Source organism: Mesoplodon densirostris, chromosome 2 (assembly GCF_025265405.1).
Source record: "Mesoplodon densirostris isolate mMesDen1 chromosome 2, mMesDen1 primary haplotype, whole genome shotgun sequence".
NCBI classification, from domain to species: Eukaryota; Metazoa; Chordata; class Mammalia; order Artiodactyla; family Ziphiidae; genus Mesoplodon; species Mesoplodon densirostris.
The window spans coordinates 50,431,188-50,503,276 of NC_082662.1; positions in this window are offsets into that span (position 1 = coordinate 50,431,188).

Genomic DNA, 72,089 nt, shown 5'->3' on the forward strand with positions numbered 1-72,089 from the left:
GGGATTGCTGGGTCATATGGTAGTTCTATTTTTAGCTTTTTAAGGAACCTCCATACTATTCTCCATAGTGGCTGTATCAATTTACATTCCCACCAACAGTGCAAGAGTGTTCCCTTTTCTCCACACCCTCTCCAGCATTTATTGTTTGTAGATTTTTTGATGATGGCTATTCTGACCAGTGTGAGATGATATCTCATTGTAGTTTTGATTTGCTTTTCTCTAATGATTAATGATGTTGAGCATAGAATTTTTATTAAATTATGTATCCATCTCTAAAAATTGCTAAAAACTAACTTAATTGAGTTCTTACAATGTTCCAGGTGCTGTTCTAAATATCTACATATACTATTATCTCATTTAATCCTCTCAATAACCCTGTGAGTCAGAAAATTATTATCCCTGTATTAAAGATAAGAAAACTGAAGCACAAGGAGGTTAACTAATTTACCCAAGATTATAACACAACTGCCCTGTCATAAGAGATTAAGCCTTGTTCTAAACTGAAGCAGGTATTCCCAGAGACTGCCCTTTCAGCTAGTATGTTAATCTCAAAGAAAGAATGCATGTCTTTTGAAAGCAAACTAGGACATTGATCATTCAAAGAGTATGCCAGGATACAAAGAAAACCTCAACAAAATCAGAATGGACAGAAAGTATAGTCTAAATAATCTGACATAATAATGTAGATTAGTAATGTAGTAAATCAAGACATTATAACACCAAAACCTGACCAGTATAGAAGGTGTATGTATGTCCATGTATACACAAACACACACATGTAGGTTACCCATAGGAATGTGATACCAAAATTCCACATCAAACGTTTGCAAACCTATTTCACCCACTTATTAAAGAAGTATCATGGCCAAATGTGACTTTTTCCTGGACTACAGGGATAAATACATTAATATAATGCCTCTTACCAGTAATTCAAAGGAAAAAACGACATGGTCATCTTGATAGATCACTTGTTCCTACTAAGTTGTAGCCTTATAACATGGTGAGCAGGGCTGGAGGTGTTCAGAGGCCAGACAGAAGGGGCTGTTATACCACATGAGTTACCAAAAACAATCACTCAAACACAAGCAACAATGCAGAAGTGATCACGAGTGGTTGAGCCAGACTAGTTGCAAAACAATCTAAGTTTGAAGGAACCTTCTCAGTTGGTTCTTGACTGTCCCAAATCAAGGTCAAGGCCTTGCTCTGGATCTGAAGCTGTACGTGGTCATCACAGGCAGGGTGGTGCTGGTGGGTGTGTCTGTGCGTATGTAGGTAGTGGGGGCAACTACATGATCCAGTTTTGTGAAGGGGGTGCCCGTGAGGTTAGACACTTAACAGGGCCTGGAAATCCCAGGAGCGTCCATTCCAAGACGCGATCCTCACACCTGAAGGAAGAGAAGGCCACATCAAGATTGGAGGTTATGCCTGAAGATATTCCTAGAAAGTTAGATGTTACCTCCAGGGACTCTGAATTTTCTACAAAAGGGGCTTTGGTTTCTACAATATTGTAAATTTAAGCTGCTATTCTCCTGAAATTGAGCTTGCTTCTTGTGCAGCTAAAACTTGAGACAGGACAATAGAGATGGTCAGAGGAATTTATGTTTCTCTCAAATACCAGTCCTGAAGGACCATGCCACCAGGAGTGCCCTCACGAGGGACAGGACACAGGCTGTAATAAGCAGGGTTGAGACCCAGGTTAACTGGCTTCCCAGGCAAATACAGTCTTGTTTTTAATGTTGATTTGTTTTTAGTTAAAAATAATATATCCTTTGTGGACAGTTGGAAAATCCCAACAATGACCAGAATTCACATCTGGTAACACTTTGGCTTTTTTCCTTCCAGTAATTTATTTTCTCTGAGTACAGAGATGTGTATGCATGCATATGTACATAATTATAAAAGCACAATGGAAAATATCATTCATGTTTTATATCCTACTTCATACTCTATTTCATCGTCGTTTGTGTGGAAGGGGCAATTTTAGGGAAGAATTGAGCATGGAAGGTGAGATACAGACAGAAAAGCTGATGCTGGATTTAGCTAGAACGTCCCTGTTGACGAGGTGAGGGGCACACAGGTGGGGCAGACTACACCTCTGGACACAACTCAGAGAGCTTCTCTGAAGAGAAGGGGAGAACCAGGGTAGAGGGCAAGGGGATTAAGGCAGAAACATGTAACACAACCAGGTACCACAGTTCACACCTCAGCTCAACCACTTACAAACCACAGGACCGAACAAGAACATGAGGTGTGGGCTGATCAGTGCCCGGGAGTGTAGCACCTTTCTACCAGCACATCACATTAGATCTGTACTATCAAATCTGGTAAAGAAACTGAGGCATCAAGATGTGAAGGTCACGTTGTACCAAGGGGCAGAGCTGGCGTTGAAGCTCAAGATCACCTAACTCCAGACAACATAGGTGTTTTGAAATAAGAAAATTAAACCATGTATTATAAAATACAATTTGATAGCTTACATAATTAGGTCTTAATAAAGACAGAAGAAGACACACATCATAGCTGAAATCCTTTGTTTTTAACCATTAGGTGCCCTAAGTGCTTGTATGGAGCCTGGTGGCCTGGCCTGGTCCCCATCAGTCTAATGCGACTGTGTGTTCAGTGTGATACACTCCCACACAAGGATGCCTGCTGCCCCTCTGTATCTCACACAATCTTGCTTCCCAGCATCATTTTTCCCCCCATTTGACTGAGTGGCCTGACCTAGAGCAGCTATGTGTGATTTGAAATGTAAGCATTCCTCTTCCAACTCTCTGATAAGAATCTTTCCCCTTTAATAATGCTCCCAGGGGCTCCTCGCCCATTCCTTTTCACTTCTGCTAGGTGCTTTCAAGTTGGGTTTTCTTTCTACCCCCTGCAAACTCCCCAAGGCTTAGCTTCAGACTGGGCTCTCTCCAGACCCAATCAATTCCAACATTCAGTTAAGCTAATTAAGTTCAGGTTGCCATCAATATATTTCTTAATTATGGTTTAAATATAGGTAAAACCTAGAATTGTTCATCGACAGCCCTTAGCCTCAGCTGAAAGCTAGCATCTACCATTATGAATTCCCATGGGTCAGATCGAGGTTCTGACAATAGTTAGAAAGACCACATGTGTATTTGCATAGGATTTGCATATATCTACACAGGTTAGTCTCTTCACAGATTTCCAATTAAAATGTTATTATTTCAGGCTCGAAGTTGTTGTTTCCTGATTTTCCTAGTCTCTCATACCATTAGCAACACCTGTTCACTTTGACATTGACTTTTGCCTGAGGACAGCAGGATAGGGACGAGAGAGGGCAGCTGCCGTGATCTACGGAGCGTAGTGAAAGCCCCAACTACTGGTGCACACCTCTGAGGTGGGCTGACGCTAGCAATTAGGAAGTTTTGTCTGGTGGAAAGAAGACCCTAGGCAAGTCTTGGAATAGCTGCTGAGCTGCTGAGCAGAAGATGACTGCGATAGTTCTGGATGGCTGGGCTGGTGTCCGCCTCTCCTTCGCTATTACCTGCCCTCTGCCCTTGCTTCTGGCTCATTTCTTTCCTCTCAGTGAGTCTTTTTTCCCTGCAAACCACGGATACCAGAAGAGCCTCTATGAAACACAAGATCTGGTCATCTCATTCTTCAGTTTGGAATGTTCCCCCAATGCTGCAGGTGTGGAAGCTACAATCCTAGCATGATATGTGAATTCCTTCATCATAGCTCTTCCTTCCTGCTGTAGCTCTTGACTCTACTTTGCATCCTGGGCTCCAGATAAGGTGAACCACATGCAGTTTTTTAAACCTACCAGATCCCTTCATCCCTTCAGGTCTTTGCAAGTATGGCTCCCTCTGGCCATCAGAATGTATTTTGCCCTGACATCGCACAAATGGCTAACTCCTATGCTGTCTCTTACGTTGAAGCAACCTTCCTAATTGCCTTCTCCTACCTCTATGTTCCAAATATTTTCATATGTATATCCATAGCGCCCCCATGTTTCCCTCTTCCCTCCACTGGTAAAAATCATGAGGGATCCAAGGACTTCTGTGAGATCCAAAGAGGACCACCTCTTCACCAGCCCCTGTATCACCACTGGCAGGAAAAAAGATGGCTCACCCATGGACCCCACCTCTCTCCCTGCCCCATCACTCATCATCTCACCACTGCCATCTTGCTTGAGGCCATCAGAAATAATCTCTCTCTCTCTCTCACACACACACACACACACACACACACAGGCCATCCCTCAAGTAGGTTCTAATCATCATGGGGCTTTATAGGCAATGATGTAACCCCAACCTCTATTTTTCTCCATTGCATTTATTATATTTATTATCATCTAACACACTGATGCATTTTTTACCTATTTATTTTTTTTAATCAGTCTACTTCTCTCCTCCAGAATGTAAGCTCCATGACAGTAGGGAATGTTGTCTGTTATTCATAGTAGTATCCCCAGCACCTAGAAAAGTGAATGACACGTAGTATGTGCTCAATAAATATTTGTTGAATGGACAGACTACCAGCAGGGACTTCTGCATGGCTGGTTGGGATGATGGATGTGGCAGAAGCTTTCGAAAGGGCTATTAGATAGCAATACATATGCAAGTGTTTGGGGCTACCTGGAGAAAAGCCACTTTGAATAACAAATGAGAAAAGAGAGGTAAAAATCTAGGTGGCTGACAGGAGGGCTGATTACTTGAGCTGCTGATTTATTGTATAGGTTTATTAAGGTAGATATTTGGAAAGTAGATTTTCAGAAGTTCTAGCTGCATATTGTGATGGGACTGTCTCTTTGCTCGAGAAAACCTTGAGTAAAAATCCACATTGATTTTCACTGAATGTGACACATAAGAATGAAGAACTTTAAAAGGAAAAAGAAAGGCCATCTGTATATCCCAACAGTGAAGCTTCAGGCAAGACATAGAATTGAGGCTCAATACATGTAGTGAATGAATGGATGAATTAATGAATGAAATGAACCACAACCAACAGGTAGAAACTTAAGGGTGTGGATTTTGTCTAAATATGAAAAACTTCTTAAAATTCCTTAATGTCCAGAACTAGAATGAGCTGTTCCCCTTTTTTTTTTTCAATCAGCAACAGGAAAATCATCTCATCAAAAATGTTGGAGGAGAAATGTCTATAGTAGAAATGGCATTAGACCAGATTAGTGGTTTCCAAAATGTTATGAAGCCTAGAAGATTCTAGGGGTTGTGCTTCATAGGTTATTTCCTGGGATGGGGGAGGGCCTAGAATGCAGGCTTCTCAGACCTCAATGTCTGTTTTAACCAGAGCAGCTATTTTTTAATTGTATTACATATTCATTCATTCATTCAACATACATGTTAATACTAAATGCCTACTATGTGCCAAATACTGCACTGGCTCTCTGCAAGTCTTTTTATTTTTTTAATTGAAGTATAGTTGATTTATAATGTTTCAGGTGTATAGCAAAGTGATTCATATATATATATATATATATATATATGTATATTCTTTTTCAGATTCTTTTCCATTATAGGTTATTATAAGATATTGAATATAGTTCCCTGTGTTCTTCAACTGTGTTTATGAAAATAGTTTTCAGCTTAAAAAAATTTCAAATGATATTGGAACCCTAAGACTCCAACTCTAAGACTGATGCTTCCACAAGCTGAGTAAAAATTATTACCCAGTATACTACTGTAGGGTGTCTACAAGCTCCCATGAGTGGGCCTATGCCCCTTTTTCTGGGGAAAAAAAGGGAGTGTGAAGTCTCCACGGTCCAAGGAAGAGCCCATCGTGGGAAGGAGGAGAGGCTTGCATTCATCAAGTCCCTCTGAGCGATGCACTGTTTGAATGCTTATTTATTCTAATCTTCATGACAACCCTGAGGAGGAGACTTTACAGATGATGAAGGGTCCCAGACATTTATTCAAGATCATAAACGTGATACACTTGGATCTGAACCCAAGTCTCTGCAGCCGGTGCCCTTCTCTTTTCACCATACTGGGGAACAGTCAGGGGTTTGCAAGCTGGTGGCCTGGTTGCCTTTTGGTCCCTAACATACAGACTGCACTTGGTGTGCAAGTGAATGCAATGAGCTCCACTAGAAGATGAGAGCAGAAGACTGATGTGTTGGGTTACCTGGAGAAGGTCTGGCCAGGGCGGCCATGATGCTGAGACCAGGAATTCCAACAATAAGACCCTGGAGGTGGCCGTTTATGTGCATTCTTCACGTGGGATAGTTATGCTCAAGTCTTGGATACAAATCTCCAGCGACATGAAGAAATGAAAGAAAAGCCGATGACGTGTCGACTCACTGTAAAATGTAATGATCACTACATTTTTCTGTACTTTTTCTTTCTTAAACTCAGAGGAATAAATGTCACGGCCTCGATAAAAGAGAAGAGCAGGGGATTTCAGAGTGAATAAGCCTCAGGAGAGGAATAACAGGAGGCTGCATTTTAATTACTTCCTCATGAAATGGAAAGAAGGCTGTGAGGCACCTGTGAATGCACAGTACCCTTCGCCGGTCCTGGGGGCAGGAGAGGGGGTGGTGGCGGTGACTGAAAGGGGACAGAAAGGGGGGAAGTGAGGTAGGAGCAAAAAGCAACCAGTGCTATAAACGCAAAACTTGAGGCTTGGCATTTTACAAATATGCTCTTATTTCATCCACATTCATTCATTTATTCATTAAGCAGATACTTACTGAGTGCCCACCATATTGCCATGTCTTCCTGGGGACACATGAATGAACAAGGCTGACAACGTCCCTATCCTCACGGAGTTTATATTCTAGCTGAGGGTCATTTAATAAACAAATAAAAAAAAAACCACTGTAATGGATGACAACCATAGATGCTGTGAGTTTATGAAATGTGATGGGGGTACTAGTCAGGGAAGGTACTAGGCTCTGAGAACGTGACAAGGGTGCAGAGACTGAAATGGAGTAAAGGAGGGCCAGACAAATAGGGGGAGGGGCAGTGAGGGAGGAAGAGAGAAAAGGTGTGCACACCTGAGGGGACATGTGTCAGGAAGGTTAAGGAAAAAAGGGGAAAAGTGGTAGGTGGAGGCCAGACCACGGGGGCCTTGTAGGGCCTTTTACAGTGTATTGGGTTCTCTCCTGGGCATAATATGGCAACCACAAGGAAATCTGAGAAGGGGATGATGCCATCTGACTTCAGTCTTGAAGTTGTCTCTCTCTGCTGTGTAGGGAACTGACAGGAGGTGGGCAAGGACAGACGGACGGAGACTCCGGAGGTACGGCAATAATCTCATGAAGGTGGATGAGAATGTCAGATGTACAGTAAGAACCAGGAGAGTGGGCAGGATTTCCTGTTGGATTGATGTGTGGTGTGGAAGGAGGAGAAGCACAAAGAATGACTACAAGGACTTGGTCCTGAACGGGGGCTGGGCTGGAGGCATCCACAGAGGGTTGGTATCCACAGCCATGGACCCGCAAGAGATCCCCTAGACAGGAAGTGTAGGCAGAGGAGAGCAAAAGCCGAGGGTTGCCTCATAAGAATCAAGGAGATGAGTAAGATTACGCCCACTTTATCGATTAAAGAAGGTGACCTCAGATAAGCAGGATGCTTCTGTTCAGCCCTGAAAATTGTTCCTCCAGAAGAAGCACCTTGCACCTCAAGACGCTTACCATGGCACGCTGCAACCCTTCCACAAATCTGCCCCCACCCCATGAGACAAAGAGCTACTCAAGGGCAACCAGCATGCTGTATACAGTGTTTTATTTCCAGCACCTCGTCCCTGTCAATGAAGTAGCTACTGTACATACAAAAAGCTTATGACCAACGTCTATAAAAGTGATGATTACACCTCTCACAGAAGGGTCTCCGTGGGGATGTGTTTCTCTGAGGACTGGGTCTATGAGGGGCTTTAGATGATACACTCGGAGTGTAAAGCTAATAATCAGCACTGAGAACAGAGCCTGCATGAAGAAGACACTCCATAAATGCACTTTCACTGACTGAATGAAAGCTGCTGTGTTCACGTGACCCATGCAGCTATTTGATGGGAGCCCCACTCAGCTAAAACACAAGCATCTCTAAGAGTGTTCACTGGTGTCACTGATGTTGTCTCAGAAGTTAGAGGGAGTAAGGAAGGGCCTTGTCTCAGCCAAAGAAAGAAGTTGGTAAGAGTATAGAAGTCATACGGCTTCTCTGGTGGTGCAGTGGTTAAGAATCCGCCTGCCAATGCAGGGGACACGGGTTTGATCCCTGGTCCGGGAAGATCCCATGTGCTATGGAACAACTAAGCCTGTGCACCACAACTACTGAGCCTGCGCTCTAGAGACCGTAAGCCACAACTACTGAAGCCCATGTGCCTAGAGCCCGTGCTCCACAACAAGAGAAGCCACCGCAATGAGAAGCCTGTGCACTGCAACGAAGAGTAGCCCCCGCTCGCCCCAACTAGAGAAAGCCACGCACAGCAACAAAGAACCAAAGCAGCCAAAAGTAAATTTAAAAAAAAAGTACAGAAGGATGAGAAACTTGAGAGTAAAGCAACTATGTGACACTGTAATTGGAAATAACTTAAGAAAAGCAAGAATGGCAAGTAGGCATTATCAGACAAAGAAAAATTCATTTCCAAAAGTGCTGAGAAAAAATCTTAGGTTTAAGTCTTAATATGGCTAAAGAGGGTTAACCATAAAAGTGAAACACTGACCATAGCATCATGAGGAGTCTCAAGAAAGTAACATCTGGATTAACTCAATAACACTGACATCTGGAGAAGGGTTCTGAAGACAATGGAAATATATGAGGAATAATAGAATAAGTAGTGATGATGGTGACAATGATGATAGTCAACACTTATATAGGGCTTTCTGTGTATCAGGCACTGTTGGAAGCACTTTACATATAATAACTCATTTTATCCTCATAACAATCCTTTGATACAGGTACTATTATGACCTCCATTTTTTTTTTTTCTTTTTTTTTTTTTTTTTCTTTTTGCGGTATGTGGGCCTCTCACTGTTGTGGCCTCTCCCGTTGCGGAGCACAGGCTCCGGACGCGCAGGCCCAGCGGCCATGGCTCACGGGCCCAGCCGCTCCGCGGCATGTGGGATCTTCCCAGACCGGGGCACGAACCCATGACCCCTGCATCGGCAGGCGGACTCTTAACCACTGCGCCACCAGGGAGGCCCTATGACCTCCATTTTATAGATGATGAATCTGAGTTTAAAAGTTAAGCAATCTGTTAATGGTCACACAGCTAGAAAGTTGAAGCAAGTGAAAAATATAAGATGGATGTAGGTGGGAATTATCCATTCACCCAACTACCATTTACTCAGTACTAGCTGTGTACCAGGCACTATGCTAAAGGTTGGACTTGGGCTTTATAGAGAAATGTTTAAGGTTTGATAAAAGTCATTAATCAAGATAAAAGTATTTTAAAAGTATTGCAGTTTTGTCAACATGGAGCCACAGAAGTTCACATAGGGAAAGATCTTAGACATTACCCGGTCCAAGGTTCTTATTTTACCAATGGGGAAACTGAAGCCCAGAGAGGGGAGGTGACTTATTCACTGGCATAGCTGATTAGTGACAGAACAAGATCATTCAACCCTCTAATCATGCAGGATGTTTCATTTGTTCTCAGTTTGGAAACGTAACATGAGTTATCAAGAGGGAACTCTCTTCCACAGTAGCTGTACCATTTCATATTCCTACCAGCCGTGTATGTGAGTCCCAGTTGTTCTTTTTTCTTGCCAACACTTAGTACGATTAGTCTGTCTACTCTCTTTACTCTTAGTCTAGTGGGTTATAATGGTACCTTATTGTGCTTTTAACTTGTAGGTCCCTATTAATGATTTTTAGCATCTCTTCATGTGTTTGTCCTCTTTATCTTTTCTTTGGTGGTCTATGGGATTAGCATATGTTTGAGTGGTAAGAATTTCTTTACTTATTCCAGATACAAGGTCTTTATCAGATAAACCTTTTACAGATATTATCTATTTATTTATGTATTTATATTTTCCCTTTTATTTTATGATATTTTTCAGCTTTTTAAATTTTATATTGGAGCATAGTTGATTTACAATCTCCAGAGGCAGATGGCTGTGTTAGTTTCAGGTGTAGAGCAAAGTGATTCAGTTATACACACGCATATATCTATTCTTTTTCAGATTCTTTTCCATTATAGGTTATTACAGAGTATTGAGTTCCCTGTGCTGTACAGTAGGTCCTTGTTGATTATCTATTTTATATATAGTAGTGTGTCTATGTTAATCCTAAACTCCTAATTTATCCCTCCCTCCCACCTTTCCCCTTTGGTAATCATAAATTTGCTTTTCTTCTAGTCTGTGACTTGCCTTTTCAATCTCTTTTCCAAGTTCCCTGAGTGGAGCAGTTTTCCTTGCATTCCCTTCCATATTGCTAGAAACTAGAACACAACAATCTTACATATTGAAAATATTCAGTAAATTTCAGTTCAATGAATGAAACAACCTCTAACTTTAAATACTTCAAGCCAAGCACGTGAAAGGTGACTTTGTTTCCTCAATTTTCCAATCTGTAAAATCAAGATAACTAATTCAGTGGATTGTTGTCAGAGTTAAGTGAGTGAATGTGAATAGATTTCTTTGACTGATGCTAGGAATAGAGTAAGAGTTTAATAAGTATTAGCACTATTTTATTCTGTTCTCTGAGGGAGGAGAAGTGGGTCCAAAGGGTTGAAATCATAGGGAGGCAGATTGTCTCAGTTTAGTGAATTATTTTCCATTGCTGTCCAATAAATGGAATGAAATAAATGGCCACATGAGCTTCTGGGCTGCCCATCAATGGGAGCATTTAAGCAGAGAGAAAATAACCATTTGGTCAAGTTCTAGAGAAGATGATTGCTACCTTGAGAAAAATCCTGGACTTCTGTGTCTCTCTTGTTCCTAAAAAATGTTTGACTTCTGGTAAGAAATGATGGTAATAATAATAACGATATATTGTTATTATTAATATTAATAATGGTAATAACATGTGTATATATTTTATAGCACAGATAACACATTATAACACATGAGATAGTGTTTATAATATATGGTATATCATACACAATATATAATGTATATTATATATAATATAATAAATTATTATTAAGGATATACTGTTGTGCTGAGACTTAAAAAGTATTACTTAAATCTTGCAACAATCACCTAAAGTATCATCTCTATTCAACAGATGAGAAAAATAGGCTCAGACGTGGTAAATAACTTGCCCAATAACAAACAGCTTGGAGGAGCAGATCTCTGAGCACAGGTACGTTTGCGTTAAGTCCATGCTTGCAACCCGGGTACTCTGTGGCCAGTCTCCTTCTGCTTAGTCGTAGCCAAGTGCTGCTGAAACAAATGAGTCCCCAACACCTGTGCCCCAGCCCCACTGCAGCATGTCTCTGAGCCAGTGGGCATAAGTATTTAGGTCTTGGTCCACAGCTGCAGGATTCCTCTTCTGTTGGCTCAGCAGGTCACCCAATGAAGTGGCCAAAGACCGGGACCAGGGCAATCATGCTGGAGGTTAGCCACCTGGATTGCTTTCTACCAGGCACAACCAGCTTCCTGGGGGAATGAAGTTTACCAACTCCAGTTGGAACAGGCCTTTCCTGGGATTTTTCTTCTGGCATATGGGGTGTTTATTTGTTTTGGAAGTCCTCACTAGTGGCAGCTTTCTCACAAGGCAGTAGGGAATATCCCCATTTGGTGCTTGTCCATCCAGCCTACAATATTTACGCTGTCATTGTAAAGCTGTGGGACCCTGGATCTTAATCACCCAAAGATACTTCTGTGGCTTTTCAAAACCAGGCCCAGTCTTCTGAAAACAAGTGCCTGCTTAACCACCATCCTGATTACCCGCACCTGTTGGCAAGATAACGATGTGGATATTTGCCAGGTGGAGCCAAACAGACGTTACCTAGCAACCAGCAGGATAGGTTGGGGTGCGCCCTTGTGTTCTGAGTGCAATTCTTCAGGCATCTTGGATACTATGGAGAATAAAAGCATGCCACGCCATGAGGAAGCCTTGAGGCTTTGAAGTTGGACACTCCTTTGTGTAACCCTGACTCTCTGACTCCTATGACCTTGGGCAAGTTGCCTAAACTTTCTGAGCCTGTTTCCTGGCCTAGAAAATGAAGAACAATAACAATACCTACTTCATGCTAATGCTCTGAACATAATGGATGAAAGTAATGCATGAAAATAAAATACAAGTGACAACATTCTGTATTAAGTAGGTATTCAACGAATACTAGTTCCCTTCAAAATACGTTTTTTTTTTCCTGTGCTACATTTGACAAAAACACAAATCTAAGCATCTGAAGGACCAGGATCTAGTTACTTCTACCCTTTACTTGACTACACAGTAAACTGTGTCCATAAGGAAATCTTTTAACTTCTCTTTGAAATATTTTCCTTGTTTGAATTATGAGGACCATAATAAGTGTTGTTCTGGAGCCACTTGAAATTAGGGATATGAAAAAGCTCTGAATATCAGAATATGAATGCAAGAGGTAAACTAAATATATTGCTGGTGTTATATTTAGTTGAAGGGATGTTAGCATACTAGGGTGCTAACTAGAGCCCTTTATCTAATAGGAGTTTTTACCTTCATCTAGGTATGGCCCCGGTATTCATATTAGTGAAATGGATATTTGAAATCACATTGAAGCTTATCTACCCACCCCCTCTTATTTATTTTCACTTTAATCTCTACGTTGGTTTCAGGAAATGTTTCCCATTCCTAATACCAACAGAGCTCATTGTCAGGGCAGGTAAAAGTGTTCCAGGGGTTGTAGTTGTACTAGTTAGCTTGGAGAAACCAAGAGCAGAATGACCCAAAGGATGAATGTGAATTATACAGCATTATGCAAAGTTTTGGAGCAAAGTAGACAGGGCTTGAAAGGCCCCCTGGTCTACTGCTTCCTAGCTCTGAGGACTTGAATAAATCATTTATCTCAATAAGCTTCAGTTTTCACATCTGCAAAGTGGGTGTTTTACAGCTTATCTTGCAAGGTTGTTGAAAGGATGAGAGCAGTGAATATAAAGTACTTATTAAATTGGTTGGCAAATAGAATATTCTTAATATATAATACATATTAAATACAATATTACAATGGCAATAATAACTATAGTTGAGAAGGAAAGTAGAGCCCAAGCAGAGGAACAGTTCCACATGTTTGGTCTAGGCAGCAAATTTGAACAATTAAGAGGAAATAAATGTGAGAGTCAAGAGGCAGGGAGATGAGAAATATGTCAGCAGGTGAACTGGTGGAGCTAAATAATTTGGAGCCCAGGCCAGGAAGTAGGTCCAAGTTTTGGAATCCCAGTTAAAAGGCACAGAGCAGGACAGACGTGTCAGCCACTTAGGGAAGCTTTGTCCTCATGTCTTTGCCTTTACAGGCCATCTCTTTCTCCGTCAGGACTCAAATGACAACCCCCTGCAGAAATGCCTGATGGAAAATAGGTTATTAGCTAGAGAGGAGGCTGGGATGCTCTGGGCACAAGGTTCTGAGCAATGACAGGTCTGCATTCCGCACTTGGAATCACAATCCCTGAATGTCAGGGAACGGGATTTCCCTTAAGAATTGCCCACGTGACTAAGTACCCCTCAGGTTAGTGGAGTAACCAGTTTCCCCCAATTCAGTTTATTCTTAATCAGGTAACACTAAGATGCCTTTTGGCCATTGTCTCCCTGACTTCTTAACCTCAGGGAGCCTGATTCGAAGGAGTTGCTCGAAGCAAAGAGAGAGAGAACTTGAAATGAATTCCATCAGTCATTCAGTCCTAAGTCTCAGCTTCCTGGCTGGGTTGACTACCGCAGCCAGCCCCCGAGAATCATCTGTCCCAGCAGAAGTTAGGTCCAGCAGCTGGGAGCCGGAGATCTGTGTCAGTGAATAAGTTCAAAGAGAGTGGCTTTCTTCTGTTAAGTCTGAGCACTAATTATCACCTAGCCACATCACAGAGCTTAGGGAACTCATGGACCCGCTAAGACCAATAGTGCACATAAGTGCCTTACTTTGCAATAGCTGGACTGAGAAAAGTGGTTCGGAGTTCATCTGTACAGATAGTTGTCTTTTTACTGCTACTAAGTCAAGCAGATTATTGAATCCACTATGGGAATCGAAGTTCTCTAAGCTACCAGGAAACTGGGGCAGGTTATTTAAACATGTTGAGCCATAGTTTCCCAATCTTTTAAACAGGGATGTAAACAAATAATTCCTAAAGCTCCCTTAGCTTCTAAATACACACACACACACACACACACACACACACACACACACACACACACACACATATATACATACTTCCAAGTAAAATATTTGTCAACCAGACTTGAATGGATGGACCAGTGACAGATCGGGACACTTCCATAAGAGCAACCCACATTCAACATACACCTATCACACAACCCAGCAACCCCGTTTTTAGGTTATTTGCCTGAGGAAATGAAAACATATGCCTACACAAAGACATTATACAAATGTTCATAGGACCTTTATGGGTTATATCCGGAAACTAGAAACTGCCCAAGCGTCCAACAGTTGAGTGGATGAACTAACGTGGTGAATCCATACAATGGAATACTAATCAACAATAAAAAGGAACAAACCATCGATACACTTGATGGCATGAATGAATGTCAAAGTAACTATGCTGAAAGAAAGAATCCAAAGATCTTATACTGCAAGATTCAAATTTTAGAAAATTCTAGAAAAGGCAAAGTAACTGGAGGGACAGATATCAAACCTGTGGTTGCCTGGGTATGGGGGTTGTGTGTGGGGGGAATGGGAGGTTGAAATGAGGGGGGTTAGATTATAAAGGAGCATAAGGTAAATCTGGGCTTTGATGGAAATGTTGATTATCTTAATTGTGGTAATGGTTTCACAGGTGGATGCATATGCCAAAACTCATCAGATTGTACACTTTAAATATGTATATTTATTATATGCCAATTATACCTCAATAAAACTGTTAACTTTGTTTTGGTGGAAGCATGTGATCACATAACAAGAGGGCCCTGTGGTCCAGGGCAGTTTTCTGAGCCATAATTCTAATCTGCAGGCTTTGATAACCTGGATGGTGTGGAAGCACGTAAATTCCACAGCACCAGCATTGAATGCCACAGGGAACAGCTAGGTACTCAAGACAGGGTCTGTCACCCCTTCTGGTAAGGCTGCAGATTCTTTGTCTCAGGCACGGGGTTTCTGTGGAAGCAGATTAGGAATTGGAGATGGTGGGAGCGTAGCTTTCAGAGAAGAGAAAAAGAATAAATTTGTACACAGGCTTTGGGTTGATAAGTGATCCACTAGGGCACCACAGAGGAAAAAGGAAACAGGAAGATCTGAAGTAAAGCTAGGACTTGGAACATAGTGCACGTGTGATAAAATCATCATTAATTCTTCTCTGTATTCATCAAATCTGTACTGGGCTCCTACGCTATGGCAGACACTATTCTAGATGCTGGAGATACAGCTGCGAGCAAGAGATAAAATCCCTGCTTTCACAGAGCTCACATTCCAGTGGAATGAGACAGAACATCAATATGTCAAGGAAGACGTGTAAAATCAGGAGCGACGTTTGCTCAGAAGAAAAAGTAAAGCCGGGCAGGGGGCAGTGGTGGTACCAGGCACTGTTTGAGGTCGGTAGAAACCAGAATGAGCCAGGTGGGGATTGAGGAAGAAGACTCCCTTCTGGAGAAGAAGGGATAAGGGCTATAACTCATAAGAGACTGAAGGTGAAGCCAGGGCTCAATAAGTCTTTCCATAATGGAATACTGATACCAATAACATAATGATCGTTTCTGCTTATTGAGTCTTTCCTAGGCACCGTGATCTTGACTAAGTGCTTTCATCCTTATAGCAACCCCACAAGGCAGGTGCCCATGTTACTCTCATTTTGCCGCTGATAAAACTGAGACTGAGACCATGTAAGGTGCAGAAAATGCACCCACAGGTAATGATCAGCTGAGGAAGGGGCTCAGATCCACCAGATCTGTCTGACCTATGACCCCGAGCTCATAATCACCTAGTAGCCACGTCAGGGTGCATCGGTTCGTGAAGCCCCAGCAGTGGACTTGGGATGAGTTATTTTTACTTCACAGTTAACTGCCCCATATCCAGTTCCTTCCTTGCTCATTTCTGATGAAGTGTTGCTTTGTCATGGTTTCACATTCCACTGCTTTCATGTGAATCATGGAAGTACATACTACATAAAGATAAAATACCTAGAATTACTCTGGAAAAATTGACTTTGACATTTTTGCAAGTCACTCCCTCTGCTTCATGCACCATCAGACTGGAGAATTTTTATTTTTATTATTATTTTTTTTTTGCGGTACGCGGGCCTCTCACTGTTGTGGCTTCTCCCATTGCGGAGCACAGGCTCCAGATGCACAGGCTCAGCGGCCATGGCTCAGGGGCCCAGCCACTCCGTGGCATGTGGGATCTTCCCGGACCGAGGCATGAACCCGTGTCCCCTGCATCAGCAGGCAGACTCTCAACCACTGCACCACCAGGGAAGCCCAGATTGGAGAATTTAAAGAAGTCTTGCTGTGGAGCACAGGGCTGCTGGAATCTTAGGAATGGTCTAAGGTACCATCACTGCTCGCCTGGACCACGGGTCTTCCAATCCTCTCTTGCTCTTCTCCATTCTTTCTACTGTGTCAGAGTAATCCCTTTAAAATACAAGTCAAGTCCCCGTAATTAGTTATCCTCATGCTACCTACTGTATCAAATACAGTTCAACACTTCAGTGGCTTAAACCTGTAGAAGTTTATTTCTCATTTACAAAGCAATCTCATCCTCACAGAGCTACGAGCCCCATGGTGAGTTAGGGACCCAGGCTCCTTCTACCTTGTGACTCAGAGTTGCCTTCTTCGAGAAGTGGAAACATCAAAAGAGCCCAGAGAAGGCATACCTGCTTCTTCAAACCCCCAGCCTGGATATACATCACTTCCATTCACATTCCTTGTCAGGCAATAATCATGTGCCCACATCTTGAAAGCAAGGGGGCGGGGCAGAAAAGGCAGTCCCTGTTTAGACAGCTGCCCACAGGGCCAAGCCCATATTATGGAGTGAGGACCACACGGGTTTGGTGGCTTACTAGATGCTCTCACACAGCCTCTCCCACTTTGGCTTAAGCTCCATAGGATGAAATTCAAAAATCTTTAACACAGCCTACTAGGCCTATGTAAGTTGCCTCCTGACCCACATACCCAGCTTTACATCAGGCTGCCCCCATGGTCTCAACACTCCAGTGACAGTGGTCTCCCTAGGCCTAAAACATGTCATGCTCTTCAAGCTCACTGAGCATGATAAACTCTCCCTCTTCCTCCTCTTTTCCTCAGTCCCCATTCTTCACGGGATTTCCTTTCACTCCCTTTCACTTTGGGCTCTCTCCTTGTATCCCCAGACTAGGCTACTTCCTCCTGTCCTAAGCACTCATCACCTCCATCTCCATACCCCTACTCTCTGCTCCCTGCCATGCTGTCAGGAAATCTCAACACACTTGCAATGACTTATTCAGTTTCTGAAAGCACAGCTAGAATCAGGCTGTGGATTCAAAGCATCCATCTACAATCAATTGGTGGGGTCTTAATACATGGCCACATTATGTATAGCTTTCTTTGCCACCATCTCCTCATTTGAAATATATGGATAATTATAATGCATCTTTCATTGATTATAGTGAAGGTTGAACAAGACGAGGTAGGTAAAATACCTAGTGTAGCCCAAGGTGCATAATAAACCATAACGAGTGGCTGTCATTGTTGTTACTGCCATGAGGGTGAGCTCTGTAACCGTTCATCTTATTTGCTGTTATATTCTCAGAACTTACACAGTGCCTGGCCATAGTGGGCATTCCCTAGATAACTGTGAAATAAAGTAATGCTCTCCTTTTCCTTGTGTATGGTGGGTTCCCTTAAAGAAACGCGGATCTGTGGTTTGTCACTCTTCCTGCGCTGGCCCATGTTCATCGATGAGACAGAATTGCAGGGTAGCCGAGTGGTGAAGTGCACAGTTTTGGAACGAGCCTGTGAGGCCCAACTTGGTTATTTCCTAGGGGTCCAACATAGAGGAATTTTCTTCTCATTTCTACACCTCAGTTTCCCTGATTGTACACTGGAGATAATAATCGGGCATGCCTGGTAGAGCTCTTATGAGGGGGGGACAGTGCCTGACACAGAGGAGGCCCCCCAGAAATCATAGTTGCTATTTAAAACAATTAGTTGTGAGGGGTTCTTTTGACACCAGGAAATGAGCATGGGATTCATTTAACATGCTTTTCCCTTCCTTCTTTCCCTTGGGTGGATTTTAAAGACATGATATTTGCAGACTCGCTGGGTTGTATGTTCCCTTGGAAAGAGGTAGCTGAGAGCAGGCAAAAGCTCCTGGACCATATTTATCTGAGGTCATGAAATAGCACCTGATACAGTCTCCATCTCAGACTTGTCCCAGGCCTTGCCTTCCCTCTCCGCCACTGAGTGTGGGACAGAGGTGTGGGGGCAGTAATGGAGGAATTATCACGTCTATTCTGAAAGAAGGCATTTACCTAATTGCAAAAGAATACATCCTGGCCGCAGACAATAAATGGTGTGTGATGCTTCCATGAAGTGAGATGGATGGAGCTCTCCGTTGCTAACCGGCCCGTAACCGGGGTCATTAATCACACGTGGCACACCCATTGCCAGTAATGGACTTCACCCCGGAAAACTCCAACTCATGGTGCCAGTGGGTTAAAGGGAAAGCCTCGCCTGTTATGGAAATATAGATCTCCCATCAGAATTAACCCTGGGCGTTTGCCACCCCTCATTCCCTGAAAGGCCCTTTTAATTGATTTTCTTTCTTATTCTCTCCGACCTGGCGGAGAGCTTACCTGCCAGCCTCTGCCTGGACCCAGAGACTTGGCCTGAACTGTATGAATTGCTAAGAAGCCTCTAGTGCACAAGAAATCTCCCCTCTCTCCTGCCCTTGACAACAAAAGTAACTAAACCTCAAGTGCAGATCCTCGTTTTTTTCTGCCAGACCCCACAGCCCTGCAAGCAAATCTGGGTGGGAAAAGGATCTGACATCATCAGTTACAATTTACCGAGGGCTTGCTCTGGGCTAGGCATGGTGCTTCATGCCCCTTTCCTCACCACAATTATCCTAACAACAATTCTAAGAGGCATTTGACTCTCCACTTTTCTTGGTAAAGAGACTACGGTTCAGAGAGGTTAAGAGACTTGTCCATGGTTGCAGAGTGAAAGGCAAAGCTGGTGTCCAAATGGGCATGCCAGATTGCAGAGCCTGTGCTGTTTCTGAGATGCCCACCTTGAAGTGCCTGATAGCTATCTTGTCTTTCTTGGACTGCCATCTGAAGTTTCCTCGAAGCCACAACTGAATCCCTGTTTCCCTCTTAACCAGAAGTAGAGAAGCAAAACAGCATTAGATACTTGAGATGATCATGAAAAGTAGACTTTCATTTTAAAAGGCAGTTAAGTTCCACCATATTGACACTCTCAAGCTAGATCCAGTAAATATTGCTTCACTTAATAAATAGACTCTGGCCCAGCTCCAGTACTTCAAAATGTTCAGGGTGAAGAGGGTTAGACATGGTTTAGTCTATTTCCTTTCCAGGGGAGAACCATGAGATTGGGTCATTTGTAATACATTCCTTAGCTGTGCAGAGTTTCTGCAGAGATACTATTTACTTAATTTGATTAAGAAGGAAGAAGCCATCCCTTTGGGGGTGGGGGAGTGCGAGCGTATATTTTCATAAGCCCTGAGTGGTCCTGAACCAGAGGTGGTAGAATTGCATTTTCAGGTCATCCCAGGCCTGTAATAAAATAGCTGAGGCAACTGAAATGATGTCTTTTGTGCTGGGAGGTCATTTGCGATGGAAAGGGTTTGCTATAGTCATTTTTGCTGTTATGTTTGGTTGCATGAGGTCACCTCATCTGGAAAAGGCATGGGCAAATTCTTCAGCCTGGCCTGCAAGGCTCTTCATGAGCTGTCCCCAGCTTGTCATTCCACTAGGGCTACTGACATTTTAAAAGTACCAATAATTATTTGTTGTGGGGGACCTTCTATGCATTGTAGGATATTTTGCAACACCACTGGCTTCTACTCACTAGATGCCAGTGATACCATCCCAGGTGTCACAAACAAAACTAACTCCAGGGCTTCCCTGGTGGTACAGTGGTTGAGAGTCTGCCTGCCGATGCAGGGGACGCGGGTTCATGCCCCGGTCCGGGAAGATCCCACATGCCACGGAGCGGCTGGGCCCGTGAGCCATGGCCTCTGAGCCTAAGCGTCCGGAGCCTGTGCTCCGCAACAGGAGAGGCCACAGCAGTGAGAGGCCAGCATACTGCAAAAAAAAAAAAAAAAAAGACCAGGCTCTGAATTGAAATTAGAGTTCCATTCATACTGGCAGTGAAACTGTGGAAAAGTGACTTAACGTCTCAGAGACTATTTTTTCATCTCTAAAAGACAGATAACAATACTATCTCAAAGGTCTCTTGCAGGAATTAAATGAGATAACATATTTGATGGGCATGGCAAAGTCCCTGGTACATAGGAATAAGTAGCAGTTATTACTTTTCTCCCTACTAGAATAAGAGTTCCTTAAAAACAGAGACCAACAGACAAAGGATTAATCTCCAAAATATATAAACAGCTCATGAAGCTCAATATTTAAAAAAAAAAAACATCTCAATCAAAAAATGGGCAGAAGACCTAAAAAGATATTTCTCCAAAGAAGACAAACAGATGGCCAAGAAGCACATGAAAAGCTACTCAACATCACTAATTATTAGAGAAATGCAAATCAAAACTACAATGAAGTATCACCTCACACCACTCAGAATGGCCATAATCAGAAAATCTACAAACAACAAATGTTGGAGAGGGTGTGGAGAAAAGGGAACCCTCTTGCACTGTTGGTGGGAATGTAAACTGATACAGCCACTGTGGAGGACAGTATGGAGGTTCCTTAAAAAACTAAAAACAGAACAACCATATGACCCAGCAATCCCACTACTGGGCATATACCCAGAGAAAACCATAGTTCAAAAAGACACATGCACCCCAGTGTTCATTGCAGCACTATTTACAATAGCCAGGTCATGGAAGCAACCTAAATGCCCATTGACAGACGAACGGATAAAGAAGATGTGGCACATATATACAATGGAATATTACTCAGCCATAAAAAGGAGCAAAATTGGATCATTTGTAGAGACGTAGATGGACCTAGAGTCTGTCATACAGAGTGAAGTAAGTCAGAAAGAGAAAAACAAATATCGTATATTAATGCATATATGTGGAATCTAGAAAAATGGTACAGATGAACCAGTTTGCAAGGCAGAAATAGAGACACTGATGTAGAGAACAAACATTTGGACACCAAGGGGGGAAAGCGGGGGGTGGGTGGTAGTGGGATGAACTGGGAAATTGGGATTGACAATATATACACTAATATGTATAAAATAGGTAACTAATAAGAACCTGCTGTATAAAAAAATAAATAAAATGAAATTCAAAAAAAATAAAATAAAATCATGGGGCAGGTTCTGCCACGGTCAAAAAAAAAAAAAAAAAAAAAAAAAGACAGAGACCAGTTCTTACTCATCTTTATACCTCAAGTATCTAGGTCAATGCCTGATAAACAGTGGATACTCAATAACTCTACTGCATATACAAAAGCAGTTGGTGCTTCAAGCTGGGAAATCCTCCAGGACAGTAGAGTCATGAATTCTTACTGTGTAAGAGAAGAAAGAATCTAGTCTGAGCTCCTCATTTTACAAGAGGGAAAAACCAAAGGCCAGGGAGTACAAAAAGCTTGTGCACAGCAGCACAAGGTGATACAGAACCGAAAGCCATGTGCCAAACCCACTACCACCATCCCCTTGCAGACCATTTTCCTTAGGAGAAGCCCAGCAGAGTCCCTCTCTCTCCTGTTTGCAAAGCGGCAACAGGAGACATGTGCCTTGATGCACGGGAAAGCTAATTAGAGCTAATTTATTATCTTTCCTCAGAACTACGATGCCGGGTGGAATCTGCTGGAGGTCTATACTGCAAAGAGAAATGTTTTTGATTATATTTACACATCTGATTTGAGAAACACATGGAAACCTAATCACAACTGTAATAGCAGGCTCATTGGCCCTCAGCAGACTTATCTTGTCTGCATGATACGTTTTCCAAGGTACAGCTCAGGCTTCACGTTTTTCATAAGGTTTTCCTAGACAGTATTCTATATAATTCAAACCCTCTCTGAGGCATCTGAGAGAGTAAATAGTGCTTTGGAGTTGGGCAGAGTAAACGACTTTGGGAAAGGTACTTCTCCCTTCTTAGCCTCTGCTTCCTCCTCCGTAAAATGGGGCAATAGTATCAACCTTGTAAGTTTGACGTGAGGTTGCAATGCAATACTGTATGTAAGTGGCATGCCCAATGCTAGATGCATACAGGAGATGCTCAGTGTTAGCCTATACCTATGTAGAGGTCTAGGCATTTGGCACAGAAAACTCTGACCCCGCCTGTGAGTGCTGACACATCTTCAGCCTCAATTCCAGGCTCTGCACTTGGGTCTGGAAAGAGCTCTGGGTCCAGCATAATGGGAAGATGACTGGAGTACAGCTGAAAGGCCGTCTTGTAGGAGGAAGACGAAGTAGCATGATATAATGGAAAGACCATGGGCTTAGGCATAACCAAGACTTGTGTTTGAATCTCAGCTCTGGCACCATCCAACTGCAGGACTTTGGGAAATTCACTTAACCTCTCTGAGCTCAATTTTCTCATTGGCAGCACTGGCAAGAGTCTCTACCTCATGCGGCAATTGTGAAAATGAATTTATATCGTGTATATCAAAATGCACAGCACATAGTCAGATCACAATCAATGAGTATGCAGCAGACACTGGTCCAAGACTCTTAGGCACTTAGCACAGACTCAGTAAATGTGGTCAATGAGTAAATGATCTGGATGGAGCTACTTATAATCTGGGATGTCTGGGGAAAGGAAACGGAACACTGGATTAGGAGACATAACCATATTAGTTTATATCCCAACTTGGCCAATTCAGCAAACACCCACGTTCCCAAGTCTCAATCTTCTCATCTATAAAAAGGTGATCCTAATGAAGATAAGGGAGTTGATACTGGTGAAAAGGATTTTTAAACTATAAAGTGGAGTTGCATGATATTTGGAAAACATTTAGTATAGCACCAGCAAATAGCAAACCATTCAAATAAATGGCTGACAATACCATTAACGAATGCTTACAAAGCACCAATTAAGGGCCAGTCATGGGGATTCCATTGTGAACAAGACAACCCCTGCCTCCTTGGAGGAGCATCAGCAATACAACCCCTTCTCCTACTCCTCCTCACCACTGATGGAGGGATTGGAAAGGCTAGGGTATGTAGTATCAATCCAGCTTCCGATGAAACAGCACACATGCAAAATACATGTTTGTCTGTATGCCAGTCTGTGGCAAATGCCTGCATTTCCCCTTCATTGTAGGATTTTTTTTTAATTTTATTATAGTTTTTCATGTTTTGTCTTTTGTCATTTTTCCCTTTTTTGTTGCCAGGGGACCTGTCTCTAGAAACAATTCCATCTCACAAACATTCTTCTGATTTCTTGTGTGAAGCATATACTAACACTTGGTTACAATGCTGTAGAAAATGAGGAACAGGTTCTGAGGGGAGGGCCTGAGGCCTTTTCCGAGAGTAGAATAGGTGAATGTCAAGGTGTGAAATTACTGATATCCATTTTGTCTCTTTAATACCCGCTGACACCAACTCAGATCTATAGCCCATGTCACCTCTTCTATTAATGCTGTGACAGGCTACCCCTTTGTGGCCCCTGATGAATCTCTCCTCCTGCATTTAGATCCCTACTTCGTCCCCTCCACAGCCCTGAATCTGGGCTTGTTCTGCAATTTTAACCAAGAGAATATGGTGGAAGTGATGTAGTACCAGTTCTGAGCCTAAGCTTTAGAAGTCTAGATGCTTCATGAATGTATTAATTGTTTAATTCTCACTACATCCCTCTGAAATAGACAGAATTATCTAAGAGCTAAGTATGGTTTTCTGGGTGTCAGGTACTATTTTAAAGGCTTCAGATGAACTGACTCATTTAATTCTCACATCAGCTTTATGAGGGAAATGCTATTATTATAACCATTTTACAGGTAGTGAAACTGAAGTACAGAGAAGTTAAATAAACTTAGAGCCAGGTCATCTGATTCTCACACATTAATCTCTATGTTGAACTTCAGAGGGGTTAACTGGCCCAAAGTCACACAGAGGCCATGGCAAGGCTGGAATTAATACTGGCTTTATTGACTACAAAGTCTGACCCTTCTGGACTACAAACATCTAAAAGACTGTTTTGGATTTGCCAGCAACTTCACCTAAACCCAAAGGCAACTGCTACAAAAAATAAAAACATACAGCTTGCAGCCAGTGGTCATCTTATCAGAATTTTACAGAATCCTTCTCTGGTTTCCTTTTCCGTGTGTGTGTGTGTGTGTGTGTGTGTGTAAGACTATATATGAAAGTGAAAGTACTTCTAGATCCCTACTTTACTCCAGACTCAAGATATAAGTTCATTGTTCATTCCACCAACATCAAAGGGTACTGGCTACAGAACATTCATTCATCCAGTCTACAGGATTTGACCAAGTGTCTTCAGGGTTACTGTGCTAGGTGCTGGGGCAACAATGGGGAACAGACAGCAAACAGACTCCACTCTCACATGCCGTACAGCAAGTCCCCGTGGGATCTAGACGGGCTCTGCTGCTTAGGGGCGTGTGACCTGGGCAGGTACCATACACTCTCAGAGCTTTAGTCTCTCATCTGTAAACAGGAACTTCTCTATCGTAATCTACATTATAAGATTCTTATGATTGAAAAATATAATAAAACAAGTGAAATGCTTAGCAGAGTGTCAGATACAGATGGCAATCAGATGCTTTCAAAGTTATTATTATTAATAATAGTTTAATTAAAAAAATAGAAGTCTAGTATCTACCAGGCACTGTCCTAGGTTCTTCAAATACAGCAAGCAATAAGGCCTCTTCCTCACCATCAAGGGGTCTGCAGGCCTAGTCAGGAGAACAAAGGTGCACATGGACAGCTGGGCTTGGAGTCATAGACGCTGTCACAGAGGGGTGTGTCCAGTATCACTGGAGCACAAAGGACATACAGACCCATTCCTTGTTGGTGGGAATGTGGGTAAGGGGATGTTGGAGCAGTTCCACAGAGAAGGGTGCTGGAACTTGGCCTTGGTATTTGGAAAGGACTTGGATAAGGAGAAATGTGAGAAGGGAAATGTGAAAAGGGAACTTGAGGCAGAGAAAAACGGCTGAGCTAAAGCACGGTGCTGTGATTGTGCTTGGATGGTTTCCAGTGAGGAAACATTTTCTGGGAGACGGGGTCTGGAGTGGGTCATTGGAGAACAGGAAGCAGGAACTGGTAGGAGATAAGCCAGGAAAGTCATCTGAGGCCAGATCATGGAGGATCTTAAATGTGAGGCTCAGGAAGTGAGCTTTATCATATAAAGAGGCAGAAGAAATTGATTGGAAAAAAACCTTAATATCAGTGGATTGATTCATCAATAGATAAAGAGGCTTATAAATGTAGATCCATAGATATAATTTACAGATATGTATATATACAGCTATCTCTGACTCCTTCTGTCTTTCTATCTGCCTGTCTATCTATCTTCTGGCTTATTTTTCTTTTCTCAAAAATAAGTAGGGACATTGCAGACAGGAATCATCTTCCCTAGCAGAGCCCTGCTCTGGGCTCCCAGAGTTCTAGCAGAGTCCTAGAGATTCTAGCAGAATCCTAAAGATCCCCTGCTGGCTGGGAGGTTGACTTTGCTACCGGATCATAGGGAGGTCCAAGAGTGAGCCAGGGAAACAGCCAGTGGGCTGGGGTGGTAGCCATTCACCAATCAATACTTAGTCACTCCAATATTAAGTGTCATGGCTGTGTCATTAGGTATGGTGTGACTACCAGCCTTGCTCTGTGACTCCACATAAATAGCTTTGCTAAGGTCATTAGTGACCACCATGTTCTAAATCTAATTTTCAGGCCTCATCTTATTCGATCTTTCAACTACATCCAGCACTCTTGAACATTCCTTTCTTCTTGAAACACTCCTTTCTCTTCTTCTGTGGCTTCATTCTTTCCTGGGTTTCTCCTACAGCTGTGATACCTCTTTTTCAATCTCCTGTTCTAGCTCATCCTATTCCATTGGCTGTTTAATTTTGTTATTCCTAAACACTCAGTCTTAAGCTATCTCTTCTTTCAGTTCTCTGCTTTCTTCCTTGGCAATCAGACCCAGGCCCATGTCTTCAATTTCAATTTACACACCAGTTAAGTCACATTTTCATATCACCAGCCCAGAACCTTCCTCTGTTCATTAGCTCTAACCACTTGCGTGTCTCAAAAGTGCATCAGGACAAAGTAGATTTGTTACACATATCTGATAAAGGACATGTATCTAGAATATACATTCAGAAACTCTGAAAGGTTAATAATAAAAAAACAACCCCCCCCCAAAAAAAAAACGTAGGGGATGGACCTAGAGTCTGTCATACAGAGTGAAGTAAGTCAGAAAAAGAAAAACAAATGCCGTATGCTAACACATATATATGAAATCTAAAAAAATGCAAACAAATGTTTATGAAGAACCTAGGGGCAGGCCAGGAATAAGGACGCAGACATAGAGAATGGACTTGAGGACAGGGGGAGGGGGAAGGGTAAGCTGGGATGAAGTGAGAGAGTGGCATGGACTTATATATACTTCCAAATGTAAAATAGATAGCTAGTGGGAAGCAGCCACATAGCACAGGGAGATCAACTCCGTGCTTTGTGGCCACCCAGAGGGGTGGGATAGGGAGGGTGGGAGGGAGACGCAAGAGGGAGGGGATATGGGGATATATGTATATGTATAGCTGATTCACTTTGCTATAAAGCAGAAACTAACACACCACTGTAAAGCAATTATACTCCAATAAAGATGTTAAGAAAAAAAATAAGTACGATGAGATCAGGGTCTGCTTGCTCTTTGCTCACCATTGTAGCCATAATGCCTAGCACAGTAACACGGAAGGCACCTGATAAAATCTTTTTGAATGGATGAATGAATGGGCTATAACCACTATGTTTGATGTTTGTCAAATGAACAAATGAACTTATATCATGAATGTGGAGGAAGTTGGGTAGTTTCACAGAGCAGGTGATATTTAACCTTGACATTGTTGATAAGTACAACTTAGCTTCGCAGAAATGGGCCATTTCTGGGAACATGTGTATAGAGATCAACAGTCACTGCCCATTGTATGGTACAGTGGTGAAGAGCATGGATTCTGAGACCAGGGTTCAAGTCCTAGCTCTGCCATTTAACAGCTGGGAGCCCTAGGGCCTGTTCCTTAACTTTCTGTGTCTCAGTTTCCTCATCTGTAAAATGGAGACAATAAGAGTACTTACCTTACAGGATTATTGTGAAGACATAGGTGATAATTACCACAATGCCTGGCACATAATCAGCTCTACATAAACACTCACAATTACTAGTAGTATTATTGTTGAACCCTGAATGCAATCAGCAGAACGAACACTCTAGTGTCCTATTACACATAAATCAGTTCTTTCTTCATATATTATAACTGAACAGTCCACATGAGTCTCTTTGACACAAATCTCTTTGGTACAGATGAAGACCAAACAGCTTGGGAGTCACTTCTGAAAAGATGAGTAAAAGAGTATAAACAAAAAGAAATGAGGGAAAAAAGAACATGTTGACTGCCAGGATTCAGAGGGATTGTTGCAAGACATTAATGAGCAAAGAGATCTGGAGAAACTGTGTCAAAGCTTTCTGAGAGAGAGTGAGAACAATACCTGGGGAATGCCAAAAAGAGAGATGATAAAGGGGAGATGACAGCTCCCTGCAGGCCTGGACCAAGTGTGACAGAGAATAAGCAACAAGGCCAGAGGAAAGCAGTGTGTCTTGTTAAGATCCTTTGAGAGGCTTTAAATCAGCAGTGGCTTCCTGGCAGGGTAAGGCAGTGCTCCAACCATTACAGGTTACCCAGAAGCCACCAGGGAAAAATGGAGAAGGAAAGCCTTGAAGAATGAGCATGGTCCCTGATGTGATGTGGTTTCCATAGAGACCAATCTCTCCATGGTAGCCAGAAAGGGCAGTGCCTGTCCTCAGAACAGTTAACAAGCTATTAGACCAAACATGAAGATGCCAGCAGGTGAGTAAAATGAAGCTGCTCTATAACAGCTGTCTGTTTGCTAACATCAAACATGGAAAGAAACGGCCATAAATCAGCCCGGCCACTGCAGCCATTGAATCAAGCTCAGGGGAGTGCGACAGACTTTCTAACCTGTAAGTCAAAGCCCAGGGACCACATCCCAGAGGTACATGCTCAGAAGAGTGATACTCAAGATTCCCCAGACTGGCCTGACAATCCAAACAAGATTAAAACAAAAGAAAACAAGATGGCAACACCAATGAACAGGAAGACAGTAACAAGAATGTGGGAAAGATGAGCTGAGAAAAGTACAGGAAGGCAGCAAACAGAGGGAGATTTCACATTGTTTTGTCCAACATTCAGTCAGAACTGAAGATAGAGGCTGGCTTTGCAGCAAGCAGCAGTATCTGCTCAGTGTAGGATGGCAGGACCAGGATTTGAAACTAGATCTTTCTCAGAGCAGGCACTTTGGTCCTAGGGCTGTGCCTCTTCAGGAAAGTATCCAAAGGAACCAATGGGCAACTACCTCCTTCATGTACGATCTACTCTCTAAACACAGAAAATAATGTAGCAGGATGAAGAATCTGTTGTGTGGTGAGACCTGTCCTCTAAAGGGGTGCAAGGCCCCTTGGGTCCACTCTGCCTTCTATGAGAATGTCTATTTGCACAGGTGGTGGCTCAACACCCAAGGTCCTTATGTCCAGTTCTTGACTCCCTGGAGCCCACCTCTGCTTCCGTTCACAGCTGGGTTATGTTTAAAACATCACAGCCCCCTGTCTTGGCACATGCTTTTCCTCGGCCCCAAATGCCCTTTGCCTCTTTTTCCATTTCTACTTCTCTTCAAATCTCAGCTGGAGGTCCATCTGATTCGCTCACTCACTCATTCATTCATTCAATCAACAAGAGCTCAGTACTCACCAAGTACACAGGATGCCTCTGATTCCGCCCTCATTATGTCCACATACCCTGCACTTACGTCTAACAAAACACATCACACTAGGCCAGGCTTATTTATCGATGTGTCTGTCAAGCTCATTAGATTTTAGATTCCTTGAGGGCAGATTGGGTCTTGCTCACTTGCTCATTGGGTCTAGTGTAGTTTCTAGAACTGAGCACGTAGCAGGTGCTCAATAAATATTTATTAAAGGATGAATAAAAGAGTAAATGAATGAATTGGTTTTCTAATTCTCTCCAGGTTGCCGTACTCTGAAGGGAATTCTCCAAGCCATCAAGTTGGCCTGGGATGAAATGTTTTTGTGCACATTACTTAATAAAAAGGGCTCTGGGTCAATTGAAAAATTTAAAGTCAATATGAAATTGATCCTCATCAGCACTTTCTCCTCCAAACATATAGACAAAGGGACATTTCTGAAACATATGTATTAGTGTTGCATTTTCTGCTCCAGAGACTCAGTGATCGTTGTCACCTCCAAGTCCAGCCCTCATTAATTTATGGGGCATCCAGCATAATCTGCAACAGGCTCCTTGGCAGCATAACTCACAGACCAGCCTAGAATTTGGGGGAGTCACTAAGCTGCAAACAGAGCAATTTCCTTTCATGCTCTTTTCTCTTAGAAGTCACTGAGCACCAATTAAGTTAAGCTGAAAATCTCTGGGCTGAATTTCAAGGGCATCCCAGCAAACTAGTCCCCCTCAACTATGCAGGGAAAGAGGGTGTAGACACCCAAAATAACACATCCCATAGCACTTCAGGAATTCCCATCCCACCTTTGCTCGGTTTAGAAGCCATATAACTAAAGATGTGCCTAGGAGGGGGAAAAAGGCAGTCAGCAGAGGAGACAAACAAAACTCTTCTTGCTGGAGGAAACACAATACAATGAAAGCCGGATGTACCACATGTGACAATGCTTGGGCACAGTATCTGGCACATAGATGTCTTCATCACTAGAGGAGATGGTTGTGATAATCCATTTAGACTGGCTTCAGAAAGAAGTGGGAAAATGATTCAGGACCCCTTGCTTAAGCAGCAGGGATGCTGATATGGACTGCATGCTTGTGTCTCCCCAGAACTGATATGTTGAAATCCTAATCCCTAATGTGATGGGTTTAGGAGGTGGGGCCTTTGGGAGGTAATTAGGTCATTAGGGTGGAGCGCTCATGAATGGGATTAATGCCTTTAAAAAAACAGACAGGGAATTTCCCTGGTGGTCCAGTGGTAAAGAATCCACCTTCCAATGCAGGAGACTCAGGTTTGATCCCTGGTTGGGGAACTAAGATCCCACATGCCATGGGGCAACTAAGCCCGCACACCACAACTACTGAGCTTGCACGCCTCAACAAGAGAACCCGCATGCCGCAAACTACAGAGTCCACACGCCCTGGAACCCCCATGCCACAACTAGAGAGAAAAAAAAATCCTCACACGCCACAACTAGAGAGAAGACCGCGTACCGCAACGGAAGATCCCGTGTGCCGCAACCCACACCTAAGACCCGACGCAGCCAAAAAACAAAAAAGAAAAAAAAAAGAAAGAAGAGACAGGACAGCTGGCTTCCTCTCTCTGCTCTCTCTGCCAGGTGAGGATACAAGGAAAGGATGGCTGCCTACAAACCAGGAAATGGGCCCTCAAGACACTGGATCTGCCAGCACACTGATCTTGGACTTCCCAGCCTGCAGAACTGTGAGGAATAACTAATTGTTGTTTAAGCCACCCGGTCTATGGTGTTTTTGGTACAGCAGCTTGAGCTAAGATAAAGGTGAAGTCACGGCTTCCGGGGCTGGCTGACTTTCCACTCCTTTGACTCTGTAGAATGGTGCAGTGTCGCAGCCCGAGTGCCCCCTTACTCAGAATCATCTGGTGAGAACCGACAACACCTTAGAACATTTCATTCAGGACGCTTCACCTTTCTCCTGGTTGAGGTGCTGGCTGGACGTGAAGTGGGCCTTGACTGCCTGGATGCCAAGCTGAACACTCAAAGAAAAGATGGGGTTGCTTCCTTGGTGGAGCAGTGGTTGAGAGTCCGCCTGCCGATGCAGGGGACACGGGTTTGTGCCCCGGTCCTGGCTGGCAGGGGGTTTAATTACACGTGTGTGTGGTGCTATGGTGGCACTCTGGCAATGCAAGTTACACAACTAATTATACTGAAACAACAAACTCGAGCTTTCTTGAAGGGGCCCTGACCATGGGACCACCATATTGTCATTTTGCCACACAATCATTCCTTTCTTCCATTTTAGCATCATTTGTTGAATTTTCACCCTCTATTAAAATCCTCCTCATTTTAGGACATTATCAAGGGTCACCACCTCAGGGCAGCCCTCCCTGGTTTTACACTCCATATGAATACATTCACCTTTCTTCAATGTTATCATGACACATTGCTTGGGCCTCTTTTATACTATTTTCAGTGTCTGCGCCTCGGTTGTCAAATCTGGAAAACAAGACTGATGGGTCTCTAAGGTCTTTTCATGCTTTTCTTTTCAAAACTTTATTTCTTGCATTCTTAGGAATAATAATCAAATGCTTTAAAAATGGTACAGTATAGTGGTGAGATTGTGGCTTTGGCACCAGAAAAACAAAGTTGGAACATCAACTGAGTTGCTTCTAGCTGAGTGACCTAGGCAGGACTAACCATGTCTTTGGCCCTCAGTTCTCCCATCTGTAAAATGGCAAAAATGCTGATGTGACATCACAAGGCTGCAGAGTAGATTAAATCAGGTTGTGCATGTAAAAGCACTTTATAAATAAAGTGTTTGTATTAGCTATTTTAATAAAAAGCCCTGAATGGCTCTCTCCCTACTCTAAGGAAACTACCACCATTTCTGGATTAAACATCTTAAAATCTAACACCTCTGATTCTCAGAATTATGCCCAATAATCTACACTGTCTCTCTGTCTGTAGAACAAAGATTCTTCATTAAAAACTAACTTTTAGTTAGGACCCTCTCGTGTGTGCCTACTTTGTACTAAGCATTTGCCAAGCTTATGCCACATAAACAGAGTGAAAGAATTAGAGAGGCTTAGTTTAGGGTCAAGTTCCAGGTCTGCAAATGAATATTTGTGTGATCGTGTGAAACTCGCTTCACCTTTTGAATCTTCGTTTCCTTGTCTATAAATCAGTGGTGATACTGCCTGCTATAAAGGACTGTTGTGAAAATGACCATGTGACAACACTCAGAGCACACAGACATGACACCCGGCACAAAGCAGGCACTCCACAAAGACCAGTCCCTTTCTCCTTCTTTCCTTTCCCTTTGAGCACCAAGGTTCTAGAATTCCACAATATAAAACATTCATACACATAGATGAGGGGTAGATGATGGGTGGTCTCTAGGGGAGTGATGTCAGAGAAAGATTTTACCAGAAACTCCATTCCAGTATCACAAACGGGCCCCTGCTTGAGCCTGTCACCCACTGTGCTCATCACCACAATATTTTACAGTGAGCATTTAACTTTTTTTTTTTTTTTACAAAAAAGAAAGAATTCTCAATGATGCATGTAATAAATATGCAGACTTTAAACCTTTTAGAAATATTAAAGGTTTCACAGCTCAATGTTTGACAGACTTGATTAATCCCTTCCACACAAATATATTCAGAAGGATAGCTGTAGTTGGGTTTTAAAGCTCCAAGAGTGTTCTTTGATAAAGGTAAAGAAAAGGTAAAGAGCTTTTAAAAAGAGAGAGGTTCTTGTGCTGCACGGAATAGACAAAGAATACGAAGACCCAGAAGGCTGCCCGAGAGGATGGAGAGCTGGAAGCTGGGGGCGGTGGGGAAAGGAGGTGGGGGAGAACAGTGCTTTAAAAGCTCTCTTCCTTGGAGGAGTTTTCAAATGAAAGGCACACATTCTGCCTGACCACAGGCCATTCGTCCAAGAGTTTTCTTCTCTGCTGTGTTCCAAAATGGATGATGTAGGAGGGGGTGGGGGGTGGGCAGGGCCGACCAACGGCAGAACAAGCTTCAGAGGGGAGTAAAATGGAATTTACCATCACCCCCTTTCATAGTCCTGGACCACTCAACAGCAGCCTGCTTGCTCCTTCAGTTACCAAGGCTATTAGCCTATTTCCCACACCAACCACTCCAATTCCCAATAGGATTTTGAGCTCCTCGAAAGAACAGGGAATAATTTTTGGCTATTTTTCCCCCTCAGCACCTACCTTAGCTTTTTGATATAAGAAGTGCCTAATAAACATTTGTTAAATGGACAGAGTTGGTGTTTAAGAAATCCTTGACAAAAGGGTCGAATGACAAAAGTGGGGGCAAAAAACCCCTACTTAAGAGCAATGCTTTAAAAATTACTACCAGATTCCACATCCTTCTGATTTCCATTCTACAAAAGAAGACTGAGTTTAGAACCTAACCACTGAAGCTTCCAAATAAAGCCTCATTCAACAGATACTGACTGAGCGCGACAACCATGCTACGCGGGCTGGACACAGTTCCCTGCTCAGCCACATGGCCTTGTAAAGGAGACCTGTCATCACGGTGGGAGGTGCTCTGATGGAAGGGTATATGGGAAAACATGGGGGACAAAGGAAGCTATACCAAACCCAGCATCTTTGTTCATGGGAGATGTTAAAAAAAAAGCCTTGAGAATGAGCAATACACACTTAAGCTGAAGGTTGAAGGACAATGCAAAGGGAGACTGGGGAAAGCATACTTCCCCATGTATCATGTACGGAGTTTTGATCTGCGACCATTTAAACTTCAAATGGAACACTTGCTCTGCTAATCAACCTCCCACACAAAATCTCAAAATGTCATCCCACCCTGCCCCTAGGTTTCCTTTGACACCCAGGTCAATCTCCAACCCCAACCCCTATTTTACTTTTATGGAAGCATTTTCCCAGAACGAAATACCAACATATTTGCCACAAGATATTATGGGGGGGCAAAGGTGTAATTCAATTATGTGACTTAATCAATTCAAATGGCTGATGTACAAGGATCTCGGGATGCCATCCAGCTTTCAACTCAAGGCATATAATTGTTCCATAATTTCTTAATTCTCCCACAAGACAGTTTAAATTAAAGGATGTCAATTTGCAAAGCCAGACCGCATTGTATTCTTAAATTGGGCCTGAAATAGCCACAAGATGAAGGGTAATAAGGCAGAGAGCAGAGCCCAGGGTGCCTGGTGCTGTGCAAAATTGTTTAACACGGTCAGACCCTTTAATCTTCATATCTACTGATGCAGAAAGCAGCATATTTATGTCACTTGTGATAAGAAACATTACTTTTTAAATTCCTTGGTGAGGCCTGCAGATCTTCTAGGCAGCCAAGATAGCAGGAATCTCTATTTCTGTGTCTGTGAACGTTTCTTTTTTTTTCGCTTAAATTGGTTTTATTTTAATCCATTTAGTCTCCAATCTAAGTCAGAGACAAGTAACCTGAATGGAACCACACAGGAGGAGAACAAAGGCTTCTGCCTTTCAGTTCTCAGATTCTACTGCCTACCAGCTCCTTGAATAATTAGTGATTAAACAAATACTGAACCTGAGAGTATAAACTTTAGGACAGGCAGTTAGTTCCAGAAAGGGAGAGGGTTGGAACAGCATCTGAGAGAAACAAAATCATGCTCCAAAGTGGAGTGTGCAGTGGAAGGGAGGGGATAATTTAAACTATTTTCATGGAAGAGTCAAGTATTTTACTTACACGTGTCCTAGGAAACGCTTGGGTCAATGCGTCCAGGCTGGGTGGGGGTAATGCTGGGGAAATGGAGGCCCCAGGATCTGGATCCAAGAAACTGGATGATGTTTTCCCAAGATTGCCAGGGCCACGAGTCAGGAATAGTCATGGAGAGAAGCCAAGGACATCGCTATAATGAAAGAAGTATAAGTCAATTTTGAAAGCAAACCAGAGTTAGCAGTCACAACGGTGTTTAGAGTTGAATGGCTCAGGATGAAGCATCATCTAAAGTGTATGTCGTGCATGTAGGTGGGCTTGGGGCACAGGGATCTGAAGGAATTGTACCAGGCTAAACAAAAGGGCATTTGTCAGTGTCTCTGTGCCAAGTGTTGTGTCAGACTACGTGGAGGGTACAAACAAAGCATAACGTATTCGTCAATCTGTATTTAAAAAATTTGGACTAGGTTATACATACACAGGTTAAAATTCAAAATGTACAAATTCCACATTTCTCACTTCTATGAATCTATCTGTAGGATAAATACCTAGAAGTGGAATTACTGGGTAAAGAAAACATGTATTATAATATTTGATAGATATTGTCAAATTACCATCTACAAAGGTTGTGCAATTTTACATCCTCTTCAGCAATATATGAAATGACAACTTTCCCATGTCCTCCCCAACAGAGCTGGTCACAGGTCTTTATTTGGGGAGACACAAGATATAAGGCATAATAATGACAACAATAATGATAATATTTAACAAATGATCATAGCATTTTAAGAGCACTTTTTAGTCTTTATATGGAATAATCCATTTATTTCCAGCAGTTATCCACTGACATAGGTACCATACTGCCATCATTAAATAGATAAGGAAACAAACATAGAGAAAGTAAGTATCTTATTCTTGTCCACAGCTATGAAGGGTGGAGCTGGGCTTCTAGCCCTGGCACCTGGCAGTACTTCAACACCCAAACTTTTAACCATTAGCTCTTATTCTAGGAGGTGGGGTGTTTATCTATGGTACTTGTTGTAAGAGGTACACACAAATGGAAACCGGAGCTGGGGTATGTGTCAAGGGAATCAGGGATACCAGTTCTTTCCATCTTAATAGAAGTAGACACAGCCTATTAAGCAGGAAAATGTTGGGTTATAGTGGTTGATAAGCAAAATTCTAAGAAGAACACGTTGACACATTATTCTTACTTTTTTCTCCTACACTTTTCACTAGAAAAATTATTCTATCAATATTCATGATGTGTAGAAAGGTCAGAGCTACAAAGATGAAAGCGTGGTGTAGTCAAATGAACATGGTACTTTAAGTTACCCATAGGCTTAAGAACCCAACCCATAGACTTGGGTTCGAGTTCAAGTTCTACCACTTTTTAGCTGGATGATGGTAAGCAAATTATGTAACTTCTCTGAACCTCATTTTCTTCAAATGAAAACAATGAGTCTATAATCCCAGGAAAATGTTTATGATGACTCAATAATACAAAATATAAACAGTGCCAAACATTCAACAAACATCATTAGTTATAAGCAATTTCTAACTACCTGTTTGATTTTATTCTCCCTGTTTCTCTTTACAGACCCTCTGCTTTCAGAAGATTAGTTTATTCACTTTTCTCAAGCATGATGGAATTTTCCAGTCTGCTTGCATTTCTGCATTCCGTTCTCTCTTGCTGAAATACTTCCCTGTCCCCAAGTCCTACCTATAGGAATTCTACCTTTAAGCCATCTAGGTTTATATCAAATGCCACCAACTCCACAGTGTCTCTTGAATAATGACCTCTGCAGTAAACTACCCCTAAGTGGTTTAATCCCTGAGTACTATTGAATTCCTATTTATTGGGCTCTACTACTTTTAAGACATTAATCATCATAATACTAGTTTAAAAATGCTTTCCTATGTACCAGGCACTGTTCTAAACACTTTCTATATCTCACTTAATCCTCCCCACAGGTGACAGATAGGTACTGTTATTATCCCCCCTAGACAGTCCTGACTGTCATTCACTATTAGCATGTCTTATCTGCAAAGCTGGAATGAAGGCCCTAAAGGGCAAAGAGGCCATGAGCATAATACTTAAACTTGTAGGCTTTGGAGTCAACGAACATGGGTTCCCGTCTTGGTCCTGATTCTATCAGCTGTGTGATATTTAGCAAATGACCAAATCTCTCCAGGCATTGATTTGGATTTGTAAAGGGGATGCTGATAATACCAACTTCAAAGAGCCATTATAAGGCTTCATTGAGTTTGTAGATATAAGAATTTGAAACAGTGTGGGACATATGGTGAGCACTTAAATATCAGCTCCTATTATTGTTATTTAAATAGCAGGTAGCTGGTTTCCAATAAAAGGCTCCCAGTCACCACTTCGAATTTGCTATTCCCTCTGCCTGTACTGCCTTTTCCCACCCTCACCCATCATTTCACTGCCAACCTGAAGAACTCAAGGCCCAGGTCACTGGGATCTTGCTCTAGCATCTCCTACTCTGTAAAGCCTCCCCTGATGGCCCCCTCTGCAGAGAAAGAGCTCCCTCCATCCCACCCTCTATTACCATATGCCCAGCTCACCTGTACCACTCATCTTACTGTGCTACAATTCCTTGTTGCCAGTCCTGCTCAGAACTATGCGCTCCTGGAAGATGGGGATGATGCCTTATTTATTTTTATAAATGTATGTATGTATTTATTTATTTATGCTTGCACTGGGTCTTTGTTGCTGCGCCTGGGCTTTCTCTAGCAGTGCTGAGCAGGGACTACTCTGTTGTGGTGTGTGTGCTTCTCACTGCAGCAGCTTCTCTTGTTGTGGAGCATGGGCTCTAGGTGTGCGGGATTCAGCAGTTGTGGCACATGTGCTCAGTAGTTGTGGTTCTGAGCTCTAGAGCGTAGGCTCAGTAGTTGTGGCGCACGGGCTTAGTTGCTCTGCGGCATGTGGGATCTTCCTGGACCAGGGCTTGAACCTGTGTCCCCGGCATTGGCAAGCGGATTCTTAACCACTGTGCCACCAGGGAAGCCCGCTTTAGTTATTTTTAATCCCCAATACTTAGCACACTACTTGCATAACTGGCTGCTCTGTGTCTATTAAATGGAGAAATAGATGAATTAAAAGTGTAAAAAAAACGATACAAATGAACTTATTTACAAAGTACAAATAGACTCACAGACATAGAAAACAAACATGGTTACCAAAGGGAAAGGAGGGGGGATAAATTAGGAGTTTGGGATTAAAATATACACACTACTATATATAAAAGAGATAACCAACAAGGACCTACTATATAGCACAAGGAACAAGATACAAGGTTATTACAAGATACTGAGGATGTTAATATCTTGTAATATCTTGTAATAACCTATAATGGAGAAGAATCTAAAAAAGAATAGATATATATATATATAAAGAATTAGATACATATTTGTTGTACTCCTGAAACTAACACAACACTGTAAATCAACTATATTTCAATAAAAATTTAAAAATTTTTTTAATTTAAAAAAGTTAAAAAAATCTTAAGACAAACAAAAAACCCCTGAATGATAAACAAGGGAAAGTTACCAAATTCTTAACTCACTACTTTATAATTCACTGAAAAGTCACTCAATCTCCCAATCAAAGCATAGAAAAGAAACTCTGCTAAAAGTAAATGTTTTATAAAAATAGATGAGAAGGTTCTGTAAAGGGACCCATCGCATCCCTATCACCTGCATCTTCACTCACCACACTGCCAAGCTATTGATTTTAGTGATAGACACGGCAAAATGATAGATTCACCAGCAATCCATAAACTCAAGACATTAATAGACACACTGGCTGCTCAGATATAAGTAGAGCATTATGGAAGGAAAATAATAATTAACTCATAAGGAGAGGGGCAAGTAAACATTCTATTAAAAGGTAAAAAACCCCAAATGAATATAATCTCTTTCCACTACATTATGAGCATTAAAATTAATGGTGTTGGCTTTTCTGTGGTTTGGATCATCATTGTATTTAACAAGCGGAAGTTAACTTCACAGCGAAAAAAAATAAATTAAATGTGCCAGTGTCTCAGGAAACTTCATTTTCTGAGTGAATAGCCAAGTTGATGCACATCACCAGAATGGCTGACAATCAGTTTTCCATACTGGTGTGTTCTAAATGGGGAAGGAAACCAACTCTTCATTTAAATTATATTGCAAATCACTTCTTGCCTGCTGAATGGCAGTCAGCTGCAGTAGGTGGCTTTCACATAAGGCCCCAAATACAACATTGGTTGATTAATGTTAACTTCAAATGTGTGTTTTGGGGGGGATGGGCATGCTATCGTAGCACACATGATGCTGAGGAAATTTTACAGCGGGTGACTGACTCAAAGGCCAACAGCATATTTGCCATCAGATAAAAATGCACATTCACAAACATACCAAGACAAGTCAATTATTCCCTGATTCACTATTCCCTGGGTCCCTTTGTGCAAAGAAAACTATTTATACTCCCCATCAGATGGATACACAGAATCATGGTAAACAAACCCCTGATTCCACTCTTCTATATTATATTTCCCAGGGCACCTTCCACTGTGGAAGTCATTAGTTTTGGTCTTTTTGTTCCCGATTTATCAAAACAGACATTTTGCTAGTGAGCTCAGTTTTACCCCCAGATGCAGAACAGTTAGGAGACACAATTTTTGACCAACTGAACGAAACAAGCAAAACATGCTTTGTAATCTTTTGGTGAGGGTGACCGGAAATTTCTACTTCTCTACCTTGATGACTGGTATGTCGATAAAGAATAAAATCAGTGCTTGAAATCTTGCGATTCTTTTCCCCTTCCTCGGTTAATAGTTCAAAGAAACAAACCAACACATCCTTGCCCTCTGAATTACTTTCAATACAATGTACTCGAGTCAGATCATTCAAAATTAAGGAAATTGATCAGAACCGACATCTGAAAAAAATTAACATGAGCCATCACATTCCATTGGTCAAATCAATAATACCCTTAAAAAAAAAATACACAGGGCTTCCCTGGTGGTGCAGTGGTTGAGAGTCCGCCTGCCGATGCAGGGGACACGGGTTCGTGCCCCGGTCTGTGAAGATCCCACATGCCACGGAGCGGCTGCGCCCGTGAGCCATGGCCGCTGAGCCTGCGCGTCCGGAGCCTGTGCTCCGCAACGGGAGAGGCCACAACAGTGAGAGGCCCGCGTACCGCAAAAAAAAAAAAACAAACAAAAAACCACAGTGTGGGCAAGGGTTCTGGGGACAGATTCCCCTGCACTGGAGGTAGCCCTGCTCCCAGGATGCCGGGTCACATGCAGCATACCCGCAGCACACTGTTGTCATTGACGATCAGGAACTGATCAGGAATGTGTGACACAGATGGGAGTGTGTTTTTGCTCAGATGGTCTGGCATGGGATCCTAGCTTTTGCACTTGTAACTGTATTATTCTAGGTAAATTCCCTTTTTTAATAAGCCTGAGTTTCCTATTTGCAGGGCTGTTGTGAGGATTTGGGGTAAACACCTTGAAGTGCAGTGCCTGTCATAAAGTAGATGCTCCATCAATGAGAGCTATTATTACAGTAGCCTTTAAACAGAATCCCTTTCTTCATTTACGAGTGTTTCTCACCATACTACCAGCATCATCAGTGAGTACTTGAGATATCAGGATCCATATAACTAATGGACTAATTTACAGATGTGTAAATACCCAGTGTGTCCTGAGACCACATTTTCCATTGTGTGTAAGTCAATGTATTTCAATAGCTGAAAGCTAATTTCCACGTGGGTCTTTGACCTTTAAAATTACTGAATGCCTTGCTCTCAAGTGACAGTATCTTTTCTGTACCTGACACTGATTTGCAAAATTAGATGTCCGGAAGGCTAAAACATAATTTTTTATGAACAAGACTGTAGCGTAACAAGCCTGGGACTAGCTTATTAAACCTAACTACAGTAAAGTCTTGGTGACCGTCAAGGGACCAGGCTTCTGCCATGGCAGGATCTTTAAGCAGGGGAGCCACAGAGAGGCTTCTGTGAGAAAGTTCCAAAGCTCCTGTGAGTGCATGAGGCACTGTGCACATCGAGTGAAGCAGTGGTTCTCAAATTGCATATTTGAGTCACCTGGGGAACTTTACCAATTACTGATGATCAGGCTCCACCTGACCTAGTGAAGCAGTCTCTGGGGGTAGAACCTGTACATTAGAAAAATTTTACAAGCTTTCCAGGTTATTGTAATGGGGAGCCCAGGTTGCAAAAATTCACCGGAGTAAAGAAATGTTCTGACTGGCTGATGGTCTGTAAAATTGGTGGTCTTTCTTTACGTAAGAAGGTTGAAAAGTGTGGAAGCAACAAGAGGAAAAACAGAACACACGAAAGAAGAAGAGATGGAGAGCAGGAAGAATGGTCTGGATCTCGGGGTCAGGGGAGGAGGGGTAAAGGGTAACTAAAGCAGGGGGTGGTGCTGCCCTGAGGATCGGGGAGATGGGGGCCAGAGCAGGTCTGCAGTCTGGGGGAGGAGAGGCTGGACAGTAGCCATGGACTGACACACCATCTCTCCAGCTCTTGAGAAAGTAACACCACTCTCAGGACCAGGGAGGAGCACCAGCAAGGGGTGAATGGGGAAGGGAGCGTACGGGTAAACTGAGGGAAGAGAGTCACTTCTGCTGCCAGGTCTATAGCCCCAGCTTTTCACCTCCGACTGCCCCAACCTCTTTCATGCTTCTCTACTTTTCCATGTTCTGTTCCTTCCACCTGAGATCACTTTTCTCCTCCACCACGCAAATGCCATCAAATATCACCTCCTGCGTGAAGTCTTTCCTGATTTCCTCCAGCACAGTTTACTGTTCATCTATTCAGTCCAGAGCATTTCTCCCAGAACACTTTATGTGTTCCCCTCAGACACAACTCATCACATTATAATAGTCTGTGGTTTATGCGTATGCCTTGCTTGCTCAATTCTGGGTGTTTTTCTGTTTCATCCTTGGTCTCTGCCACAGGACCCAGTATGCATTCAGTATTTTTTTTTAAAGGAGCCTAAAGCACAGTAGTAGACTTATATTGCTGTCATCTGCCCAACATCCTTTTTATAGCTGGCCCATCCTATGGGATTCTAGAACAACTGTGAATCACGATGACCTACCTGACCACTGGCCTTACAGGTCAGCATGTGACCCAGGCAGGGTAATTGAGTGCTCCCACAAGAACTGCTACTGAGGAAGAGGGTTTCTGTTCCAACACCTATAAGGATTTTACCTGAGTCTAACAAAATTATCTTGTTTGCAGGAAGTCTGGAGCTCCCTTTGGCAGGAGTGAATATTGCTAAATGTTGACACATTTAGAAACAGAGAGAGGTCGAAATCGATAGATGAAGAGAGAGGATGAACCCTGATGAAGGCATTTTAGCACCTGGATACAGCCAGGCCAGATATACAACCATCACTCAAGTCTTCCCAGTTACATGTGCCAATAAATTCATCATTTTGTCAGTGTTACAGTCGGATTCCTATCACTTGCAATGGAAGTTATCAGTACCAACTCAATCATATCACATTAATGATATTGGAGACAAAGTCCCCAGTCATACAAAAACATTACACTTGATTCTTTTGTTTAAGAAATCAGTAGAGAATAAGTTCATTTTATTTTATTTTTATTTTTTTTTAACGAGAGAAAAACAGAGTTTATTAATATGTGCAGTGTGCATATACTTTGTGAAAAAGACTCAGTGATGAGTAACTCAAAGGAGTGATTAGAACTTGGGGCTTACATAGCATCTTAACAAAGAACAATACTTTTGTAGAGAAGTGACAAGACAATGGAAAGGTTTTAGGCTTCCAAGGGCAGCAAACTCTGGGAAGGTAAATATAGGAAAACTAATGGAGGAAGGTTTGTTTGTGTAGGTCCATCTCGGAGCCAACTTTCCATCTCTTCATGGCCATAAAACTTCCCCAGAAGAGGAGATTTATGGCAGTCTTCATTTCTCAGAAGTTTCTGCTTTTAGATAAGGGAAGCTCCAGGAAGGCTTCTTTTGGCATCTGTTGATTCTCATTTTCCTCCAGCTCAAAATAATCCTTATGCCAAAATGGCATATTTGGGGGTGACATAGTTTTTCCCCCACAGCATTTCCAGGACCTGGTTTCTCACTCTGTCTTAGCTTTGCTTTTGGCCATGTTGGCCTCACCCTCAGGCAGACCCCCTTCTCCTAGTAGCAAGATGGCTGTAGTAGACCAATGGCTGGGTAGACCGTCTCCAGGACTGCATTCTTTTTTTTTTTTTTTTTTACAAATCAGTAAAAATTTTATTTATACTGGTAAATTGTGATTACACATCATAACAGGTGATAGGTATTTTGTGAAAGCTTGAAACTACTCCACAGGCTGTAGTGTCATAGTTTTTCATTTAAAAAGGATGTGACACTCGCCCATATTATCATTTTTTTTTTAGCTATGAAGATTTTTTTTTAATTTATTGCTTTATAACAAATTTAATCAGTTATACATATACATATGTTTCCATATCCCCTCCCACCCTCCCTATCCCACCCCTCCAGGCGGTCACAAAGCACTGAGCTGATCTCCCTGTGCTATGCGGCTGCTTCCCACTAGCTATCTACCTTACGTTTGGTAGTGTATATATGTCCATGCCGCTCTTTCACTTTGTCACAGCTTACACTTCCCCCTCCCCATATCCTCAAGTCCATTCTCTAGTAGGTCTGTGTCTTTATTCCTGTCTTACCCCTAGGTTCTTCATGACATTTTTTTTCTTAAATTCCATATATATGTGTTAGCATACAGTATTTGTCTTTCTCTTTCTGACTTACTTCACTCTGTATGACAGACTCTAGGTCTATCCACCTCAGTACAAATAGCTCAATTTCATTTCTTTTTATGGCTGAGTAATATTCCATTGTATATATGTGCCACATCTTCTTTATCCATTCATCCGATGATGGACACTTAGGTTGTTTCCATCTCCGGGCTATTGTAAATAGGGCTGCTATGAACATTTTGGTACATGTCTCTTTTTGAATTATGGTTTTCTCAGGGTATATGCCCAGTAGTGGGATTGCTGGGTCATATGGTAGTTCTATTTGTAGTTTTTTAAGGAACCTCCATACCGTTCTCCATAGCGGCTGTACCAATTCACATTCCCACCAGCAGTGCAAGAGTGTTCCCTTTTCTCCAAACCCTCTCCAGCATTTATTGTTTCTAGATTTTTTGATGATGGCCATTCTGACTGGTGTGAGATGATATCTCATTGTAGTTTTGATTTGCGAGAATAAGTTCATTTTAAAACAAAGGTGTTCAGACTGTTTGACAGGGTCCAAGGTATGTGTGGAGGACTCTCAGGAAACAAATTATGGAGAAATTAGAAAGCACGTGCCAGGGGCTTGGCCTGCTCCTTACTTCTTTAATGTAACTCTTTATTCTGTTTTACATACTGAGATTCTATAACTCTACTTGAAAAAAAAGGCCCCATTGCTTTAAGAAAGAGTATGAAAACGAATGCATTAAAATATATCCTCAAAAACAGTATAATATTTTAAATAAAATTTTCCCCACATTAAAGATTAGTCCTCAGCTACGTGAAAACTTTGCTTACATGAGATGATTCATTCTGTAAGGGGCCTGGGGAACTGAAGTTTTGCTATAATTGAACAGACGGCGAGAGACATGAGACAAAGATGGAAGGATCCCACCATCATTCCTGGGATCCAATAGGACATTTTGTCCCAAACCCTCGTATGGCAGGAGGCAATGTCAAATGCTTGTTGAATGTGTTGCAAGAAATCCCTAGGTGGCTAGGAATAGAAGGTTCTGCACTGGGCAGTCTTTGGGAAACTGAACTAGAGAGAAACCCTGGAAAGGAGTTAGGAAGAAAAACTTCTGAAGAGCAGCTTTTTAAACTTAGTCACGTGAGTTCAGAGCCTGAGTCACGCTTGACTCCTTTGCCTTCTTCATTTCCCATGCTCAGTCCTACCTGCCTGCGTCATCTTCTCATAACCCTCAACCTCATTTCCTCTTCTCCACCTTCACTGCCTCCGAATCTCATCGTTTCTTTCAGGGCAGTTTTAAGACCTTACTTCCTCTAGCCTTTGCAGGGTCGCCATGTTGAGCTTCTCAAATAAAAAGGGACCACAGCCCTGGCCTCACTGCTGCAAACCTGCCCATGGATGAGGTCCAATCCTCCCGCCATGGCCATGCTCATGTACACCTCCTCTCCCCGCCACCACTTCCTGTCGCACAACACAGACCTGTAGGCGTTTCTGTCCCAGGAGTCAGTGCCTTTGCCTGTATATCCCCTCTTCGGGTATGTGCAGCCAGGGCTCAGAATCACTCTTCTACACCAGTGGTTCTCCATTTTTAAAATGTGCTTTAAAAAAATTACTTAGGGGGACTTCCCTGTTGGCGCAGTGGTTAAGAATCCGCCTGCCAATTCAGGGGACACAGGTTCGAGCCCTGGTCCGGGAAGATCCCATATGCCACGGAGCACCTAAGCCCGTGCACCACAACTACTGAGCCTGCACTCTAGAGCCCGAGAGCCACAACTACTGAAGCCCACGCACCTAGAGCCCGCACTCCGCAGCAAGAGAAGCCACCACAATGAGAAGTCCACGCACCGCAATGAAGAGTAGCCCCCCACTCGCTGCAACTAGAGAAAGCCTGCGCGCAGCAGCAAACAACCCATCCAGCCAAAAATAAATACATAAAATAAATGAATTTTAAAAAATTACTTGGGGATCTTGTTAAAAGGCAGGTTGTGATTCAGGAGGTCCGGAGTGGGGCCTGAGATTCTGCATTCCTAGCAAGCCCACAAATGCTGCCGACGCTGCTGGTGAAGGGATCCCACTTTGAGTAGCAAGATCTGCCAACAATTACAGTGGAGACCTTCCTTAAATAACCTCCCCTCACTCACCGCCCTAATGATTAGGTACATCTGATAGCCTTTGCCTGCAAGCAGATGATGTTGAAATGTCTAATTAATACTTACTGAGTACTCACAATGAACCAGGCACTGTTTGAAGTGCTTTTCATTTATTAACTCATTTAATCAGCACAACAACCCTATGAGGTAGGTTACTATTAGTATTATCACTTTCATTTTTACGCTAGGAAACTGAAGCACAGAGAGGTTAAGTAACTTACTCAGGATCACACAGCTGGTAAATAAGGGACGTTGGCTTAAACTCAGGCCAGTTGTCTCTGAGGCTCACAATTTTGTACCCTTAGCCTATGCTACTCTCAAAGATTCTCAGCTGAAAGAGTCCTGCCCCCGCCTCCTCAGCTCTTTCTGCTTTCCTCCATCCCAACACGCACAATAATATACTGCAATAGACTGTTTACTTGCCATTCTCTCCACATCAGGCCCTCTTTGGTTTAATTCTGAATCCCAGGCACCCCAGGCAATTCCTGGCATACAGTAGATGTTAATTACATTCTTTTAAACTATTGACCTGCAATAAACATTCATAGAACTTAGCAACTTGTCCACTTCTCTCTGACAAAAGTTAGTTTATTTCACTGGTTCTCAAACTAGCTAGCATCAGAATCACCTGGAGGGCTTGTTAAAACACTCACTGCTGGACCCCACCCCCAGAGTTTGCATCAGTAGGTTTAGGGTGGCAGCTGAAAGCCTGCATTTCTAACAAGTTCCCAGGTGATGCTGCTGCTGCCCGTCTGATAACCACACTTTCAAAACCACTGTTTTATTTACTCCTCATAAATTCTTAAGTTTTCTTTCACAAAAGATCCTAAAGCACTCAACAGGAGTTTCAGAAATAGATTATCAAAAAACTCTGCGACTGAAGGGAATTTTTACCTCTCCTATTCAGGAGCATGAAAAAAGTATAAAATAAATATCATAGCATTTTACTAACAACACAGCTAGAAACTGGTTTTATTTTCTATTCAAAAAAAAAAAAAGAAATCAGGTGAATTAGCAAGTGACATTTAAAGCAGAAGTCAAAAGCAAGTGGAGAATTTGGTTTTAGATGATCCAGAGGCAATCAAATCAACTTTGGTGTACTGTGTACTTTTGACTTGGATTCTCTGCACTAGGCACTCGGGATGCAGTGAGAGCCAGGCAGGCCTGGCCCTTGCCCTCAGGAAGTGTGAAGTCTAGCAGGAAAGGCAGCAAGAAGCAAGCAAGTGTATAAAGAAATGAAATAATTATACAGACTGAAAAATGTTCTAGTAAGATAAGCAGTGTGCTAAGAGAGAATACTGGGGGGAGGGCAGTGCTCACTTTAGGTAGGGTGATTGTACAGGCCTCTCTAAGGAAGTGATATCTTATTACTTGAGCCCATAAGAATGAGAAAATCCAGCCTTGTGGATAGCCAGGAAAGAATAATCCAGACAGAGGAAATCACAAAGGTGGACACCCTGGGTATTAGAAGGAGCTCAGTAAAGGCCAGGGTGCCTGGAGCATAGGCATGAGGTGGACCTTGTATCGTACAGGGAAGATTCCGAATTGCATTCTCAGTGTAATAGGAAGAAGCTAGAAGGATTTCAGCAGAAGAAAGTCATGTCTGATTTGCATTTGAAAGAGATCACTCTGGCTGCCCTGTGGAGAAAGGCTTGTAAGGGGCAACAGCAAAAGGGAAAGGATCAGTCAGAAGTTAATTTTTCTATGCAATGTTCTACCTGAAACACCTAACAGCTGGTGGAGGGTGGGCGTAGGGAGAGGTTTATCAGCTGCACCAGTGCACCAGTATAAAGTTTTACATCCTATTCAAATAATCTACTTGCATTACACTGTTTAAAGACAACATGCTACACTGGTCTAGGCTAATTGTAGCAAGTTGCTGCAATGCAGACCTCCAGCTCGCTGAAAAGTCCATAGAAGACTTGCTTTGAGAGCATCCTTAACAGAATGGCTGCGTATAATCCCCAGAAGGGATGATTTAAAGAATACAGTGGGCCCTTGAGAGCTGAAAAAAGCAGATAGTGAAGTGATATTTTCCTTTCTTACAAAATAAGTCCTTTTCAAATTATAATGAAATTCAAGTCTGGATGGCCATCAATAACAGTAGCCAACACTTACATATGCCCATGCACCAAGCCCTATTGTCCTAAGTCATGATGCATATCTACTTATTCAATTCACCCATGAAGTAGCCACTATGATTCCATTGTTCTTATTTAATAGATGAGGAAGCTGAGGCACAGAAAGGGTAAGTAAGTTGCCCAAGGTCACACAGCTGAACTGACCTTAACTATTGAAACTGAGGCTTGACACTGGGCTGTCTGGTTCCAGAGTTGTGGCCTTAACCATCATCATACTATTGCTTCTAGAGAGTCTGCAAAATAAGGAGACATAACTTTATTTATTGAAAGGGAGACCCCACATTTTAAATTTTGTTGTATTCCTAGCATAATTCCTGATGGAATAATCTATCTCTGAAGATGAGCTGAACCTGAATACTGAGCTTCACTGCCCACTATTAAAGAAAAGACACAAAATCAGAGATGGCAACTGAGTTCTACGATAACATCCTCATACCAATGACACATGCAAACACAAAAATGCACACTGATATTGTTAAAAGACTCCGCGGAATCTCAACAAAATTATATGTAACTTAGATCCTGTGGAAGAGGTACCAAAACTCAGTTTTTCTAAAATAAGCGAGAGAACATTCCAGAGGAAAGCATGCATGTAGCTGCACCAACTGTTGACCCCCAGACATAGTGGGTGTTGAGCCAACCAAGCCCTGCCTGGCATCAGGGATGAGGCCTAATTCACAGTGGTATTGCCAGAGTCAAGGACAGTACCTGGCACACAGTACGTGGGATAAAACTGGCTGAGTGGGATGGGCAGATCCCTTGAAGTCCCTGCCATACAGTTGACTAGCTGTGTGACCTTGGTCATGTCACTTACTCTCCTGGGCCTCAGTTTACCTGTGTGTAGACCAAGGATCATATTATCTTCCCTGTATCTTTGTTGTGTATATGAGGGAAGGGACAAAATGGAAGTGAAGATCTTAGTGCTTAGCCCAGGATATATAATCAGTAAGTGATAACTGCTGCTGAAAGAATTATTATTACTACTGCTACTACTACTATCACATGCTTGTAAATTTGAAAACTAGCAGTAAGGTCAAACAAGTTACAAAAATAAAACCTTTAACATAAAAGCATGATTGCAGTCTGGTTTTTGAGAAATATTTTATAGGAAATATATTCTTTGTCAGTTAAAAGCAAATACTGGACCAAAATGACTTGATAGAGAAGTCTGAGAGATATTTTAGTATAGTGGTTAAAGGGATAGACTTTAAACCAAACCCCAGCTTCACCACTTACTAGCTGTGCGACCTTAGGCAAGTTACTTAACACCTCTTGGCCTCAGTTCTCTCATCTGTAAGATGGGAGTGTTCATAGTAACCTGCTTCATGGAATTATTACGAGCATTAAAGGAGATAGTATACATAAAGCATTTAGACACGCCTAACAGGATGTGAGCACTCAGTAAGTGTTAACTACTGTGATTATTATGTTGTTGTTTCCACTGTGTGGGTATTTAACGCAAAATCAGGAAACTAGTGACAACATGAAACGCTGGGCTCCTGGTTTGTGTCTGCCTGTGGCTCACAAGGAAACCGACTCCAAAGAAAAGTGAGACGTTGCCACTCTCATTATATCATAGCACTGGGGCAGTTAGAAATGCTGTCTGGCCATCCTAATAGCTACAGGCTGGCTATTTAATGACTTACAAAAACAACAAGAAAAAGGAACCGTTATTTGATGCCTAAAAGTTACAGAAAATGAAAGAGAGGTTGGGGTGTGTAAAAAGTTATTGTTCTGATCCTTAGGGCAATTAGTGTAATCAGGACAGATACAGCACAGTGCACTGGTGAATCCAGAAACTTCTTTTTCCCTTCCATCAAAGGATAATATATATTTTCACCTTCAGAAAGGTTAGGTAATTATAAATGTATTCTCCTTACTCATAATATTTGAAGCAAGTAATTGTTGCCCATGGGAAAATGTTTAATTATTTCTGATGAACAGTTGTGGCACTGAAACACGAGAACATGACAGGCAGAGTGTGGAAACCACGGCCCAGTTCTTAATTGTGTGGGAATCTTGTCTTTTCATCGTGGAAAAAAAAAATCCCATATTGATTTTTCTCTCAATTGATTTCACAAAATTTTCAGTTTAGCAACAGTGAGTCTCTCCAATTATAGCCTCTTCTCAATTCCTTAGGCTAGAGGCTACCTCATGCCTTCGTGATGGAAATCTCACACTGCCCAACTAGTGCCCTTTGCTGAACAATACAGCCTCATAACTGTACCCTCTCCTCCCCTAAGCCAATTTTTAAAAATTGAAGTATAGTTGACTTACAGATTGTGTTAGCTTCAGGTGTACAGTAAAATGATTCGGATATATATATATACATATATATATATGTATGTATTCTTTTTCAGATTCTTTTCTGTTATAGGTTATTACAAGATAATATAGCTCCCTGTGTTATTCAGTAAATCCTTGCTGTTTGTCTATTTTATACATAGTAGTATTTATCTGTTAATCCTATACTCCTAATTTATTCCTCCCACCTTCCCCTTTGGTAACCGTAAGTTGGTTTTCTATGTCTGAGTCTTTTTCTGTTTTGTAAATAAATTCATTTGTATCATCTTTTTATATTCCACATATAAGTGATATCATATAATATTTGTCTTTCTCTGTCTGACTTACTTCACTTAGTTTGATAATCTCTAGGTCCATCCATTGCTGCAAATGGCAATGTTTCATTTCTTATGGCTGAGTAGTATTCCATTGTGTGTGTGTGTATGTGTGTGTGTGTGTGTGTGTGTGCGAGCACGCCATATTTTCTTTATCTAGTGTCTGTTGATGGACACTTAGTTTGCTTCCACATCTTTGCTATTGTAAATAGTGCTGCTCTGAACATTGGGTTGCCTGTATCTTTTCAAATTAGAGTTTTTATCTTTTCTGGATATATACCCAGGAGTGGGATTGCTGGATCATATGGTAACTCTATTTTCAGGTTTTTAAAACACCTCCATATTGTTCTCCATAGTGGCTGCACCAGTTTACATTCCCACCAACAGTGTAGCAGGGCTCCCTTCTCTCCACACCCTCTCCAGCATTTATTATTTATAAACGTTTTGATGATGGCCATTCTGACCAGTGTGAGGTGATACCTCATTGTAGTTTTGATTTGCATTTCTCTAATAATTAGCAATGTTGATCATTTTTTCATGTGCCCTAGGCACAATATTTTTAAAGGCAGTAGGGAAATGGCAAGGGAGTGCAGCTTTGGGATTGCACATAGAGATGGAGGAGTCATTTCTCATTCCTTGTGTGGAGTAAAGGACTGAGTGGAGGAGGCGCTTTGGTGCCCTGTTATGGATGCTTCATGTTATGGGTGGGAAACCTGAGACCCAGCTGGAGAAGTGGCTTGCCAGAAGCTACCCAGCAAAAGCAGGTCTTAAACTGAGATCTTCTGACTCCAAATCCAGAAAGAGAAGCAAGTTGAATTGGGAAGATTCAGTGCAGTTGACGTGACAATCTGAGGTCAGGCCTGGCAGAAGGGAATGGGCTCTGGGGAAACTGGTAGATGAAAGGGGCTGAAGGGGTAATTGTCAGGGCTACAGACATGCCCCATTAGGCCCTCTTCCCTGCAGCTGGTGCCCACTGCCCCTCCTCTCAGGGTGGCATGGAGTGGCTAAGAGCAAGCGACTCTGGATTCGGACAAACCCGACTCCAAATCTGCCTTTTCCTAACAATGCAATGAAGTAGGCATCACTATCCCATTTTACACATTTAGGAAACTGAGGCCCAGACAAGTCAACGAGCTTTCCCAAGACAAAGTTTGACTGGGACTTTGACCCATGTCTGATTTTCAAGCCTACCACCACCAATGGCTGGGATATTTACATAAAATATTTCTTTACATTTACAAGCTGATTTTAAATCTAAAATTGGTAGTTTTGTACCTGAAATTTTAATCCACTTGCCCATTAGAAACTGCTTAGAGACATGTATGGTGCTAGTCAACTCTTCTTAAATGGAATTTTCATTGAGATAATTGTAGATTCACATGAAGTTGTAAGAAATAATAGTGAGGTCCCATATACATGATAGTCAACTTTTTGATAAAAGTTTTATGAAAGACTCTGGACCAAGGGGACTTAATAAAAAGAAAAATGTCAGGCAGCAAATATAGTGGTCCAGATTTATAAGACCTTATAAGTCTTTACAAGTCTTAAATTTGTAAGGGGTTCATATTTCTTTTTTAAGTTTGGAAACATTAAAGCTCTGTTGCCTGGGTTCAAACCCAGCACCACCACTTCTCAGCTTTATGATCCCCAGTGAGTTACTGGGTCTCTCTGTTTCCACACTTGTGAAAAAACAGGTGATCATAGCCACCTTGCTTATAGGATTGCTGTGGGATTAAATGGGTTAATGCACATAAAGTGTTTAGAATATATATTCAGCTGATCGTTGGTATTCTTGGCATGTATCTACATTTTTTTTTTTTTTTTGCCTGTGTAATAACTCAGGAAACAAAAACTCAATCATTTTCCACCTATTTCTTGCCCTTTGGGGGAAGGGTGGGGGAGGGGAATGGTTTCTTTCAGAGACTCAGAATAAGGGTGCAGTTTTTTTGTTTCAACCTATACAACATTTACTTAATGATTTTATTCATCCATATCATTATAAACATTTTCTTTCATACGTTGAAAGTTCAACTTTTTTTTTTAATACCAGATTTCCCTTCTTATGGGAAGATATTCAAAGACACCAGCAGTTTCTTGCAAATGTGTGAATTTTATTCCTTTCTTTTTTTGAAGTCTTGAATAGAGAGCACATGATTTTTTAAAAATCCTCATGAAATAGAAGCTATTTCCTAATTCCATCTATGTGCATAGTTTATGTGTTCCAAATTAACAGGGATGGGGATTGCGTCTGGATTCTGGAGGCAAAATAAAAAGTGATTTGATCCCGTTGTTAGATATGGAAGTCCTTAGAAAATCTCTCATTTTGTCCTGTTTAAGAAATCTCTCTCTAAAGAGCATAAGCAGTACTTGTACCTATATTATAGACTGGTAAATAATTACATTTAACAGAATAAAGGTCAAAACTGTTGAAGGTGTCTTAGGTGTTATTGGGCTCAACTCCCCCGACTCCAACCTGTTCCCTACCCGAAAACCACACACATGCACAGACCACCACCACCACATCCACCACCTCCATCATCACTGCCACCACGTCCATCATTACCACCATGTCCATCATTACAACCACGTCTATCATTACCACCAGCTCTACCACCTCCATCATCATTACCACCACCTCCACCACCCCCATCATCAGTGCCACCACCTCCATCATTATTACCACCTCCATCATTACTACCACCTCCACCACCCTATCATAATTATCACCTCCTCCATCATTACCACCACCTCCATCATTACCACCACTTCCATCACTACCACCTCCTCCACCATTACCACCATCTCCACCACCCCCATCATCATTGCCACCACCTCCATCATTACCACCTCCTCCACCATTACCACCATCTCCACCACCCCCATCATCATTGCCACCACCTCCATCATTACCACCACCTCCATCATTATCACCATCTCCACCACCACCATCATCATTGCCACCACCTCTATCATTACCACCAGCTCTACCACCTCCAGCATTACCACCACCTCTAGCATTACCACCAGCACCAAAGTCCATAAAATGGCAATTATGTGCTGATTTTCACAAAGTCACCCACAGAGTGAATGACAGGCAAAAATGTTTCTTCAGAACCCTCATGATACTTTCATCCAACTTTTATTTAAACTCCTTGCACAATGCACAATATTTGTTTCTCAGTCCTGCTCCCTAACTGGACTAGAATTATATTTACCTCTGAATGATCTGTGCCCGGCACTGGGTTTCTCGCTCAGTGGTTGCTCAGGAAATATGTCCCTAATGGAATTGAATGCAGAGCTCCAATTTTCTGATACCAGGTTTCTATCCCAGACTACCCTGCCAGCTTCCAAAAGTCCTGTTTTTCAAGGGTGGTTTTATAAAAGCCAGTGTGGACCTAGAATTAGAGAGAAATACAAGTGCCATGGGGCACAGGCTCACGGCAGAGCTATTAGGGAAAACTGCAGGCACTGAGTTAGTGGGATGGGGGCAGTCTCCCATAGCGGCTGTGCACTGTGGGATGTTGGGTGGACCCGAGAAGACATCAGTTCCCTGATGCCTCTTTATTTGGGAGCAGGGAGACATTCCCTGGCCACTTATGGAGAGCTTGAGCTTTGCTATCAGGGTATCAGCCTCACAAGGATGAGGAACACCCTGTTCTAGGATGCCAGCCAGTGCCCAGGGAGTTTTCACAGCAGACAAGGCAAAGCAAGCTTAGCAGGACGGTAGGGGCTACTCTGAGGACACACTGGCTTGTCTCTCCTCAATGGAGAAATTGAAGTCAATCCATCCTTCATAAGGTTTCACACCATTGTCCATCTGGCCAACCTGGGTCAGCGTTTAAGTCTCTGGCCCTGCTCCATGGGGAGGGATAGTAATATCACTGTTTATGATGGGTCTCTGTAATGATGTTCCTTTCTTCAGAGGCCTTCCCTGACTTCCTGGGTCAGTCTGTTATAAGCTTCCTATTGGAATAGCAACTGGTATATCTCAGTGCATTTGTAATCACTTGGTCAATTCCCCTCTTCCTTGCTAGATCACTAGTTCTACAGGGAGAGGGACTATATTTTCCAATTCATTGCCATATTCCTTGAACCTAGCACAAACTAGGTTCATTTAAAAAGTGTTTATTAAGCACCTACTGTGTACACACTGGTACACAGTAGGTGCTTAATAAACACTTTTAAAATCAATCGATCAATCAATCACTTTAACAATAAATGAACAGGGCTTCCCTGGTGGTGCAGTGGTTGAGAATCTGTCTGCCAATGCAGGGGACACGGGTTCGAGCCCTGCTGCAGGAAGATTCCACACGCCATGGAGCAACTAAGCCCGTGCGCCACAACTACTGGGCCTGCGCTCTAGAGCCCGAGAGCCACAACTACTGAAGCCCATGTGCCACAGTTACTGGAGCCCGCGTGCGCCTAGAGCTCGCACTCCGCAACAAGAGAAGTCACTGCGATGAGAAGCCTGCGCACCACGACGAAGAGCAGCCCCCGCTCGCCGCAACTAGAGAAAGCCCGAGCACAGCAGTGAAGACCCAACACAGCCCAAAACAGTAAATAAATTAATAATAAATAAATAAACAAGAAAAACAAATCGTATATAGTCCTGGAAATCTTACAAAGTACTTTTTACATGTATTAACTATGTTGTTTAGTTCTCACATGATCCATGTGAAGGAAGAGTATTATTCTCATTTTTAACCAAAGAGGAAAACGAAAGGTTAAGGCAGTTAAACTGCCCAGTAGCAAGGTTGAGAGTTAATCAAGTTGGGACCACACAGCCCAGCTCTTTCCTCCTTGCTCTTTAAATTCTCTTTCTCTTCGCCTAACCCCCAAAGATAAACTTAGAATCACCAGCGCCTTCCATCCCCCGCACCTGCTGTGGGATCCCAATTAATAACTGCAAAAAAACATTTGCTATTGTTCTGAGGAGCTGGGAAATCAGCGTGTTCATTAGCAAGCTCCCCTCCCTGCCGCCAGCCAGGAAGACGAGGTGCTGGGGCCTGTTCTCTCTATTTCTCCTCAACCATCTGTGACTAAAATGTTCTTTGAAATGCACTCTTCCCCAACCCTCACAGTTAGGATTCCACCTCATCTTTCTCTCTCTTCCCCATACTAACACCCCCATCCCCGAAAATAAAACCCCAGAACCCCATTCCATCCTGTTGATCTGCTCCTCTTTCACAGACCCTCTCTAGTCAGCCAAGATCCAGTGGCAGCTTTAGGTCTCAATTTTTGTTTAAAAGGAAAGCAGGCTTTCATCCTCCATGCTTCCCCGTCTGCCAGGCTCTGTACGCATAGCTTGTTAGTTACAGACCCTCCAAAGAGAAGGAAGATGATGTAAGATTCAGACAGAGGCTAAATCTGAGCCCGCAGAACCCCAGCTCCCCCAGTCCCTCTTGCTCAGAGCCAACCCCGTTTCCTGGTGTGCAGGCTGATGGGCCAGTGGCCAGACTAAGCCAAATCTCAAATGCTGTGAGTTTGGAGAATCCATTGTATATAGTACTGAACTTGATTTATATAGAATCAGCCACCGAGGACAGTAAAAAACTCTTTTAAAACAAAATTTTAAAAAAATAAATAAATAAAAATAAAAAAAGGGCTTCCTTTGTGGCGCAGTGGTTGAGAGTCTGCCTGCCGATGCAGGGGACACGGGTTCGTGCCCCGGTCTGGGAAGATCCCACATGCCGCAGAGCGGCTACACCCGTTAGCCATGGCCGTTGAGCCTGTGCATCCGGAGCCTGTGCTCCGCAACGGGAGAGGCCACACAGTGAGAGGCCTGCGTACCTCAAAAAACAAACAAACAAACAAACAAATAAATAAATAAAAATAAAGCAAAATTTAAAGCTACCTAAAAGTTGCAGTTATAACACAAGGAATAACTGAGTACCCATTACCTAGACTCACCCACTTTTAATATCTTGCCACATTTGTTGTATCTCTTTCTCTATATACTTTTTCTTTTTTCCTTAAGCCCTTTCAGAATAAGTTGGCAATATTATGAACCTTTACTCCTAAATTCTTTAGCATGTTTCTTCTAAGAACAAGAGGATATTCCTGCATAACCACAATACTATATAGATCTCACTCGGTACATTAGAGAACTGTTATCTAATGTACAGTCTATATTCAGATGTCCCCAATTATCCCAATAATGTCCTTAAAACCTTTCTTTCCCATGTAGGGTCCAGTCAAAGACCATGCGCTGCATTTAATTGTCATTTCTTGTTAGCCTATATTCTGAAACTTGTCCTCAGCCTTTTCTTTTTTTTCCATGCTATTGACACTTCTGAACAGCAATAAGCCAGGTTTTTCTTGTTTTTTTGTTTTTTTTAGAATGATCTTCAATTTGAGCCACATGATTCCAATTCACCCCATCATTGGAGACATTAAATTTATCATATGATTAATAGGTGTGTATCAGATTTCTTCACTGTAAAAGTACCTTTTCCTTTTTGTTAAAAACAAAACAGCAGGCCCAAAATGGAGTCACTTATGCTAAGCCCCACATCATCAAACAGAGACTTAACTTAATTACAGTTTTGGCTCTCCCAGAAATGGAATCTTAAATCTGTCAATAAGGAATTGCCGGATCAGCACTTGGTAGGTAATCTGCCTGGTAGACCCCTGCCATCCCCTAAAGACAATAACCTTGCAATAAACAATGTGCTTTTTTTGCCTAGTATAACTTATTTGTCATGGCTCCCTTCTGTCTGTAAAATTCTTTCATTTTGTATAGTTCCTCAGAGTTCCTTTCTACCTGCTAGATGGGATGCTGCCTGATTCATGAGTCATTGAATAAAGCCAATAAGATGTTTAAAATGTACTCAGTTGAATTTTGTTTACACTGTGTAATTAATTGGTATTCTGTGGGAAGCTATTTGAGAGCATACGAATATCCTTTTCCCAAACAAGTTTTAATACGATGGCTTAAGCATCCATTGATAATACTTACCTAAATCGATTATTATAACAGTGGTTGCAAAATAGTAGTGTTCTGATGCTATCATTCCACATACATTAGTTTTTCCTGCAAAAAGAGTTTTCCCTTTCACTCTTCAATTTTTAGTATCACTCTAGACTCATGGATTCCTTTTTGTATTATTCAGTGTGTTAGAATCCCTTGCTGTCATTCTTCTCTGTTGCTCTAATTGAGTACCTTGGAAGGAGAAAATATTAAGTCTTCTGGTTCGTTCTCATCCTCTTTCTCCCCAGTCTCAGTCATGTGAGGGTTCACTTGTTGATCCCTCCTATTCCCTGCTGACATTTATTCCTGACAGGGAAATCTGAGAAGTTACACAGAAGGATCTGGAACTATATATGATGCCCATTTCCATGCTGAGCTTCTTGAGGGGTGGGGTCACAGATCCTCATGGCTGTGTCCCCAGCACCCAGCATGGTACCTGGCAGGTAGTAGGTGCTCACTGATTATTGTGAAGGCAGCCCAGGAATGATTGTTTCCGCCAAGTACAAAGCAGCGGCTCAAAATCTCAGACAGTCTTTATTAGAGGACAGGGAAGGAAAATTCACCTTTACAGAATACTTAGAATGTGCCAGGCCCCTGATGAACTTAGCCAAAAGCTGCCATATTAGCTCGGACTTTTATGTGAGAAGTGCATAAAAGTATCTGGTGTTTTTAAGCCACTGTCATTCTGGGTCTGTCACATGCAGCTGAACTTATATCCTAGATAACACATTCCCCTTGTACTTTATACTCTAGTCATGATGGCTATTTCTGGTTCCCTGAGCACACTACTCCAGTGCTTCTCAAAGGAATCACCTAGGAGTCTTTTTAAAATGCAGATTCTGATTCAGTGGGTCGGATCTGGGGACTAAGATTCTGCATTTCTAACAAGCTCCCAGGTGAGGCCGAGATGCCGCTGCTCTGAGGACCACACTGCACTTTTGTAACAGCAAGGCACTACTCTGCTTCATATCTATGCATTTGTAAATGCTGTTCTCTTTGCTTCAAATCCTTGCCTCTCCTGGTGTATCTGGAAAATTCCTATTCATTCTTTAAAATCTTGTTCAAGGGTCATCTCCTCTTTCCTTTGCCACTTGTTTGTGAGCACCTACTATGTGCCATTGCTGGTTTAGGTCCTAGGATCCATGAGTGTACAAGAAAAATGTGGTGTGTCCTCTCAGAAACCCCACACTCTAGGGGGAAGAGAGAGAGAGACTGTAAGGTAAGCAAACACACAAACCAACACAAACAGTGACAACTGCAGTAGGTACCATGGAATATGAAGAGGGAGAATGACCAGGGATGGGTTGTCCTTTGGGCATGTGGCCAAGGAGGAACTTTCAGAGGGGAAAATAATTGAGGTAAGATCTGAAAAAAGAGAATAAGTTGACCCTATGAACAACTGGAGGGAGGAAAGAGCATTTGAGGCAGAGGAAGGAGAACGGGGGCAATGCCCCAGAGCTTGGGATGTTAAAGGACCTAAAATAAAGCAGTTGTAACTTAAAGGTAGTGAGAGATGGGGAGGGAGCTTGGAGCAGAGATAGGAGGAGTCGAGGGCTAGGTCATATAAGACCTTTGGCCATGGTGATGTGTTAGAATTTCATTGCAACTGAAATGGGAAATCACTGGAGAGTTTTAAGCACAAGAACGATAAGATTTAATTTATGTTTTAAGAGGTCACTTTGGCTGCTTCATGAAAAATGTATGGTAATAACAGCTAATGATAATAGCTAACATTTACTGATCGTGCTTATTCTACACCAGGCATTGCTGAGTGCTTACATATATTAACTCATTTAGTGCTCTCAATAACCTCATGAAACAGGTACTGTTATTATTCTCATTTTATGGATGAAATTGAGACAAGAAAAAAGTTAATAAACTTGTCCAAGTCATATAGCTATTACATGTTGGAGCTAAGATTTGAACCCAGGCAGTCTGGCTCCAGAGTTCTGGCACTACATCACTCTGTTCTACCTCAGGAGAAAGCATAAAAGCAGGGTAATTCTTTAGGGCAGACTTGCAACAGTGAAAGTGGGAGATGTTGTAATAGGGAAGAACAAACGTGACTCCAAATTAGATCTGTTCTGTGGCCTGTGCTTAGTCATCCTGGCTATGCACCTTTTGCAAAAGAATGTTGCCTATAGCCTGAAATATACAGGATAGCCTATTCTCAGGGCTCTGACCTTTAAGAGTCCATTCATATAAAGATAAAAAGTTGTAGCACAGAGAATAACATTGGTCTTGCTGGAGGTTTACAGGAACATCATGATCCGACCTATGTGGACAGCTACAAGAACAAAGGATTCCAATACCAAGAAGTTTGCAACAACTAACCATGCCCCTCCCTCACCTTGCCTTTAAAAGTTCTTTGCTGAGGGCCTCCCTGGTGGCGCAAGTGGTTGAGAGTCCGCCTGCCGATGCAGGGGATACGGGTTCGTGCCCCGGTCTGGGAGGATCCCCTATGCCGCGGAGCGGCTGGGCCCGTGAGCCATGGCCGCTGAGCCTGCGCGTCCGGAGCCTGCGCGTCCGGAGCCTGTGCTCCGCAACGGGGGAGGCCACAACAGTGAGAGGCCCGCATACCGCAAAAAAAAAAAAAAAAAAAAAAGTTCTTTGCTGAAACCCTTGAAGGAGTTCAGGGTTTGGGGGTGTGAGCAAATGGTCTCCGTGCATGGCCCTGCAATAAACCTTTCTCTGCTCCAGACTCCGATGTTTCAGTTTGGCCTCACTGTGTGTTGGATACATGAATTTGCATTCGGTAACAATGTTGCTGGCTTGGTCTAGAGCAGTGATAGCCAAGGTGGAAAGAGGGAAACAGATTTAAATATTATTTGGGGAGGTTAAAAGACAAGGAGCCATCAAGAATGGCTTCTGAAGTGTCGGACTGCAAACAGATCGGTGGTGTATCCATGTGCTGAGATGGGGAAGTCTGGGAGAGAAACACGCTCGTTGAGAAATCAGAGTTATGCTCCAATGTAATTTTTGAGGTGGCTATTCAATAAACAAGCAGGGAGGAGATGAATAAGTAGGTACGAGTGTAGGGCTCAGAGTAGAAGTCTGGGTTAGAGATGGGAATTTGGGAACCACCAACATGAGTGGGGTATTCACCACCATGGGATTGAGTGTAGCTGGAGAAGAGAGGAAGGTTCAGTGGTAAAACTAGGGCTCACTCACTTATAGAGATTGGGAAGAAGAGGAGAAGTCAGAAAAATAGATGGAAAAACAGTGACCCGAGAAGAAGTAGGAGGAAAACCAAGAGGGTATGGTATCAGAAGCCAAGATAGATAAGCTCCTGGGCAGTTAGGTGAGAGGAAAGGAGATAAGGATCCATTAAATGTGGCCTTGTGGATGTAACAGAGTCTTCTATTACCTACAAATATTCCATTCTCCCTTCTTCCTTAGTCACAGCATCCCCATTGAGGCACATATGGTTTGGAATAAAGATCTTATTTCCCAGTCTCTCTCACAGCTAAGTGTGACCATGAAGCCAGGCTCTGTAAACAGAAGTGTTGTGAGAAACTTTGGGGAAGGATCCTTAAAGGAGCTGACTCAACAGGCAGAAGCCCTTTTCCCTTCCTGCTGCCTGGAATGTGGTTTAGATGATTGGTACCACAGCAGCCATTATGTATGTAGAGGAGTTGGCACAACAATGTAGAGTGTCGCATAAAAATAATGAACACAGGGCTTCCCTGGTGGCGCAGTGGTTAAGAATCCACCTGCCAATGCAGGGGACACGGGTTCAAGCCCTGGTCCGGGAGGATCCCACATGCCGCAGAGCAACTAGGCCTGTGCGCCGCAACTTCTGAGCCTGTGCTCTAAAGCCCGTGAGCCACAACTACTGAGCCCACGTGCCACAACTACTGAGGCCCGTGCACCTAGAGCCTGTGCTCTGCAACAAAAGAAGCCACCGCAGTGAGAAGCCTGTGCACTGCAGTGAAGAGTGGCCCCTGCTTGCCGCAACTAGAGACAGCCCGCGTGTAGCAACAAAGACCCAATGTAGCCAAAAATAAATTAACTAATTAAATTAAAATAATAATAATGAACGCATACCAATATAGTCTCAGTTATTGCTCTAAATGCCTTATATGTTTTGAATTATTTAATCCTTAAAACAACCCTATGAAATAAAGATTATCCTTATTTTACGTGAGAAAAATAAGGCACAGAGAGGTTAAGTAATTTGCCCATGGTCCCACAGCTAGAACACGGCAGAACTAATATACAAACTCAGGCAATGTGGCTTAGTTGTTCCTAACTACTCTGCCATACTCCCTGAGATGGAGGTTTGGGGGCGTGAAGTACAATTAGGCTGACTGACTGTGTGCTTTTATACAGCTGCATGCAGCTCTTCTGGTGCCAGGCAGAGGGGCAGACAGCTGGGCTCCCCAGAACTGTGGTCTGGACAGCACTGTAGGACAGAGAGGGAGAGGGAAAGCTATTGAGGCCTGTTATTCCACTGACTATATTGATGGACAATGGACGCTAAGTGAAGTCAGGCGAGGAGGGTACCCAGGCGGAGGGCGGGCCTTGTCATGTTAAGATCCCAGGTCCCTCTTCTCTAAATCGACAGCCCTGGATAGCATGACTGCTTAAGTCCCTTCTAGCTCTAAAATCCTACTATTCATTTGATGCTCAATCAATATTTGTTGAATGAATAAATGAACAGATGTGTATGCACATAGGCAATACACATTTTCTTAGCAAGCATACATATAAAAATAGGAATGTAATATATGTTATATATTTGCTAAAGCAAATGAATATTGTAGGCAAAGAAAATACCTACATCTTTGGGAAACATACAGACACACATATCAATAGCATTATTTCATAAATATATCACGTAAAGCAAAAACACAACTGCTGGATAGTCTGTATCCAAATGACTGAGGCTTTGCAGTAGGTCTTAGAATGCTTTACCGGGCATAAGCAGGGCTCTCAGTACTGCCACACTGGGCACTAATGCATGATGCATGTACATATGTGGGGGGCTGCACATAACACAGACATCTGGTGGCCACAACTCCTCCACCTCTTCCTCACACACCCATGCTGAAAAGGTGGGATAGGGCTGGCGAAGAGAAAACTGACCATGGGGTAATTGGAAACCAGCAGGTCTCCTGACCTGATGCAAAGACGCTCCAGGGTCTGTATGAAATTACACTGAAATTGACTAGCACACAAGCACGCCTATGTTATTATTTTAACCTAATTCATGGTATTTAATAAATGCTCACTTTCAAAACAGTGATGTGTTGCAGTGAGCACTGTTTGTGTATTAGCTCATTTCAGCCTTTCAACGACCCTGTGAGCTTGATACTCTTCCTAGGCCCATTGTAGTGATGAGAAAGTTGAGGCTTAGAGAAGTTCATCCTTTGCCCTGAGTGACAGCTATTAATGTCAGCACCACAGAGGGACCTCGAGCTGCGTGAGATCTGAGCCCTCTATTCCTCCTCACCATCTGTTGGCAGGTCGTTCACAGGTATAAAGCGCTACTTTCTTCTTCTTTTAACAGAGTTGCCCAAGAAACAGCTTTTCTGGGACTTCTCTGCCAGAAAACCAGGGCCTCAAAAGCTATCTGTGTGCCCTCTGCTCTGATGACTCTCTCAGAGACCTCCAGCCTCCCGCCTTTAGCTATGACGCCTGATCGGGTTACTCATCCTTACGTCCATACATTAGCTAAACCCATTAACCTGACACGACTCCACTGACATGCTATTCAACAAGCAGCCCAACAGCCGATTTAACTGATATAGATTTACTGCTTAACGCTAGAGAGGAGGGAGCCGGGAGGGAGGGAGGCAGGCGCTAGCACCCCACCGCTTCCCGGTGCTGAGGGGCAGCCAGCGATCCTCTCCTCCAGCAATTACTGACACTAATTAGCAGCTTACTACAGATCCGAGGCAGAGACACCGCGGAATCCCTGCCTACCACATTCTAGGTGCAGAGCCTTCAGGAAAGGCCCTTGTCAAGGGCCTGTCTGGGAAGAGCCTGGCAGCTCAGAAACCAAGCAGATTGGAAGGGGAGAGGGAGGATCTAGAAAATGGCCTCATAACCGGGGGCCGTTGTGTTTTCCGCTCCCAGCTTTGGTCTGGCTGCGGCTTCCATCAGCTGCGGCCCTGGGCTTCCATGGTGAATGGCTCTCATTCCGGGCACGCAGCTGGCTGCCGATCGTGGAGGCATATGGCTCAGATTCCTGAAGCCAAGTCATTTGCCCTCTGACCCAATTCTATGGATTATCACAAAGAACAAAGCAGTTGGGATTCAGCCACTGTGCTGCTCTTCACTTTAGGGGAGGGTTTGGGGATGCAGGTCTATTTTCCTTTCTCTTTTTTCTCCAAATATGCCTATTTTACGTGATACCGAGGCACTTCTAAGTTTAGAAGACAGAGCTGATGAAGGAGTACGAGGCTCTTTGTGGGCAGAGGGAGGGCAGATATTTCTTAAAGGGACGCAGCTAGAACAGTAGAAAACAAGCTAGACTCGTCAGGGGTCATGAGTTTTAGTCTTCGTTCTGTGTTGTGTGACCTTGGGCAAGTCACATCTCCATGCTGAAACTCGGGGACCTGGACTGTCTTCGTAAAACGAGCAGTTACCTCAATGACCTTTGAGGTCTCTCCCAGCATGACTATTCTCAGTTGATCATAACCTAGAGTCCCGTTACAGTAGTGGAAAACTTAGTGAAATAAGCTCATAAAATAATATTCATTTCTAAAATAAACCTTACTTTATAACAGATTTCTGTGCAAGAGAATCATAATGTGCTTTCTTTGCTTTATTTTTAATGTGAAATTGAACTAAGAAAAAGATCGGATACCCTCGAATCTAAAAAGTGAACAAAATCATCTCTATGACTTTGTATCCTTTGGTTAGAGAAGAAAAAAAAAAAAAAAAAAGGAAGTATGAAATTGTGATTGCCCATTGCAGCTATCTACTGGGTAATAAATGTTGCTGAATCTGTGTCATTTAGCAAAAAAATACTGCAAAGGAAAAGAATATTACAGGTTTAGTATCTTAATTATGTAGATTTTACATTCAATGAACTCTTGCCAAAATAAATGGCGTATATTATCTAAAAAGCAAATGTTAATTAAAACTGTATCTTGATAGCATGCGTGGTTCACAAGACATTCTGAGCATATGAGATTATATAGCACACATTAGCTACAATCAGCTCAGACTGAAGGTTTGGGTCATGTCAATGATTCATGTGAAGCCAGACAGCATTGGCTGATACTGGTGTCCGACAGCAATGCCTCCCATATTTATATAGAAGATGCAGCTTGATCCCAACTTATTTTTCCAGACGAGTGAAGTGTCTCTGCCTGCTCCAGAGTTTCATAAATAGGGGATCTGACTTGAATTGCCATTAATTAGCTGTTTAACACAAAGCTACCCAGGGATCACTGTATCCAGGGTACAAATATAAAATTCCCAGCAAGGAAGTGAGACTGGGGAACAGACACAGAGAACTGGAGGTCACCATATTCATCACTTGTCTCTTTCCCTCTGCTACCCTGAGCTCAGATGTCCCCAAGACCAGACCATCACACATTCACCCTGATAGGTGGGTAATTGCATTCTTGAGTCACAGCATCTGGTCTTTTTTGAACATCTTCACTGCTGAGCAGTGTATACAGAGAACAAGATCCAAATGCTGCAGAATTGATTCTTCCGCCCTCACCAAGAGGCACTGTTCCAAAGCTAGTTTAATTATAGGTGTTTAAACATACAGAGATGAATACCTAGGGAACAACTGTTCTACAGCACTGCTCTGGCAAGCGTGTACTTTCTTTTCTATTTTTTTTTCCACTTTTCATTTTAACAAACAGTCACCTGTGTGCTGCACATAAGTGATCTGTAATCAACAAAACAATAAAATGCCAAGTGTTAGGAAAAGGTCAGGGGAGGGTTTTCAGACAGGAGCCTGGAGCCACAGCGTGGCCTGGAATGGCGAGGCTGTCATTTCCATTGGAATTCCAGGGTCAGTTCACTTCTAGGCTACTACCAGTATACCCTTATGGAAACTCAGGTACGTTCAACAAGCCACTCTCTATCTGCCTGTAAAGATCACTGAAAAATGGCCTTTAAATGTGGGCCTACATTATTTGAAGTTTCTGAAGGAGTAGCAGCTATGGAGGCCAACAGATGTGGGTTTGGACCTCATCACTACTTAGGAGGTGTGTGATGGTGAGCAAGTCGGTTCACCCCTGGGAGCTTCAGTGTCACTGCTTGAGAGTGACAGTGCCTACCTATAGGGGCAGATGTGAGGCTTGATTGAAAGAACAAATGTAGGCACTTAGCATAGTACCAGATTCTTAGTGATATTTAGGAGAAGCTACAATTCATTCATTCGTCATCCGTCCACACAATCAGCTTTTACAGAGTGCTGACTTCGATTATTCAGAGGCAGATTTATGCACAAAGACATTTGGAAAAGACAGGATTTTTGAGGATAGTGGAGCCATGGAATGGATAACCACTGAACTGGTTTAATTTCCCCCTAGAGGCAGTACACAAGGACGGGGAGGAAGGGGAACTCCTTTCTCTGTGTGCTGGCCATATGCCTGTTTCGTCTCAGGTCCCATTTCTGCCCTTTTCCGCCTAGGACCCCCAAACGTGCTTTTCTCATGTCCTTTTGCCTGGTGGCTTTTGCTTCAGTTTTCTCAACAGAAGACCTGGTAGGACATTGCAAAGCAGGAGGAAGAGAGAGGAACTTACTTCCGGCTTCCGGTTTCTGCCAGCATCTTTCCAGCAGCAGTGTAGAGCTAGGATCTCCAGCATCTTTTGGCAGTTTCCTCTCTTACAGTGCCAAGCCTCTTTCTGGATCCTGGGGCCAGAACTTAGCAGGTCCTCCACAGTCTCAGGACCAGCCAAGTGGTGGCCCCTGAGACCCCAGCACTAGCCATACAGTGTTAGCTCTGCGTTCTCATCACCAACCTATGGAATTCTTCCACCACAGCTCAGCACCACAGCCCAGCACCTGATGTCCCAGCACAAGCCATGCTGTGACTTCTCTTTGGTTCCAGCCTCAGTAATCCCTTCTCACTGATTCCAGCATGGGCTGGTCCCCCAGCCCCGTGGCAGTACAGCTCATCAGGAGGGGGCTGCCTAGATTTCCTTCCATTCACTCAGCCCTAGGTGTGGTAGCTGCTTCCAGTACTTACTAATCTCTGACCTACCTCCCCTTTCCCTTTTGTTCTTTCAACCTTTCAAACTGGTTATAACGAATCCCCTGTATCAAACTCCCTCTTTTCCCACTGGACCCTGACACCCTGTACACCCTGCATATTTGAACATGGACATTGAAACCTGAGGGGGAGGGGAGATTAAGGAAGTTGTTTTAAAAGACAGCACCCTGTAATCCAATAATTCTACTTCTGCAAGTCTGAAAAGTGACATTGGCTAACTCTATTCTTCCCTCAAGCTTCACTTACATGTCACCTCCTCAGAGAGGTTTTTTTGGCCAATGAATCTAAATTCTTTGCCTTGCCATATCAGTCTGAATCTTTCTTTCACAATACTCATCATGATTTGCAATAATCTAACGTTGGGATTCTATTTGTCTGTCGCTCCATTAGGTAAAAGCTCAATAAGAGCAGGAACTGGGTCTCTTTGGTCACTGGTCTTTCCAGCACCTGGGAAGGCGTACCTTGTACAGGTGCTCAAAAATAAATGAACGGCCAAAGATGTTCATCATGGCATTGTTTATACTTAATGAAAAGCAATAAACACCCCACATACCCTCTATGATGAAAGTGGATAAGCATATGAAGAATTCATTCAACGGATCAACATAACCACCATATTTAGCCTGATATAAAGGTTTCTTGATGTGTGGTCCATGCGCCACATTCCTCAAAATTGCCACAAATGGTTGTTAAAATTCAGATTCCCAAGTACCAACCCCACATTTTCATAAGCTCTTCAGGTCATTTTCATGCACCCTAACTTTTGGGAATCCCTGAACCAACCAGGATTCATGTAAATTGCAGAGATCTAGCACTAACTTGAAAAATGTATTTTACCATGTTGGTTGAGCAAAACAAACGTAAAGCCAACCAATCAAGTAAACAAAAAATGAGGACAAGTATATAATTCAATTAGATAAACAGAGAAGTAGATACGTAGGAAGGTAAACAGACAAACAAAAAACTAATATAACAACTTTTTTAAAAATCATGGAAAAAGAACTATAAGGAAATATACCAAAATACTTCTCTTTGGAGAAGGGCTAAAATCACTATTTTGTCTTCGTCTTTCTGATTTTCCATATCTTCTGAATATCTGATAATAAGCACGTATTTTGCAATGGAAAAATACCAAACCAAATCATCTCTACAAAGAAAAGAAAAAGAAAAGAGGGTTTCAGCAGATCACCCAGTCCAGCTGAAAACGCCAGGTCAGGCTCTCTGATCTCTCCTTCCCTGGGTTCCTTGGGCTGTTTCTCCATCATTACTTATCACCCATAGGGCATGTGATGTGATCATTTCCTTAAATCTTACCCCGGCTGCACTAAAACCAGAGATTGGCAGCTGGTAAGCCATTGAAATTTCATCCTTAAGACAACAAAGCTGGCAGCCTTGTTTTCAATTCCCCCCAGCTCATCTTCTTAGGAGGAAAGTTTCTCAAAAGCACTTGATCCCTTGAGGTTATTGGGCACCACATTTAGCCAAAGCCCTGCTCAGACTAGAGAGGCAAAGTTGGAGAGAACCCACGCACAGTATATTAAAGGCTTGGGTATGCAAGTGACATGGAGGGAAAAAAGAAACCAAGCAGCCGATCCCCTCAGAGCCCCGTGAGTCCAATTCCTGACAGACTGCACAGTTATTGTCATGGGAGGAAGAGAAAAGATGGCAAGTATGGCTGGAGTTAATCTTTGGAGAGACTCTTGCTGCAGCCAAGCCCGGAGCCTGCCATTACCCAGGAGTAGCATAATGGCACACTGTTAAGCTGTCTCCCAGGAGGAGAATTTTAGGGGAGCCCTCTGACATCCTTAAAATAGAGTCCAGCTCAGCTGAGCTGCTGGCTGGGGACGATGCTTCCAGCCCGCTGCCAGTTCTTTTTTTTTTTTTTTTTTTTTTTTTTTACAAATTTAATCAGTTATACATATACATATGTTCCCATATCCCCTCCCTTTTGCGTCTCCCTCCCACCCTCCCTATCCCACCCCTCCAGGCGGTCCCGCTGCCAGTTCTTGAGCTGGCAACTCTGCACAGAGACCACAGGCCTTCATCCTCAGCACTCCATAAAGACCGCCACTTTCCCAGACAGGTGAAAGAAAATGATCCCGATTTCCTATAAGGTAATAGGCAAAAGTGCTCCCTGACAGCGGAATCGGGCCGTAACAGCCAAAGCACCACCTCAGAGCAGATGATTGGACAGGCATTGACAAAGCCCGAGTGCAGTCAGCAGGCCAGCCCGCCTCTCTCCCAGACAATGAAATTACCATAAAGACCTTGGCAACGGGCCCCTTCGCTGGTCTCGACTCTGATTTTCCTGCTACTTTAATCCATTCTAACATAGGTAAACCTCCCCAAAGCCCAGATTTCATCAGGTTCAAAAACCAAGAGCTACAGAATCGAGGATGAATTTCACAGCCTGGCATCCAAGTCCTTTCATATTCTAGCTCCAACCAGTATTTTTAAATGTGTAATAATAATAGCAATCAACCTGTCTTGAGTGCTCACTATGTACTAGACAATACTCTTAGGGTTTTTTTTTAAAAAATAATTCATTTAGTTCTCAAAATAACCCCATGGTGATTAACAGATACACACTACTATGTATAAAACAGATAACAAGGACCCACTGTATAGTACAGGGAACTATATTCAATATCTTGTAATAATCTATAATGGAAAAGAATCTGAAAAAGAATATATATGTATAACCGAATCACTTTGCTGTATACCTGAAAGTAACACAACACTGTAAATCAACTATACTTCAGTTAAAAATAAACAAATAAATAAGAAAACAATGAGCCCCATTTTACAGATGAGGTAACTGAGGCACAGACAGATTAAATAGGTCAAGGAACTCACTTGAGGTTATACAGCTAATAAGTGGGAGAACCAGAGCTGGAACCCAGCAGTGTGACTTCACACACAGCCCACACGTGCACACCTCTAACCCCCATGCTTCCCAGTCATCCCTGGAAGGAATGGTTCCCCTGCCAGCCGGGCTGGTCTGAACACTTTTCTCTAAATGTGTCTGCCCTACTCCCCTTGTCCCTCCTCCCCACTGAGTAAGCATGATGTGTTGGTCCCCAAGCCCATGGCCAGACATGAGCATAAGGCAGCCTTGGATGGAGGGAGGTGCCCCCAAAGGAGCCCAGAGGGGCCTGTATTTGACTGACTGAGCTTCAGGGCCATGGGCTCCCTACTGAATTTTGAAAGAGGACGGTTCATTGAGGCCCCTCAGTAATAAAATGAAGAGAATAGTCCTGCCCCATACAGTTGGAAAGAAGGTTCAGTGAGAGAAGGGTGAAAACGGCTTTGGAAACTTATGATTGCATCTTCCTTTGAACTCCCACAGTATGCTTTACTAACATCTTTTCCCTTCACTGTGCATATTAGCATCTTGGTTCCTCTCCAGGCCCCCCTCCCCAGCTGCATATTAAAGAGGGAGGCACATCACTAAGTGGGTGGTGTGGGTATCTTTCCTTTCAAAGAGGGGAGGCCTTGGGTGCTCTGAAATCAGCTGTCCATGTACTTCTGGGAGCTCATCTGCTGCTGTCCTTAAAGTCTTTAGGGTGAAATCTTGTGTCAGGAGCTGACTGCAATGTGCCCAGCCCTCCCCTCCCTACACCCTCTGCCCCTGTTCAACACCGCCCATGTGAACGTGACGTGGTTTCGGTCTCCAGACACCCATCCAGAGACGGTTTCCTACTGTCCTACTATCCTATAAGAATGGGACAGAATTTTTAAAAACTGGATTTACACTTTAAATGGGTGAACTGTGTGTTATGTGAATGATATCTCAATAAAGCTGTTTTTAAAATGAGAGAAAGCAGGGCTTCCCTGGTGGCGCAGTGGTTAAGAATCCGCCTGCCAATGCAGGGAACAAGGATTCAAGCCCTGGTCCGGGAAGATCTCACATGCCACGGAGCAACTAAGCCCATGCGCCACAACTACTGAAGCCCGTGCACCTAGAGGCCATATGCTCCACAACAAAGAAAAGCCACCGCAATGAGAAGCCTGCACACCACAACGAAGAGTAGTCCCTGCTCGCGGCAACTGGAGAAAGCCCGCGCGCAGCAGCGAAGACCCAACGCAGCCAAAAATAAATAAATAAATAAATAAATAAATAAATCTGTGACTCTGCAAAAAATAAATTAATTAATAAGAGAAAGCAGCCATAGACAGTGTGTAAATAAGTAGGCGTGGTTATGTTCGAATAAAAGGTCACATACCCAAAAAAACAACAACCCACAACTGATTTCAGGCTTCATGCTAATCACATGGGGTGGTTGCAGGGGGTGATGGTGTACTGGCAGGAGCCCAGGACGTGGAGTAAGACAGACCTCAGTTTGAATCTTGGGTCCTTCCACTCAGAGTGTGTCCCTGGACATGTGACTTTGTTCCCTAAGTCTCAATTTCCTCTGCTGAGAAATAGTGATGAGACTGCCTCCTTTTGTTGGGAGGGTTAAAGTTCGAGACATTCACAATATGCCTGACACAAATAGGCACTCAAAACTGGCACTTCCTTCCTACACCAGCATGGTGGCTCAGGAAATGGAGCAGCCCGCATCCCTGCCCGCAGCTTCCCAGTTTACGGGAGCTTATGGAAATGTACATTTCTACATGTACATATACAGCAGCATGGGGCAGGTTAACAAGTCTAGCAAAGCACGTGAAATGGGGCACAGGATACAATATGGAGTGAAAGGCAGCCAGGGATGTCTTCTCAGGGCCCAGAGGGAGTAAAGCTTGAGAGGAGTCTTGGCAGATGAAAGGACACAGACTTTACATCAGACAACATGGTTCTAATCCCTGCGCTGCTCCAATTTTCCGTGTGATCTTGACAAAGAAACGTCACCTCTCTGAGCTTTGATGTCTGTTCTGAAAAAAGAGATAGTAAATAACACAACTGGCAGGATTGTTGTGAAGTTTACAGGAGGTAATGAACAAATGTGTTTTGATGGCTAAGCTTCAAATGAATTTATGGACCAAGGTAGATGTCAGATTAGGGGGAGTCATAAAAATAAAAATGCAAAGATCTGTGACCAACAAGGACCTACTGAATAGCACAGGGAATTACACTCAGTATTTTGTAGTAACCTATAGGGAAAAGAATCTGAGAAAGAACATTATATATATACACACATACATATATATATGTGTGTGTGTGTGTGTGTGTGTGTGTGTATAAAACGGAATCAATCTGCTGTACACCTGAAATTAACATGACATTGTAAAACAACTATACTTCAATTAAAAAAAAAAGATCTATGAATCTCTAATAATGTGCCGGGGAGTTGGAAGAAGTAGTTCAGTGTGAGTGTATGAGCACATGTGCATACTTGTAACTGTATTTGAAACAAATCCATTTAAGGGAACTTACTCCTAATAAAGGCCCAGGGGAAGCTAGGTGGACTCAACAGCTCCATGTCATTGCAACCATCCTCCTCCC